The sequence below is a fragment of the Zingiber officinale genome, unplaced genomic scaffold (genome assembly GCF_018446385.1).
Source record: "Zingiber officinale cultivar Zhangliang unplaced genomic scaffold, Zo_v1.1 ctg132, whole genome shotgun sequence".
NCBI classification, from domain to species: domain Eukaryota; kingdom Viridiplantae; phylum Streptophyta; class Magnoliopsida; order Zingiberales; family Zingiberaceae; genus Zingiber; species Zingiber officinale.
In genome coordinates this window covers 93772-162459 of record NW_024589828.1, presented here as the reverse complement: position 1 = coordinate 162459, position 68688 = coordinate 93772, and the positions used below count along the sequence as shown (strand labels likewise).

Below are 68688 nucleotides of genomic sequence, written 5' to 3'. Positions count from 1 at the left end.
AAAATAATGAAAAGTCGGGGAGTGAGAGGAATGTCGTGCAGGCGGAATAGAACCACCACCCCCGCACAACAGTCAAAAGGAGTTCGGCACTAGTTGATGAAGAGAGATGCGAAAATATTTACATATAGCAGGAAAGAAGGGGTGGATTGGAAATCGCAGACCGGCGGTAAACTATCCCTAAAGAAACAAAGACAGCCAGACGACGGAGCATTCAGTCAATCGGAAGGAGAAGGAAGAAGAACTTGGTAATCGGAAGGAAACTCATAGGCGGCTGTCAGGTTCTCAACGTCATCGGCGTCAAACCTGGACTCAATAGAGGTGTACCAAGGCACAGGGACGACTATGAGAGGCTGTGAAGAACTCGCCATCGCAAAAAGTAAAGAAGGCAGCAAAAAGATGCGATTGGAGGGAAGGAAAGCTTACTGGAATATCGCCGGAGGAGCAGGATAGGAAGGATATCGCCGAGAAATAAAGGTGGAGTATCGCCAAAGAGCTCGAGGATGGAAATTTGCAAAAGGAGAAGGCGGCGAGCACGGGTTTATAAACCCCAGGGCCGGTCAATTAAGGCCATCCAATCTAGGGTCACAGAGACCTAGGCAGAAATCTGGCCGTTGAATTCAAAGCGCCAAGCGTGCAACGGTAGCAGGAGGGACACATGGTGCTTGGCCACAGGATGACATCTAATGAAGGCAATTAAGAGGCATGGAGGCGCGCTCAGCTATAATGAGCAGGGATTTGCACGATCTTGTAGAAATATGGATGACGTAAACCCACATCGCGCCCACCCAAGGAAGCGCAAGAGAAGGTCTTGAGGATGGATCTTGCTTGTGTTGATCGAAATAAGGAAGCAGACGTATCATCGAACGACAGTCTTCAACAGGTCGATCGACAAAGAAAGTTGCTAACACATTCGCTCAATAACAAGGGAGCGGCCACATAACCGACCGTCGGGCTACGTCGGTCTGATTAGAAGCTAAGGAGTGTCATAAGTCGATCGGGTGAAAAGCGTCATTGACAATTTGTCCAATCAGTCGGACTTGCAGCCTCTTTTGACTAGACTTGAGAGGGAGGCATGTGATGCAACGATAAGGAGGGGCCCACCCTGCAGGGGTTAGTTGCCATGATGGAGGTCAAAGTTAGGGTGGTCAACGTTCAAGTATCATATGGCCAAATGGATGATAATCGTATTGGTTGATCGGACGATCAGGCCCCCAACCGGGAGGAGAAGGTTCTAGTCTAACCCCACCTTTGACTCGAGGAGGTGTGTCAAACAGCTGACGCTCAATGGGGTGTTGTTCAGCCAAAAGGAGAAGGAGACGATATGCAGAATCTTGGCTGAGCAGCTACCCCACTCGGCCCAGCAACAGGACTCGGCACAGGCGCAGCGAAGTTTTGGCCGAGCGGACGCGGTACAGGTGTAGCGAAGTTCTGGTCGAGTGGCTAACCCGCGCTCGGCTTAGCAACGGACCCACTGTGTTATCTCTCGACATTCTTTTGGGAGTTAGTGTCGCTGACACCAAGCATGGTCGAAAAAATATCGTACGATGAAAACTTCCACTGTCACATCAGAAATATGCTCGGCTTGTTAAGGTATTGTGTCAGAGACACTTTATTGACAAGTCTTTTCAGGGGAAACTTCGAGAAGCCTGCTCGCCTAGGGAAACATGCACGCACACTACAAGAACTCTATATAAAGGGGGGTCCAAGCATCAGCGGAAGTATATGATATATACTATTTGCGCTACAGTGTTCATTCTTCTTGCTCTGCCTTCTACATCATCGCCGGTGACTGACTTGAGCGTCGGAGGACCAACGTCGGGGACCCCTTCCCTGGCTCAACACTGACGACATCTGTTTTGCCGGATGGAGCGGAGTCTACGGGCAGTCAACGGGATCTCCACATCTCCAACTTTCCATCTCATCGACTTTCGGACAAGATCAATGAAGTAGAGTCATGTCATGACCATCACAACTTATGACATGGGTGGTTTCCTTCACCAACCTACTCATTTACATTGTGATAATCATAGTGTCATACAGATTACGCTCAATATAATTTTTCATAAGAAAACAAAACATATTGATATTAACTATCACATTACTCATCACCACTTTCGACTTTGTATTATCACGTTGTCTTTCGTTTCTTCTTCTATGCAAATAGCTAACATGTTTACCAAGACACATTCTATTTCACGCTTTCATTTTTATCCGACAAACTCTCAATACTTTTTACTGTAGCATCGTGAACTTGAGGGCGATGTTATATATTATTATTATTATTATTATTATTATTATTATTATTATTATTAGGAATAGTTTAGTCCTTTACCATTTTCTTTTATATATTCTCTTGTAAACTATTCTAAACCGTTGATTTTTTGACAATATATGAAACCCTAGCCTCAGTTTTAGCTCTCTCTCCCTCTGTCTCTTAACCTTCCTCGTCTTCCTCTATCTCTTCGCTTCCGTTCGCTTTACTCTCCGACCCACCTTATAAAATTATGAACTTTGAAGTAAGAATACTCTTCCTCGCTCGCTGTTAGTTGGCAACATTAGCAATGAAAGTTACTCTAGCTCAACCTTTCTACATGATCTCTGTTAGCGACGACCTTTCTATAATTAAGAGATTTAAATTGGTAAAGCATAGAAGGAAGAATGAAACAAAAATACGCAGCGACTGCCTTGAGCCATTACTCTAGGCAAAATTCATATCTAATGGTTGGTACTTTCCGGAGTTTTGAGTTTGGTTCCTAGAAGTTTGCTATAAACTTTCTGAGACTGCAATTAGTGCATCCCTCATTATATTAACAATTTCAGGAGTGCATGATTCACCCTGAGAATCGAGCCAACTACAATTCTGTCTAATAAGAATTCTCATTGGCCAGCCATCAAAATCATGATTTGATTTTGCCATGTGACTGCCCCTGTACAAGCCACTGTGCCCACTCAATGCAGGACCATCTCGGTAGAGAGACCGAGTTAGTGTTTGATATGAACCCTTGTCTGAATCTTGCTGCGTTAAAGATCGGCACCGGCTGTCGCCTGATAGAGTCCCTTGCGATTACTGTCCCCCCGAATGAAAGAGTTCCAACGTGGCCTGTTGGCCGAAGTCATATCGGTTCGCCATATATACTCGTCATTCAATTTGCTACCTAATTCTAGTTCTCTAAACTAATTATATATAGTTCAGAAGTTTTACGTGTTCTTTTTGTGTCTTTGCAAGGACTGCATTTCAAATGTCACCAACTATTATTGCTCCTGGAAAAATATGCTTTTCCGAGATTAAAAAGCCTCTGTAAAATACCTATTAATTAATTTGTCTATATCATAATCAATAGGCCCTAGAAGATTATCATTCTAACGCGGCCAAGCCGCCCATAGTCACTCAGTCACGACTTTCCGACTCACTGACTCGCTTTCAACCGCCCAAGATTATCATTCATTTATCAATTATTTATAAAATAAAATATAATTTTCCCCTTCGTCTTAAATTGCACCAGTCCTTTTCTCAGGGGTATTTTGGTCCATCCGTCTGGTCTATATATCTTGGAGCTCTCTGCCAAGAATAGCAAGTCGGAGAAGACTCTGTTAAACGGAGGAACTCCAGTTCCGGAGGATCATGGCGAAGGTTCACCCCAACATGGAAGCATATAATTGCATCGGCGCCGACGTCGAGGTCTACAGCGACGACCGGAAGGATGGGAGGGTGTTGACGGTGTGGAGGAAGTCTCTGCTCTTCAGTTGCAGCGGCTTCACGGTTTTTGATAACGAGGGCAATTTGGTCTTTCGAGTCGATAACTACGGATCCGGCCGCGCCGGCGAGATCGTGCTCATGGACGCCGCCGGGAAGCCCCTGCTCACCGTCCGGCGAAAGGTGTGCGATCGGTTGATTTAATTAAATTGTAGTATTTGTTTTTTGGACAAAATTCGAGTGAATTTGAATCATTTTGATCGATCTGATCATGAGACTCTTCTTGGATTTGATACCAGAAGCTGAGTCTCGGTGAGAAGTGGAAGATATACGACGGCGAGGGAGCCGACGACCCCGTTTACTCCGTCAAGAAGCGCTACGCCAAGGCGGCACTCGCTCACGTAGCGGCTTGCCGGCGGCACGGCAGCGGCGGAGGCGGCCGCTACGAGGTGGAGGGGTCGTACTCCAATCGGAGCTGCACGATGTACGACGAGCATCGGCGGGCGGTAGCGGAGGTACGGCGGAAGGAGGCCGTCGGCGGGGTGGGATTCGGAGACGACGTGTACCGGCTGGTGGTGCGAGCGGCGGCTGACGCATGCTTCGCGATGGCCGTGGTCGTCGTCCTCGACCAGATGTTCGGATCCAGAGTGTCTCTGATCAAAGGCTGAGATCACCTCGATTATTTGCTTGATTTTTTTTTCTCATAAAAAAAAGTTGGCATATTTATTTTTCTTCCTGTTCATGGTTTTTCCTCCGAATCCAGCCGTGAGGACTGAGGAAGGAAGCTAAGCCATCATAAAAAAAATTCGCTTTTAATGACAAACAAAAAAAGAAACGTTGGCTTAAGTTAAAGATTAATTTGGATTATAGATGATGCATGATAAATTTAGATTTTTAAAAAGTTATAATTTCTAATTTTCATTTTGGTATTTTTCAAATTCTCTTACTTTGTTTTCTAATTTCCTTTCTTATTTTATAAGTACGATAATCACTATTTTATGCATGTCAATAAACTTGAAGAAGTACAGTGGATGACAAGGCTCCTTTGTGCATCTGTTCTAGCGTCTAGCTAATAGGTCGTCGGTGGGAAGTGGAAGGTTGCTTAATGTGAGGGTGTCAAAAATGAATCTGATCTGATGATTCAATTTGAATCGATCCGAAAAAAATCAGGTTCGAGTTGGATATTTTTGGATTCGGGTCGGGTTCGGGTTGGATGGTTGGAGAGAGTAAAAAAGTTTCGGATTGAGTTGGGTAGGGTCGGGTTCGGGTTGACCCGGGTTGACTTAAATATAAGGTTTGTGAGTTTTTTTTGGTTCAATAAAATTTTATTTTAAGAATTTAGATGTTTTTATGTATATTAATATCATGTTTGTATGATAATAATGGAATATTGAGATAAAAGTGAAGAATTATAGGGAAAATAACTCAAAAAAATCATTTTGAATAGTATTTTCGGATTATATGGGTCGGGTTCGGATTGATCGGGTTGGTCGGGTTCGGGTTCGGGTTGAGGTGTTTTGGGTTGAACTTGAGTTCGGGTCGGGTTCGGGTTGAGTTAAAAAAAAACTCATCCCGATTCATCCGAATTGACACTCCTAGCTCAATGAGTCACTGTTGGAGCAGACGGGATCCTTTAGTATGTAAATTATGGATCATGGTCAATTTTGTGAATTGGTTATGATTAACCAATCTATTTAAGTGATTGGTCTATTAAAATAAATCAATTTATAAAATAACTATCCTATGTATAATTTAGCAACGGATCCTCTGATTAAATTATACATAATCAGAGGATCCGTGCTATTGGAGTGTTAATAGAAAATAAAAAATGAGAAGATATTAAATAGTTGTGTTGTATTATTATTATTATTATTATTATTATTATTATTATTATTATTATTATTATTATTATTAAAATAATACTTTTATTTAAAAAGTTATTTTTAAATTTCTTAAAAATATTTTTTATTTTATTAGTGCACAAAGCATAAAGTAATTTTATTTTTTTTAAAAATAGAATTTATCCTTTTTAATTTTTACTCGATATTATAATAATTTTAACTAACAATATTAAAATAACTCTAATACAACACGTGGAGTCATCGAGGCCGATAATAAAACTTAGGAAATAATAAAAAGGCGTCCCATAATATGAGAATCATGATGAACTCCTCTTTTTTATTCTATTTTTAATCTAAGTTGACATAATTATCCTATATTGTTTAGCTTTATTATCTCCTCGTAGTTATGAGAACTCATGGGAACTAAAGAGAGGAAGAATAACTTCAATTATTTTTTGACTTCGCTTTGTTCTGGTCGTTAAGTGTGTAATGAAAACTTTAATTAATTTGGATGTTACATGCACTAAATTTTAGTTTTACTTAGTATCCATTTCCTTGATACGATTAATTTAAATGATCACTCTAGCGATCTTTTTCTATTATGAACTATTTATAAGTATCCCAGGATAGTTATAGTTAACCGAGTTAAGTTAGGTCATATTATGTCTGATCCTTGTATCTAAGTATACAATAAGTTAGGAACACAAGAAGTCGAACGGAAGACATAGCTAGCGAGAAGGATGACACAGGAAGTGACTTGACGGACTTAGTGCATCCGAGGGACGATGTACTATGAAAGAGTATATTGACAGACGAGGAGGATGTGTGCGGTGCTTCAGAGGGACGAGAACCCGGAGCGAAAGATTTACTCGAGGAGAAGGGCGAAATTGAATTCGAGTGAGCTCAACTTTGGATGGTCGAATAATCAACCAAGCAACTGAAGCAACAACAGAACAAGTCAACACGAAGTTCACTTCTCCAAGTGCCTGGACCAAGTCCAGGCACCCGGACTAACCTGGAACATCATTACGACAAGGATAACTCTCAGAGTCTACGTCAGCACCAATCCAGACGCTCGGACCGATGCCACAAAAAAAAGGTTTTAGAAATGATCATAAAAGCCCTATAGCAATATTTACCAATCACTGTTAAACCTATTGCACAGATTTTTCAACTGTTGCAGATGTTGGTGGTACTATGGCCTACCAAAACGGTAAAATAAACCAATGGTTTAAACTATTTAACCGCTTCTAATTCATACGATTAATAACCATGTATAATGCATAACCTTTAAAAGCAGTTATTAACAGCTTCTATTGCATACCTTTAGATGCAGTATTAATCGCTTTTAATTGTTTATCATTAGAAGTGGTTATAAACCACTTATTAGAAGCAGTTTAAAATTGATTTTATATCATTAAGAATGGTTTAAAACCACTTCTAATATCAAATTTAAACTAATTAAAAAAATGATATTATATCATATTTTACCAGTAGATTATAAATGGAGCCCTAGTCCTAAGAGTTAATAACAATACTTGCAAACGACACTCTGTACTCGAATTCTATTTACGTTTTAAAGTTTGTATTTTCATTGTTGTAAGAGGCTACTCCACCTTAATTAAAAGGAGATCTTTAGTGGAGCTTTACATCATCTTTGGTTAGTAATTTTCCCAGTTACAAATCAAGTAAATTATGCCTCGTCTTTTAATTTATGTTTATTATTTTAATTAATCTAACAATGTGTACTTGCTAAGCTTGAAAGCAAGAGAAAAAAATTTTAATTCTAATTTGCAAATTATTCATCCCCTCTAACCAACCTCAACAACTTTATGTGGGCAAAGAAGCCTCTCAAAATCTATTTTTGACAAGAGCACATCAGAAAAGACAAATATATAAGCAAATGAAAGTAAACAAACTTTACATGTTATATGTTTATTTTAAAAATTTATTTTTATTTTAAATAACATTTTTGATAGTTGAAAGCATAATACTTAATGTACAAATAATATTACACATGAAATTACAAATAATCTCCTTAAAATCTTACCAACAATAAATTAATAAATTTCTTGTAAGACATTCTCTCTCTCACTTGTCATGTTCCTTTCATATTCTTTTCAATTTTTTTCATTTTCATTTTCTTCTCTTTCATGTCATCATCAACGGTCACTTTTATGATTTTATCCATCGATAATTTCGCCGTGAATATTCCAAATTTAGATCATTCTCAAAGTAAATTTGAAATTCTCTTCACAACTATCTAGTACTATCCATTTTGTAAGGTTTTCTTTCGATCCTATTTGAACTCTCGTCGGCCCTTGCTAGTTTTTTTTTTTTTTTTTGTTATCGATTTAGAATTTATGATTTAATATTTTAGGGTTTAGAGTTTAAGATTTATAAGTGAAGAAAAAATAAATAAAAGGTTTAAAGGAAACAAATATTTAATTAAAATAAAAAAAATCATATTTGAAGTTTAAACAGTAAAACTTTGTCTTCAAAATAATCTTAGACGATTTAAATAAATTAAAAATAAGATTTTTTCCTAAAATAATACAAAGAAAAGAAATAAATAATAATTTTGTTTATCTTAATTTTTTTTTAAGCAAATCAAAGAATTATAGATGAAGAAATCATTTTTAAAAAAAATTGAAATAATTTTATAACTTAATCATAGCGTATACGTATCTGTATAAGGTTATGTATACGCATAAGCATGATCTTGATTGAAAATGATCCGCACTTTACCTCTGATCCCTTACAAATCGACACCAAAATTCTCCTCCAAATCCCTTTTATATAGTTGTTATTAGAGTTGAAAAATATGTTCTAATCAATCAGTCTTATCTTCAGTTAATTATTACATCAAATCCGTCTATTTAAATCTACATAATGATTATTTTTCACTTGACTATTTAATTAATAAGTCTGATTGATGAACTTCCCATCTATGTCCTAATCGATATCGAGACCTATTGTTCACTGGTAATAATTTGATTAATCGATTGATTGTTGCCAATCAATTGCACGAATCAATTTTAAAATCTTCTATTCACTCACGAAAGTACTCTGAATCGATTGAATGCAGTATATTATGAATACATTGAATGCAGTATAAGGGCATCTCCGATGGGGATATTTTGAGGAGATATTTCTTCAAACATCTCTCATTGTGGGGAATATTTGAGAGGTGAATAGAAATCATTGAGCATAACTTTATGCCCAATGATTTCATTCTAAGTGGCATGCAAGTGGACCCCACAAGGGGAAATGATTACTTTTTTGAAATATTTTATTATATAATTTGAGATATTTGAGAGTAAGATATTTGGTAGGTGGGATCCATAAATATTTAGTTGAGGGGATATTTGATTATGAGATTTGAGATATTTAAGAAGTGAGATATTTGAGTAATGATGTGGACCTGGAGACCATAAATATTTGAGAGAAATATTTAATGTCATTATGGATGCCCTAAACTCTATAAAGAAACCAGTATATTATGAATCAAATAACTTTTCCTAATTTTTTTTATTTCTATTTCCAAGAGGTGGACCGGGCCGAGCTTGCCAACAACGAAGATAGCCCTAGCTACTGAAATTTGCACGGTGATTGCCTTGATAAAATAGCCAATTTCACGTCTTCTTCCTTCCTTCCTAAACATAAAATATAAAGGAGTCAAATAAGAAATATTCTATTAGAATGAGATATTTATATAGAGCCAAAAAATTTTTTTATGAGGATTTAAGTTTAAAATGAACTAACAACACTCCTGCTTCTAGCTCTTTTCCTCCTCTTGATACTGTACTTTGATTTTGAATACAACAATAGGAAGAAGCCCCTAGTTAATTTAATTTATGATCGAATATTGATACTTCACTATGTTTCCAATCTTCTACCCTTATTCTTTGAAGAATTTCTAATGCTAATTATGTCGCTACTAATACAAGTTTTTTTCTACATTTTTGTGGAATTGACTCTATCTAATTGAGGTGACTTTGATTTTTCAAATAATTAATGTGGGCCCCTTTAGTGAGATATCAAATTAGGATGATTAATGAAATGACAAAATAAGCCTAATTCCTTAATTGCGATTCTATCCATTGGATATATATATAGCTAAGATCTTATTACAATTAATTAAATTAATATTTAAGACTCAACATTGGATGACAGTAAAGAATTGACAAATTGCACGAGTGCGTGGTGGTGGTCTTGGAAGATTCATTTCCAAATATTATTACAATTTGCCCGTAATTAAATTAATTTTTTAGTTTGTGGTTTATCCACAGACGACGGTCAAAGTGTGCAAAACAAAATTTTACAAGAGGATATCTCATCAACCCTTCGAGATTCTTTCTTGTCGTAATCAATTAATTATTGAATTAAACTAAGAAAGGGAAAATTATAGTTTACCTTCGAGAAAAGTGAATTATAAGATCAAATTTAATATCTAAACTTGTGGTAATGAGTTTATCCTTTAGCAAGTTTTTCAACATATTTATCTCTTCTAAGATCATCAAGCTTTGGTAACAAAATTGTTCAACGCCGTCAACGATAAGTAATTTTAATTTATTGGATTAATTGCGCATGCCCCACACAACTCTACTTACGACTTCTGTATTCTACTTAATATAATTATTGTACGCTTGTTTTTTTCCAAAAAGATACGATATTTTAAGGTAGAATTTTAATGTTGCTACATATTTGGACCTTATCCAAATGGATGAGCGAATAAGCAATAAGAATTAATCTTTTTGACTAGTTTATTTGGACATGTGAAAAGTTGACATGCATGCATCTGCCTTTAGTGCAATTATGTACAATATATGCACAATTAATTTCCCAATATGCTAATAAATGTATATTTTTATATATGTTTTTTTTGGTGACTTATCATCCATTTTAGGAATTATTTATTTATTTATTTTTGGATAATTAGTGGATTCCTTTCATTCCATGCCAACCCATGGATTGGAGGTTTAGGAATCTTTCTCCTCCTCAAGATATATTCTATTATTAACTCATCCCTTTCTTCTCCACTTAAATTCAAATTACCTTTATATCTTATCCTAAAAGTATCTTCAAATATCTACCTCATCATCAACTCTAACTACAATTTTAATACTTGCATCAAGCAAAAGTTGATGGGCAAGAACTAATAAATGGATTTCACTTTGTAAAATTTAACACATTGGTGAATTATTTGATCAGTGTGCCTTCACTCTTATACGAATTTAATTTGGATTAGTTTGTGCTTTAATTTGTTATCACTTACGCCAACACTGTTCTCCTCCTTTTGTTCTACCCATATAATTTAACTGGCTTAATTAACATCCTTTTAATCCCATCCGCGTGCTTGGTTAACTCGCTAATCAAGTGATTAAGAACTAGTGACGGATGCTCAGCACGAAAAGATAAGCACTGACCACTTTGCCTTTTTGACGGAACACGTGTTGAGATCTCATCCGTCGGCCCGATGCCCGCTGTCATGGTGATCCGACTTCTCGCTTATCCTCCATTAACACGTGTCGAGCTGCCTTCGCACGCCACTTAATAACGAGGAGGGCATTTTCGGGATTCCGTGCTTCGACATCGTTACGTGGATAACGACGCCGTCACCTGTCGTTTAGTACTTTGGCGCCGTTGAAGTCAACAGGTCGCGTGCGTCCGTCCGATCCGGAGGGGGTCCGTCGCGATCGGGCGGCTGCAGGGATCGCTGGGCGACAATCATCGAGCGGCCTCACATGTCGACGCGTGTCGGTCGGAGATGTCAAATGCAACGTCATTCGCTCGGCGTCTTTCGCTTAATTCCTCCGTCGCCCACCGCAAAGCAGCTAATGCCACGGATGTCCCTGCTCGCTACGCGACAAAATCCCACCTTGATATAGCCACGCCGAGGCGTTCCTCTTCCAAAAATTTCAACTCTTTCTTCTACTTCTTCTTCTTCTTCTTCTTCTTGCACTTTCTCCTCTTGCTCTGTTTCTCTTTGTTTCAATGGCTTTCTCAATGGAAACAGAGCAAAAGCCTGCCCTTCCCATGTTGTCCAACCCAGCATCAATGCTGCTTCCGCCGGGTTTCCGTTTCCACCCTACGGACGAGGAGCTCATCCTCCACTACCTCGGCAAGCGCGCCGCCGCGCTGCCGTGCCCGGTGTCGATCATCGCCGAAGTCAACATCTACAAGTTTGATCCATGGGACCTCCCAGGTTTAGCTCTGCAAGCACAACTAGCTCCGCCTCTGATTTTCCGCATCATCTTCTCACTGAATTGATTCGTTTCAGCCAAAGCGTGGTTTGGGGAGAAGGAGTGGTACTTCTTCACCCCGAGGGACCGGAAGTACCCGAACGGCCTCCGGCCGAACCGCGCCGCCGGAAAGGGTTACTGGAAGGCGACCGGGACCGACAAGCCGATCGTGTCGAGCAAGGGAAATGAGAACATTGGAGTCAAGAAGGCGCTGGTTTTCTACACCGGGAAGCCGCCCAAGGGGACCAAAACCGATTGGATCATGCACGAGTACCGTGTCGTTCACGCGCACAAGAAGAGGAGCAACAATTGCAAGGCTATGAAACTCCGTGACTCCATGAGGGTAATCTTGAATTCATACAAAATCTCTGGAAAAAAAAAAAAGAAATCTTGATCGATAGGAAGCTGATTACTGATGGGATCATGAATGATTTCAGCTGGACGATTGGGTTCTCTGCAGAATCTACAAGAAGTCCAACACGCAGGAAGCTGAGAAAGAGTCATCATCCTCCGCAGAGGATGTGGATGTCTCCATCAACGCAAGTCCTCCAAGAACGACAACGTCACTACGCGATAGCATTCTGAACCTACCCAAAACTTACTCTTTTTCGGAGCTGATGAGCGCCGTCGACCACCCGGAGATCTCTCAGTTGCTCGAACACCCCTACGACGCGCTCGGATTGTGGAACAACTCATTCAGCCAAGATGCCAGCCACAGCAGCTTCCTAATCGAAACAGACCCCTCTGTTTTAATGACAGAGAACAACAATAACTCGCTGAAGCGCCCGTTCAGAACCAATCACTGGTTCCAAGAAGAACTTAAAATTTCACCTGCAGAAAAGAAACCAAGAACAGAAACAAATTTAAATTTGCAAGTCATGGTGCCGGTCCATCACTTGCACTAAATCTGTGAAGCCTAATGAGTAAGAACCAACGTCTATTCCAAGACCACTAAATTTAACTCGTTTTGCAGAGTTCCTCAAGGGAACTGTAGTAGATAATGAATTAGTTTGGGAAAAAAGGTTGTGATGCCAAAGACCTGTTGATCATCTTAGGATTCTGTTATGGGATATGAATTCTACTAAAAATTATTGAATCTTTTGTCCTATCTTGTTGATGGTCACCAGGAGATTTATCCAAAGCAGCAAATGATTAAAAAAATACTAATGGTGAATCAATCATAGCACTAATCCGTCTAACCAACAATCATGCTTGAACAAAAATACTGCAAGGTTAAGGGTAAACAGAGTTTAATGTTAACTCTGTTTATTTTCCATGGATAAGTTTAGATTGCATAATGATGTGATAAACAATGGGAAACGCTTCCTGATTGGAGACAGAAGCTTATGTTTCATAGTTAATTATTCAAACTTCTCATGTTAAATTATTCTCCTCTGCCCCACTAATCATCAGACAGAACAAGTCCATTAATTATCAGATTGTTCCAGTGCAAGATGAAGGAGATAACGCTTAGTTGACCAGGCGATGAGTTGGAGCACACGATGAGTTCAGTCTTCGCTGAGCTTTATGTGCAGTGTGCAATGAATGTTTTATGATAAGTCAAGGAGAGGATTAGGTTCCGTACCCATGGCGTGGCCCTGTCGCCCTAAAGAACATGGGAGTCTGCTAAATACAACGTCAGCTTTTTGCAGGATGCATACCGTCCAGTTGAACATCGTGTAGCTAGCATGATAAGGCGATGAATCACTATTTATTTTTTTTATTTTATTTTTATTATTATTGTTTTTTCAAGTCCTTTAAGACATTTTAGAATGAGTTAGACCTCCCTTCCATCAAAGCACGAAGAAGGGGATTTTTTTTTTTTTCCGAGAGCGTAGCGCAGACGGTCGACGCATGATATTTCTGGTGTAATGGTCAAGGGTCGATTCTCAGGAACTGACGACTTGGGGTTTATCCCGCCATGCGCCTATGACCTGTGTACCTGCATGAACCTCCCTCCATATCCGTGGGGCCAGTACTAGGGGGGCCGCTAAGGTAGTGGATCTATGAAGAAGGGGATTTTTTTTCCGCAAGGGACAGGTAAGAGACGGATCGTTAGTTAGTATATTATGGTGTTATTATTGGTGTTATCATCCTAAAATTTAGGGGATTAAATCTTAATTAATAATCGGGTATATGATCTTTTTTATGTATTATTTAACTGTCTAAAGTAATAGTTATCAGTAATTTATCTTTTCGGTATTGACTTGAACATTGACAGAGGCATTGTGGGCAAGCATATTTTGCCATCGTGAAGAAGGGGATTTTCCCTTAGTCATTTGATGATCGACTATAAATTAACCTCATGATTTATCTCTTTTTATATAATCTGGAGACAAATTTGGAGGGGCACATGAGGTAAGTGTAATCAAGAGATCTTTTGTTAGTGGGAATTCTTGTTGATACTGCTTCGATCAGGAAATTTATTGTTGTTATACAGGATTTTACTTCTTCAAATCTTCTCTTATCGGAGAACTGCTGCCATCGAGGAACTCTATAAATCCTTCAATAAATTAGAGAAGAATTCAATGCATATACACTCGCTTTTCTTAAGAAATTATTTTTTCCAACCACGATGATGTACTCGAACTAAATAAATATTCCTCCATGATATAATGGATTCCTTAATAATGTTATTTTCAAAGTGTATGTTTGAAAATAACCCTGTATATCTTAGATTAATTCAAGCTTGACTATTGAATGCTTGTAAATTATTACTGCATTATAACAATATACAAACAATACTTTTGAAAAGCAAGTAGCTTTGAGAGAGGAAATATTTTTATTTTAAAAAAGGATGATAGATTGTTTGATCAAAGTAGTGTTTTGTAGTGTTTGAAACATTGTTTAAGAAATGGAGTTTTAGTTATTTTTTTACATGCATACTTTTCATTTTTCTAGCATATTATCTTTAGATTTTGTTATTAAACCCAGATTACTCATGTCATACATTTTTCTAAAATTAACATGTCCTAGATGAAAATGCTACGAATTAAATGAGTCAACCATATAAGTAGAAACATGAATTTTATTTATATTCATCTTCAAAATTTCATTTGTACATAAATTATTTGCCAACAAATACACCTCCTATGGTTACAAAACCAGATTCAATGACAATTTTAAAGCTACACTTGCTATGTATGCTTCCAGAAACAAGGTTCCTCCTAACTTCATGAACATGAGACATATTAGTCAACGTAAGTATCTTTCCTAAAGTGAACTCCAATTTGACTATACCAATTCCTTTGACAGTTGTCGTAGAGTAGAACTCATATAGATAATTATATCTTCTTCTACCGACGAATAGGTAGAGAATTGATTTTGATTGATACAAATATATTTTATAGCACTGGTATCAATCCACCAATCTTGGGAATCCTCAACCAAACATGCCTCTATAATCATTGCCACATACTCATGTTTTCCTAACTAATTTTATTTCTTCAGGATACAGCATTCTCTATTGTAATTCCCTGGTTTATCATAATGATGACAGTTGCCTTTTCTCTTTTAGTTCTTGGAGTTTTGTTTATTGTCATCAACTTTTCTCTTTTATTTTTAGAGGAGTGACCATTAGTATTGTTTTTCGGATTTTGACTTCCTTCACCATAAGCACCTTAGTCGTTCCTCCAAATTGTTAGCACAAAAATCTTCCTCAATACGAAGATGGGTAGCCAATTCTTCTAAAGATAAGTCCTGCTTTATACTTGAGATTATTTTATAATCTTAAATGAATTAGCAAGTCTGTTAATTATCGAAGACACAACAATAGATTTATCCAAACACATTCCATGTTGTGCAAATCGATTATAAATATGTATGACTTCATGGAATTGCTCAATAATTTTTCTAGTATCGACCATGTGATATTGAACAAATTTAGAAATAAAAAATTTCTTACTTGTATCATCTTCAGATTGATACTTAGCTTCAAGTGAATCTCATATTTCCTGTGCGGTTATTATAGTATTGGTCTAACAAAGCATTGGTCATTGCATTGCAAATATTCCCCTTGCACGCACAATCGTCTTGATCCCATTTGTCTTGCTCTTGTTTGTGTCACGGTTTCATTTTCTTTTTCCGACAATTTCGATGTAGTAAGAACATATACCACATTTAGCAAAGTGGGTAGAAAATGCAATTTCTTTTGCCAACGCCGAAAGTTTTCTTGATCAAATCTTTCCAACTTGACAAAATCCGTAGCAAAGTTACGAAGCAAATTTCCTTGAAAAGCCCTAAATAGTTTCTTAAGATTGTTGGTGGTAATTCTTATTGATACTGCTTCGATCAAGAAATTTATTATTGCTATGTAGGATTTTTCTTCAAATCTGTTCTTGTTAGAGAACTGCCGTTGTTGAGGAACTCCGCAAATCCTTCAATAAATTAGATAATGAATTCAAGGTGCGTACACTCGCTTTCCTTAAGAAACTATTTGCTCCCACCACGGTTGATCCTGTGCTAAGACTCTCGAAGATAACTCGTTGGTGAGTTGGCAAGCACGTTGACTACACCCCTCATATCTTGAAAATAAACAAGAACAAGCCCAGAGGGTTAGAAGGGCGCCAGGGATTCCTCGATGTTCCCACTTCGATGCTCAGTCATGAGAAGCAATGATAGGAAGAGGAATAAAAGTAGAGGAGAATCTAGAGATGTTCTCTTAACTTCTTTTACACTTGACATATCCTTTTATATATTTTTCAGTGGTCTTCCATCTTTCTTTATTTAATGGCACTACATTAGAAGTTATCTTTATCTTGACTTCTTTACATTCAATGAGACTGTATTGAATACAGGCGGAATATTATCCTTTGTAATTGCTACCGTCTTTTCCTCTTTCCTGCTTTAATGTTTTGAACATTAACAATGACAACTATCATTAATGACCAATGACCATTAATGTCTAGCCTGATGGGACCCTCTACCTAAAATATAGATCCGCTATATTAGTAGCCCCCTAGTGTTAATCCCACATATATGGAGGGAGATAAATGCAGATATACAGATGTTAGGCGCATGATAGGATAAATCCTAGATCGTCAGTTTCTGAGAATCGACCTCTGGCCATTACGCCAGAGATGACTGATCCTGTCCGAACCAGGAGTCAACGGACACTGGGCACGTGGCGCTCCCTGCTGGATCCTCGAGCGCTCCGGCGAACCTGCAGCAAAACCGAGCCGGGAGGGGTGTCCCGGCGACGGCCCTCCGACGCTCAAGTCAGGCGAGGAATAACGAATAGGTGGCCTCAAGATGAAGATTTGCATACCTCCGGTGAATAAATGGAGACCTTATATGACCTCTCGAAGAAGCCTGGGCGCGCCAGTTAAAGCAACCACCTGCCTTTGACCATGCCCAGGTATGAGTCTGTCAGAAGGGCCATGCCCAGATATGGATCTGTCAGGAAGACGTCTATGAGGCCATACTGCTACTGTATCAACCTTCCCATGATGTGACGGCAAGATCCTCCATCGTGTGATCTTGTGTACGGCCTAATCATCAGACATGCTTCTGCTGATATCCCATAACCCGAGCCGAGCGCATAGGCTGCTGGGCCACCTTTGTACCCTCGCCCCTATCCTGGCCGAACGGACCACCCGATCGGCCCTTCGGTCCCAGCCGAGTGGACTTCCGCTCGACCCTTCGATCTTCCTGCCTTGGCGTCGGAAACCCAAGCCCATGGATGGGTTATCTCTAGCTCCGCTCGGACCATTACCCGCTTGACCAGCCTTCCATCCGTCCTTAGGTTGGGACCCTTCAGAAAGTGGGCCCCCCATTCTTACCGCCGGATCAATGACATATACCCACCGTCTGCGCTATGCCCTGGGGGTAACCCTCTACCTAAAAAAAAAAATAGATCCGCTACCTTAGCAGCCCGCCTAGTGTCTGCCCCATGGATATGAAAGGAGGTTCATACAGATACATAGGTTAAACACATGATGGGATAAACCTCATATCATCAGTTCCTAAAAATCAACCCATCTACCTAAAAGATAGGATTGTTGGTTGCTCTTGCCTTGGTCGGCTAACCTATTATGTACTGATCGACTAAACAACCCTCATCTTGGATGGTTCCCGATCGGGATAGCTTTAGTAGCTATCTTTATCTCGGTTGGCCAGGTTGCTCTCATATTGGTTGACGAGGTTGCACTCGCCCCGGTCGGCTAGACAATCCTCGTCAAGGCTGATTTAAATTATCAAGCCCTAGTCGACCAAGCATTCCTCATCCTAATCATTTGGATATTGGGTTGGTCTATCTTTGACTTTCCTGTCCATGTGGGTAGTGATCATAACTTGGGAGGGACACATGGAGGTCATATCATTCCTCCATATCAACGGTGATGCACTCAGACTAGGTAAATGTTCTCTAGAATACAATGATTTCCTTAATAATGTTGTTTCCAAAATATACATTTGAAAATAACTTGGATACCTTTGAATTTACTTAAGCTCGACAATTGAATACTTGTATATTGTTACTATAGTATAAGAATATACAAATAACATTTTTGAAAAACAATAAATTTGAGAGAGGAAAGATTTTTATTTTCAAAAAAGATGATAGATTGTTTGATCAAAAAATGATGTTTTATAGTATTTGAAACATTATTTATAAAAGACATCTTTTATATCATACCCTTTCATTCAAAAATACCAATATAGGGAAAAAACACAATTGAATAGTCATAACTATTCACGTTTTTATTCCTTTCACTATTTTCCATTTTATAAAAAACACCAGTGATTCGAAGATTATGAGTTCGTAGTGATCCACAAAAGAAAAAGAAAATAATAATAAAGAGTAGATTATCCACCACAAATTTGAAGTCAATGCCAGTGTTGGTTTCAAGGAGATTCATGACAGCTAACAGAGCAAAACGATGCAAATACGAATATACGATAGCTGCAGCCTTCTAGAAAATTGGAACATAGTCGATGAGTCACTGCAAAAACTTCGTTAAAAGAAACATGCAAAAGGGAGCAAAGCAAGTACTTTGTCATCACCATGTTTCTAGCTTAACTTTGGCAATCTTATGCAATAATGTCCCACCAAACTCACGGTTCTCTAATCTCTTTTCCTGACCATCTGATCTCAGAGTGAGTGCAATTCTTGCATTTTCTTCTTCTTCTTCTTCTCTCGTAGAAGTTCTTGTTTTATCAGAGCCCTTTACGTTATGTCGCTCCAACTCCTAAGAAATCAATGAAGACGACATTGTTCTTCCCGTCACCATCTGTTTCAGTCTCACCGTGCAACTGTGCATAATTAGTAGCAGGATCGACAGTGGCCGATTCAGTGGCTGAGCCTTCTGAACTCACATCAGAATTCCCCAGTCGGTCTCCCATTTGAGCCAGCCGACCGCCATTGCAGACATTCTCAGACTCACCGGATTTCTCTTCGGAGCCTGATCAGCACGCAAAATTAAAGAAATAAAAAGGAAATTTTCGATGATCATATTGCTTAAACATACCCAACGATAACCGAAATTGTTGCCTATAGTTGAAGGACGATTCCCCACTCCATGGATGGCTTCCAATTCTGCTCATGAACTCCCCGGTGTGGGAGGATTGCCTGCTCCTGTAGTTACTGAATTGCGCTCGCTGTCTTCGCGCCGTGATCACATGCCACTGGTTCTTCACGCCATTGTCAGTTCTCCCTGGGAAATGCCTCGCAATCTGTGCCCATTTGTTCCCATAAACCCTGTGCAAAGCGAGCAGCTTTTCTTCTTCCTCCGGACTGAAGGCCCTTCGGTTGATCTTGGGATCCAGTTGATTGAACCATCTCAATCTGCAACTCTTCCCTGATTCATAGGATTTAATCAAAATGAATGAATCATGAACAGCCATAAAAATGTTTGTTTTATTTTTTCCTTTCCATTCCTGTTACCTGATCTGCCTACAAGTTTCTCCGCGATCAAGTTCCAGTTCTGGGGGCCAAATTGGGCGACGAGCTCCTTGAGTTTGGCATCCTCCGATGGCTTCCAATGGCCTCTTACGTAAACCTTGGCACGCTCAGTCTCGTGAACTATCTCAAGTGGATAAGAAGGCGCCGGCGGCGGTGGTGGTGGCGGTGGTGGCGGTGGTGGCGGAGGAGAATGTAATCCCAACTCCGTTACAGAATCTTGCAGTCGGTTACTCATTGTCGGAAGAAAAGCGAAGTGATTTCGATCAGAAATGAGTGATTTTGAGACTTCTCCCACGCAGATTTCGCCGTAAAACTCGTTCCAAACGGATCGAACAGGGATCTTTCTTCCTGATTCAAGCCCTTCGACTCCCGCTCTGAGGAAAACCCACAGGATCGATCTCAAACGAGAACAACAAAAATCAAGAAAGTTGCACCAAGAATTGAAAGAAAGAAACCCCCACGCTTTCTCTCTCTGTCACTCCGATCCCTCGTGTGGGCGGATGATTCTCTTTGCTTTCATTTTCCTCCCTCCTCTCGCTGTCTTCTTCTAATTCTTCTCCTCTTCCTCCTCCTTTCCACACTCATCACATGCCCCGCCTCGAACCCATGGCGCCTCTTTAAACAAACTCCTCTGACAGTTACGGAAATGAATCGTAACGGACGCAGTGCTGCGTGTTGTGCTCTTGTTGTTTGGGAAAACTGCGCCGCCGCGATTTGTTTCCAAAACTTGGTGCGACGGTGATCTTTACGAGATATTAAAGCGCAATAAATGAAGAATATATCCGCCTACAACCTTCTTAAAAATTTTGATTACAGTAGTTTTAGAAAATTTTGATTTGATTTCTTTTATTTTTCTTGCTGTAATTGATTGTTTACCTAAATACAAACTCTTTCAATATGTTAATAAATATTTTTGATTTTTTTTTAAATGCATTATTTAGAAATATAGATATATGGTATAATACAGACAATATAATTTCTAGTTTTTATTGGTGACGTTTAACCATTTTTTGAATTTTCGAAGATAAGGTTCTAAACTAATCGTCATTATATATAATCGTGTTATTTTTTTTGGACAGTGTTAAATGGCTAAAATTATATCAAGTAAAATAATTTTTTTACTAATTTTTAAGATCATTATTAAGAATGTATGTTTTTTCTACCCAACAAATATCTTTTATGGTCAATATTAAATTACTAAAATTCGACCTATTAGAATTTTTGTTATAAATTTTTAGAATAATTATTAAAGATGTTCAAATAATATAATATTTTATGAGTCAATTATTTCTTTTCTCATTTATTTTACTTTTACCCTAATAAATTGATCCATGTTTTTCAAATCCAAATGAAATTCAATGTCATAATTATAAAATAAATAGTAAAAGAAAATTAGACCTAACCCCTAAAAGCTATCCGATTGATATTTTATTTGAATAGTTTAATAAAAAAATTAAAAGAAAATTAAAGAACAAAAAATTGGGTCTAATTAAAAAAATATGGAACTATCACATCAACGATTCTCTTAGAATCGATAGTTCAACGAATATGGAGGGAGATAAATACAAGTACACAGCTGAAAGCGCATGGCCGGGATGTTAACCCAGACAATGATATCGTGAGAATCGAATCCTGGACTTTTCGACCATGAAACTATATGTCTCTAACTGTGCTACACCTTGAGACGACAAATTGAGCCTAATTAAGTTTTAGTTAGAGTTACCCTAACTAATGCATAGAGAAAGGGTCAAATCCTGATAAAGCATGAGATATTATTTTTTTAATGTGATAACTAATATTTCTTTATTTATTTTCTTTAATGATGTTGGATAGACATAGGATCAATTTTCTGATTTACTACCTTTTAATGATATAGGACAAGTAAATTTTAGCTGACTAAATTAATATCTATGTTTTCCTTTTACTTACACCAAGTTAATCAAATTTCTCAATTAAATAAAAGGAATAATTACTGTAAATTTTCTTTTGAATTGAGAATTATTGTAATGTGGGCGTCCATATTAAACACTGATAATTAAATAAAATTCTATAGTCAACTTTTTACCTAATCGAATAACCATGAACTTTTTACCTTAACTATGAATTTGTTAAGGAAAAATCAGTCGAATGTATTTTTATTTGAAAATCTATGAATTTGTTTTTATAACACTAGTTTTTACCTTAACTATGAACTTGTTAAGGAAAAACCAGTCGAATGTATTTTTATTTGAAAATCTATGAATTTGTTTTTATAACACTAGTCGAATTGATTTTTATCTGTGTCAAAATTTAAAGTAAATCAATTAGTTTTAGATAAAATCAGTTGATCGATCAAATAATTTCAGATTGACAAAAAATTAGTTCATATGTATTCGACTATCAAATATCAATTTGACCAAATATATTGAAGTAGTGATTTTTTCAGTACGAATATGTTTGAAAAAATTAATGTTAAAAAAATCAATACTATCAATGTATTAAGTCAAATTAATGTTCGATGACATCGATATAATCAAGAGAAATAGATAAACACATAGAAACTATTTTTATATCAATCCGAGGTCGTTTTATCCATTAATCAATTTTAGACAAAACATCAATACTTTCAATATATTAGATCAAATTAATGTTTGAGGACGTAGATATAATTAAAAAAAAACTATCCGAGCACATAAGAGTTAGTTTCATGTCAATTTGAGAACATTCATGTTAAAAAATTATTATTCTTAATATACTAGGTCAAATTGATATTTGATATCATAAATATAATGGTTAAATATACCGAAATTAATTTTTTATCAATATATCCAAAATTAATTTTAATACCAAAATAAATCGAATTGACATATTAAAGCGGCAATAAATGAATATACACGGCTTCTTATCCTTAAAACTTTTGATTACAGTAGTTTCAGAAAGTTTTGATTTGATTTCTTTTATTTTTCTTGCCCATATATGGTATAATACAAAATAATTTATCATTTTTATTGATGACGTTTAACCATTTTTTAATTTTTGAAGATAAAATCTGACCAATTAATTTTTTTTATAAATTTTTAGAATAATTATTAAAAATGTTCATATAATATCATATTTCAATTATATCTTTCCTCGTCTATAAAAGAGTAATGATATACTCAAGGAAAAAAATTCAAAGAAAAGCTCATAAAATCATGACCTATCATTTCATTTTTTATGGACCTCCATCATTTTATGTGTCTATCCTTGATTTTTTTTTCCCTTGAGTATATCATTTTTCTTTTACTTTCACCCTAATAAATTGATCCTAATGTTTTTCAAATCCAAATGAAATTCAAGGTCATAATTACAAAATAAAATAGTAAAAAAAATTGTACCTAAACCCAAGCCATCCGATTAATATTTTATTTGAATAGTTTAATTTAAAAAATTAAAAAACAACAAATTGAGCCTAATTAAACTTTACTTAGAGTAGCCCTAATGCACAAAAGGGTCAAATCCTCATCAAGCACAAGATATTATTTTTCAATGTGATAATTAATTTTTTTTATTTATTCTTTCCTAATGATGTGGGACAGACATAGGATAAATGTACTGATTTACTCTCTTTTAATAATACAAGACAAGGGCTACCAATTTCTCATATTTTACAGAATCAATCTAAATCAAATTTCTCATTAAAATAATTGACATCTGATATTTAAGCTCAACTAATATAATGCTGAGGTCGTCAACCGAGTTACTTAAATTTCTCAATTAAATAAAAGGAATAATTACGGTTAATTTTCCTTTCCATATTAGACACTCACTACAAGAAAATGCTATAATAGCGACCGCTTTAGCGACCGAAATTATATCGGTCGTTAATATAATGACCGCAATAAAGTCGGTCCCAAATTTAGGGACCGAATATAATTCGGTCGTTAATTTAACGACCGATATAATTTCGGTCCCTAAATTAGCAACAAAACGACAAATTAATTTTGAAACGTAAAATTAGCGACTGTTTTATTTATTCGGTCTCAACCAGTGAGTCCTGTAGTTGCGTAGGCATGTAGGGGTAAATTATTGGGATCGAAATTAAAACTTCGGTAGCTAATTAGCGACCGCTATTTAGAATCGGTCGCTAATTAGCGACGGAAATTTAATTTCAGTCGCTAATTATCTACCGATTCTAAATAGCAGTCGCAAATGTCTAAAGTTTTCACTTCTTTCACGAAAGAATTTCAATTGTTTCGTTAAATTAGGAGATCGAATTTAATTGCTGTAGCTAATTTACAAATAACGGTATTCAAATGTGTTGAATAATTAGCTATCATTATATTTATCATTTAAAGTTTAACTTAATTTGTTATTTAATAAGATTATTTATGGCTAATTGGTTAATAAATTGTATAAATTGAAATTAAATTTAATATCGATCTCTAATTTAACGATGCAAATAAATTATTTTACTGGTTAAATTATTAAGTGATTTTCGCTAATAATGTTATTCATAAAATAAATTAATAAATAAATTTTGTAATTTAAGTGTGGATATAACTTTAATTTTGTGCATTTTTAACTACTAAACTTTAAATTTGATCACAAAATTGAGACTGAATAAAATATGCGGTCGCTAAATAGAGACCGAATAAATTATTCGGTCGCTATTATCTTCCCAAAAGTCGCACGCAAGCCCTAAATCCCGAACTCCTCTTCCCATCTTGTCTCCACGCGATCCCCTTCTCCCGTCTCCGCCCGATCTCCTTCTGCCATTCTCTCACACGTGATCACTCTCTAGCCGGCGGCCGGAGATCTCCTCCGGCGTTAGCTTTTCTCCGGCGCGGGTAAACATCTATTCCTTCACTCCTCCTCGGTGTCGCCTCCTCACCATAAACGCCGCCCGACCTTTCCTTGCCTAAGCCTGGCCGGCCTGAGCTCGACATTTTCTTGCCTGGCCTGAGCTCGGCCTTTTCTTGGCCGGCGTGAACTCGGTCAGCGAGTTCGGCTTTTTCTTGGCCGGCCTTTCCTTGGCCGGCCTTTCCTTGGCTGGCATGAACTCGGTTAGCCTAAGTTCGGCCTTTTCTTGACATGTACATTCCTTCACCGGCCTGAGCTCGGCCTTTTCTTGGCCGGCCTTTCCTTGGCCCTAAATATTAGTTAGGGTCTACCTTCATGTTTTCGACATAAGAGACGGTGTAGATTGCTCGCCCTCCTCTATGTGCTACTATGAAAAGTTATGAAAACACAATAATCAGAATGCACAAATTCTGAGTTTCTCTTGTTTGTGATCCTATGATGAGAACACATTTGGAATTAGACAATATATATAGCGTAAAACTGTAGTAAAACTCATTTGAGTAGAAGGTGTTGGCCCTACACTACCAACATTGGTAAAGAGCATTGCTTTGCCCGTTGCAACTCTCGTATGACTTGGGTACATTTTTTTTTACTGATATCCTTCGCTATATTTGTTTGTCAATTACTCAAGAGAGCCTTCATTATTCATAGATGAATTAATTGAGGAGTTTTTCCCTACGTCTAGTATATAATGATCTAACTATTAATTACTTCTAGTCATTAGTGTATTTTTTCCCTTAACAAAAAAGGTAGATCCGCTACCTTAGCGGCCCCCCTAGTGCCGGCCCCACGGATATGGAGGGAGGTTCATGCAGGTACACAGGCCATAGGCGCAGTATTTTTTCCCTTAACAATTTTAATTTACTGTGGTCAGTAGGCCACTAACATACTTTGCTCTTGGTTAAGGAGAATCTCTCTTGCATTGGAGAATAAACCCTTACATCTGCTTTGTTTATTCATGAAATTGCTCTCTGTAATCTCAAATCTTCCCACAGTTTGAAGATATCGTGGCAAGTAAAATACAACTATTTGGCACCCTTGACAATACCATGATTGCAATTCTATAGAGCAAATGCTAAGTAATTTTCTATATAAAAGGATGAGTCCTGTACTTGCTGTGACATCATTTTACAATAGAAATTGTTTTTTGCTTAACCAACTTCCTCTCTTTTATTATTTCAGGTATACTGCATTGTCTGAGATCTTATTTCAGGTATGTGCATTGTCTAAATTTATGGCACAATTTTTGTTATTATTTCCTTTTCAGTGATATTCTATTTTTAGGTATATTTCATTTAATACTAACACTGATTACATTTAATAGAATCGTTTTCCTTTTCAGTCCTTCTGCTTTTCCAACACCGCATCGTTTTGATTCACAAGAAACTCAAGACCCAAATCATCCTGATAAATAGAAATTATGAGGTGTGCTGGGCCTGATCTAGTAAGGATCGTAGCACTAGTGTTTTTTAACATGCCATTTACCTTGATTCCAATATAAATTTTAATTTGTGATTTTTTGTAGATGTACCATCACTCCAGCAAGAAAAATGAGATGCAAAGCGGCGTATCGTCCATCTGAACTTCTCTGTCCTCTTCACTTCGGGTAAGCTTCTATTCAAATTTTAGATCATGTTATTAAAAAAATTCTTAAAGAGTTGTAGATTTAGAGTTAACTTGACTCGTATCAAGTGTATATATATTGCAAGTAAGAGTTAAGCTCTATATATATGCAACATGTATTCCATGATCCATATTTTTGTTAAACATCTCTTCCTATTTTTGTTTTCATTAATAATATATTGTTATTTTATTTGATGCAGGATTGGATAAAGAAGGTTGTTATTTTATTTTTGAGCACGTTGACATGTTTATCATCAATGTTTGGATATCGTCTATTTTATTGCTTTTGTTTTGTATCAACTGGATTTGGTTTGTAATATTGGATTTGATTTGCATGTATAATATGTAACTTTTTGAGGTTTGTATTAACTGGATTTTATTTGGTTGATGTTAAAGTTTATGATAATGTTTGTGTTGTCATGGTTGATTGTGAAGTTGGATATTGGTTAGTATGATATTGTGTTGTCATGGTTGATTGTGAAGTTTATTTGATGTTCGTGTATGATATTGGTTGTATTGTTTGTATAGTATTTTGTTGTAAATAGGATACAACAAATAGGAGGAGCTGTATTTTTCCAGAATTAGCGACCGAAAATATAAATTCAGTCGTAAAATAAAGCAATGGAATTTTTTCCCTAACAGGACTTTAACGACCGATATCTAAATATCGGTCGTTATTTAATGACCGAAGTATAAATATCGGTCGTTAAATAACGACCTCAATATAAAATCTGCCGCTATTTACCATTAAATAACGACCGATATTTATATATCGGTCGTTACTTACCGACCGAAATATAAATATCGGTTGTTAAAATCCTGTTAGGGGAAAAAAATCCGTTGCTTATTTTACGACTGACTATATATTTTCGGTCTCTAAAATTAGCGACGGATTAAATTTCGGTAGCTATATTAACTACCGAATGAATAATTCAGTCGCTAAAACAGCTTGCGACGGAAAAAATACCGACTTTTGTTTTCCGTCGTTGATCGGTCGTTAAATTGTATTAGCGACTCTTTAGCGACCGAATATTGGGTCGCTAAAGTTGATTATTTTTGTAGTGACTAATAATTAAATGAAATTCTATAGTCTGAACTTAACTTTTTACCGAATAAAATAACTAACCTTTTAAAATTATCAAATCATATATTCATTTTCTATTTTACTCCTAATTAGTCAACTAATAAAAAAATTAGTTGAATCTATTTTTATTTGAAAATCAGTGAACTTATTTTTAACACTAGTCAAATCAATTTTTTTATCAAAATTTTAAACAAATCAATCAACTGATAATAAAAATCAATCGAAGTGATTTACTTCGATATCAAAATCAATTTTGAATAAAATCGGTTGATGGATCAAATGATCTTGGATTGACATAAAACTAATTCATATGTATTCGGTTAATTCTCTTGATTATATAAATACTATCAAACATTAATTTAATTCAATATATAAAAAGTAGTAATTTTTTAGCATGAATATGTTTGAAAAAATTAATATTAAAAAATCAATACTATCAATATATTGAGTCAAATTGATGTATGAGGGCATCGATATAATCAAGGAGAAGTAGACAAACACATAGGAGCTATTTTCATATCAATCCGAGGTCGTTTGGTTCATCAATAGATTTTAGACAAAATATCAGTACAATATATTAGATCAAATTAATATTTGAGAACGTGGATATAATTAAGAAAACTAGCCGAACATATAAGAGTTAGTTTTATGTCAATCTGAGAATGTTTAGTATATAGCTGGTTTTGTCCAAAATCAATTATAATGGATAGCAAATTAATTTTTTGAATGTATTCATGTTAAAAAATTATTATTCTTAATATATTAAGTTAAATTGATGTTGGATAGTATGGATATAATTAAAAAAACTGGTTGAATATATAAACATTAATTTTATATCAATCCGAGATTAACTCCGAGATTGTTAAAGTATCAACCGATTTTATTCAAAACTACTTTTGATATCGAAATAAATTGATTATGGTGATCTTTTTAGATATCAAAGCAGCAATAAATGAAGAATATACACCTACAACATTCTAAAAGGCTTTTGATTACAGTTGTTTTAGAAAGTTTTGATTTGATTTCTTTTCTTTTTCTTTTTGTAATTGATTGCTTTGCCCAAATACAACTCTATCAACATCGTTTATAAATAATTTTTAATCATGTTATTTTTTTTTATTCTCTATGATAACTTCTAGTTTTTATTGGTGAGTTTAATCATTTTTAAAATTTTTGAAGATAAAGTTATAAACAGTATTATTTTTGTTTGGAGAATGTTAATTGGCTAAAATTAAAATTTGATCGTAGAATAATTTTTTTCTAATTTGTAGGATTATTATTAAGGATGTCCAAATAATATCATATTTTATAAGTCAATTATATTCTTCCCATATATTTTATATTTAATTTTTAAAAATTATCTCTATATATTAATGATTAATTACATTTCTAAAATAATATGTATTAATTAAATTCTTAATATTCATTTTCTAATTAATCATTTCTAAACTGATATGTATTAATTAAATCCTTAGTATTATTTTGGTCATCTAAATTTAATATTTTTTACCTTCCATAAGCTAGTATTTGATTTATTGCTGTATGAGTTGATTTGTTACTTCAATTATGGGTCAATTATGGTACAGTAATGATTTTTGAAAAAAAAAATTTAGAGTTATTATTAAAGATGTCCTAAGTAATATCATATTGTGTGAGTCAATTAGATCCTTTCTCTTCTATTTTACTTTCACCCTAGTAAATTAATATTTTTCAAATCTAAATGAATTTCCAGGTCATAATCACAAAATGAAGAAAATTGGGCTTAAACCCTAAACATGTCAATTTGAAGACATTTGGTTTATCAGTTGCTTTTGTCCAAAAATAATTGATCATTATTTTAAATATATTGGATCAAATTGATATTTGATTGTATAGATATAATCAAGAGAACTGGTTGAACACATAGAAATTAATTTTATGTCAATCCGAAGATGTTTGATTCATCAATTGATTTTGTCCAAAATCGAATGATGGATTGCGAATTGATTTTTTTTAATACATTTATGTTAAAAAAAATCATTATTCTCAATATATTAGGTCAAATTGATGTGTAAATTTCAGGGATATAATCAAGTAAATTGATTGAATAAACAAGAACTAATTTCATGTTAATTCAGGATCGTTTAGTCCATTAATCAATTTTGTCCAAAATCAACTTTGATACCGAAATAAATTGATTTCATTGATTTTCATTATGAGTCGATTGATTTACTCGGAACTGCGGCACAAAGAGAAATCGATTCAATTATTGTAAAAATTAGTTGATTAATTTTTAAATAAAAATTAATTTGATTAATTTTTTTATTATTCAATTGATCAGGAGTAAAATATAAATGAATATAGGATTTAGTAATTTTAAAATTAATCTATGTAATTTGATTATTTTAAAAATATACTTACATGTTTCAGTAAAAAGCGGTTTAAACTTTGATACAGATGTCACCATCCATTATTCCATTAATAAATGCAATTATTAATATATTTGACCTTTAAAATCATTTTTTTAAATAGAAAAAAAAACATATTCAATATCTATCTTTCCTTTTTTTTCTCTTTATATTTATATAATTTATTCTTATTTTCCATTCATTGATGTTGTCATATGACTCATATCTTTGAAATCCACGCTTCTTCTTTCCTTCCACGAGTCATTCGTTTATGCGAATGCGATACGATCGCTTATTTCCTTCCGTTTCCACATCTCCGATCTCTTCTCCCTCCATCCCGTCGATTGCTCGACTTCCGTTTCCTAGGTGATGTTAGGGTCCCTCTCGATCGATCCCAGTCGACGCCAATCGAGTTATTGCGTCTCCTAGATCCCCTTCGCTTCCCTCTATCGGCCCAGATTTCAGCAGGTTGGATTGTGCCCGCCGATTTGGATTCCAAAAAGATGAATTGGCGCTGGGATTCGATCAATTTCGCTGTTTCTATGCTTGCTGATTTTTGACTGCTTCGATCCTTCAGGTAGGAACGGCTGCGGTTCGCTTTGAGTCTGTGTGAAGTTTCCATCTTTTCGGCGTTTTGCCTTTGATTTGGGGCGGATTGCGTGGCTGGTTCGCGGGTTGCGATGGTGGATTGCCGGAGGCTGATAGAGTTCTGCAGGGCCTTCGAGCAGCACCGAAACATGGACAACTCGCAGGCCTCGTCGGCGAACCGGAACGGGAATTCGAGGAGGAAGACCAAGTCTTTGAACCCCCTCTCCCACCCCTTCTGCGAGCACTCCGCCTTCGCCGCCATCGACTTGGTGTTGCTGGTTTTGGTCCTTATCGCCCTCGTCGTCCTTGCCGCCCCCTACTTCAAGTTCATCTTCAGGGAGTCGTACGAGGTACTGCCGGTGGCGATCGAAGTCATGGGCGAGGTCATGTATCAAGCCCCCGTCGCTTACGCGGCGGGGCTTGTCTTCATGTTCGCCACGCTGGTTGTTGCCTGGGAATTCTTCAGCTACCATGCGAGGAAGTGCGGCAAACCCTACTGCAAAGGATTGCGGAAAGCGGTCGAATTTGATATCCAGCTCGAGTCAGAGGAGTGCGTCAAATCCTTGCCACGATTGCCAAAGGATGCTTTTGGAGCGCGCCCTTTGGACTTGGGACAAGATCACAAGGAACTCGAAGCTGAGCTGAAGAAGATGGCACCTTTGAATGGACGCACTGTCCTCACCTTTCGCTCCCCTTGTGGATGCCCCTTAGGAAGAATGGAAGTTTGGGGTGCTAAGAGAGCAAGAAGGATCAAAAAGTAGGTTGATACATCATCTATTACTAGATACTTCTCCTTTGTCTCTATACAGCAAGAATAAATTAAAAGGCTAGCTATAGCATCTCAGGATTATATCAATCTTTGCTCACTCTTTTCTTTCTGGATATGATTATTGTATGATCGGTTGGTTTCCAGATGTCATGAACAATCAGGTTTGATCCTCGTTGCTATTCATAAATCAACAAACATCATAGTTACTGAATATTCTCTTACAGTATAGTCATTCCTTTTCCGTGATATATGTCCACTCTTCTTTTAGCAGCATTGGATTTTATTTTATTTTTCTGTGGAATGTGCTTGCTAATTGCTGTTACTTTCAAGCAAAAGCTATTGTGTTCTTCTATGTTGCTGTAGAGAATCCTGAAAATTTTATCTGTATTATTTTTGGTATTTAGAATTAGATACTACTAGTTTATAAAGATAACTTTGTTTCACTATTTTCTTAGGATACTTGAACTTAACATTGACACTCGCGTTCATGAGAGTTAGTAGGTAAATGCTACTGCACTTCCTGTTCTCTGAAACCAGAGTTCTTCCTTGAACCACTATTATCATTTCCTGCTTGTCTGCCTATCCTTAAATCTAATAGAAAGATGTTCTGGTGGTGCAATATATATATATCAATTAGTCCATAAACAGCATTTCAGATTGCAACTCTGCAACTATAACAGGTCCATTGGCAGCACTTTTTCTGCATTTGCAATTGTGTGCATGTTACAGGTCCATAGTACTTCATCATTTTAAATTAACCTGCATTTTTCACATGATCACTTGCAAGAATTCAGTCTCATGAAAGTTTATATCTTGCAGTTGCAGCATCTGATTTATCTTCCTGTCTTGCACAAGAAACCTGATCTAATTTGTCATGTAAAAGTAATTTAAACTATAAACCAAGGGCCATAGGTTAGGGTTTATGGAAGCCATTAGAATGTGATACTATGTGGTTTTTGTTTTTGATAAAGATAGCTAAAATTATTAGATACTGGCCCATGACCTAGTGGCTGAGATCTCCTTTTTGGGTACAGACTTTAAATAGCCAGTGGAAGCATAATAATTGTAGATGAATTATTTATGCCTGAATCCTTTTTCTCCAGTTTCTACCAGTCAAACAACTATTCATCTATAACCATTTGCTTTGTTCCACAAGCATATATTCACTCCTTCAATGAAATTTAGCAAAACCACGGTTAGAAATTTCATCCGAGCTGAGTTTTAATGCTCGCCGGAATGGAATAGTACTGGAACTGCACCGGCATGCCGACAACACATGATGCCAATGGCACCGATGAAGAATCGGACCGACCGGCTGCAGGAAAACAAGGAGGTATGCAGGAGTCAGGTGGAGCAGTTGATGATGAGAATCTTAGCTTGTCAAAGTGGCTCTACCTTGTGGTCACAACTCATAGAAGACCCAACATTGGGGACCTCCTTATGAATCAACCATCTACACTGCTTAGGATTCGACATGCCCACCTTTGCACGCGGCCAGGACCGCAGAAGATGTCGGCAGTTGACGAAGATGCCCGCGAGGAGTGGTGAACGATGTCTATGGATCAACCCTCCCACCTCTGCTTGCGTACGAGTGCTAAATTTCTCGTGTGCCAATTAGTAGGCAGAATGATAAATTTCGCTAGTGTAACCCAACACCAAATGCTTGTTTTGTGCTTGATTATAATTTACAATCATTGTAGTCATAGGAAATCAAACCATCTCAATATCTATTGTTTTGAGCCATAAAACACACAAAAAGGGCCCAAATATTTGAAGAAATGCCCAAATATTTGAAAACCCATTCCTGAACATATTTCATCTGCAATATATCTTTTACACATAATTGTTAATAAAAGGTGCGTACACATAATTTACATTCCCTTATTCCTTCTTCCATAAACAAAGCAAGAGAAACATAGAGCACAACAGTGACAACAAGAAGCTCTATAAAGCTCAAACTATTGCAATATAATACTTGTTTTACGACAGAGTTTCATCCTGAAGCTAAGTCAAGAACAAACTTCCAGGAATGATATTAACAAATGTACCATATTGTTAGACTTTTGTTCCTTCAATGCATGAACAAAACAAAGTCAGTTCTCCTCGCGATGAGAATTACTATTTTCAGAGTTAGAAGACGATGCTGTTGCATTTGAGGATGAGTTTGCACTGTTCTGAGAACCTGATATAGAGAAGAGCCCAGCGAAAGGCCAAGAGACAGGGACCCAGAGTCGGTTGTCGTCTCCTCTATCACCTCTCTCGTCGCCGCCACCATCACTAACCTTTGATTCATCAACAGGCAACTGAGCTCGACAAACCGGGCATGAACTGTGGAGTTCCAGCCATGGCAAGATGCAGTCACTGTGGAACCTATGTTTGCAAGGCATCTCTTTCGCATCCATACCGATCTCAAAGTCGTCAAGACAGACAGAACAGCCCAGAGCTTTCTCAATTTTCACCGTGGGCAAGGCATCTACTGCCTCTTTCTTAGCTGGTGGAGTGCCATACCTGTTGGGATCATTCTCAGCTAAATGATACAAAAGAACATCCAATGCAGATCCAACGTAGTAATCACCAAATTCTGCACTGGAGATTCCGTTATTGGATTCCCGGCCTTCGGTACTATCCGTGTCAAAGGATTCTCGAAGGATTATAGTCTGGCTGAAAGGGTTGATGAGAATTAGATTCTCTCTATCCCTTACCCTTTCCCTTTCTGTATCTCTATTCCTTTCAATTTCCCTATCCACTTCACGCTCTAGGTTACCTCCCTCTGACCTCTGATCATCCTGAAAGCTCTGAAGTAACTGGATAATGGCAGATCTCCGACGGCGTCTCCTTATGAAATCTTCGAACTCGTGGTCCTGATCTGAGTCCTCATCTTCCTCGTATCTTCTAGACCTTGATTGCCGAGAAGAATCGCCCAGCATCTCTAGTAAGATTGGAGCCCAAAGTGAGAAGGACCGATCGGATCTAACAGAGTCAGAATCAGTGAGCCCCCCTCTCTCTATCTCTTCGACAAACCCCCCATCACAAAGGGGGCACTTGACTTCCGGTTCCATGACCGGATTTACTACTCGACGGCAGGCATGGCACCAGCATCTTCCACCTGGGGCTTCATTCATCTTCCTAAAGTTCTTGGAAATTTGTACAACTGATAATAGATGCAAAGCGCCGAAGAGCTCAAGATTCAGATAGAAGAGCAGATCTGAGCAAATCTTAGCTCCGACAGGAAGAACCCTAGAAATTAAAGAACAAAAAAAGATAATCCATCGAATCATCTAACAAAGAACGATTGAATCGATTCATCTCAAGAATTAGGAAAAAGGTCTCTGATAAAGGAGATACCTTGCTTTCACACCCAAGCAAAAAAGGAAAGTTTATATCACAAAGAGGATCCTGAACCCAAATCCAAATCCAAATCCCTCAGCATCCTGTCAACACGCATACAAATCCGATCATGAACACGCGACGATGTCTTAGTCGAGAAGAAGAACAAAAACTCAGCAAAAATAAGTTCAAAGGTCTTTGTAGACTCGAAAACACGGAAAGATTCATCCCATCTGAGTAGCAATAAACAAATACACAAACGAAGGGCGGGCGATGAACAAAGGGCTAAAAAAAATGACCCAGCCGTTCGGTGTTACTTCAAAACAAATCCTCCAGAGAAGAGAAAAAAAATATATGCATGCGAAGCAGAACAAGAAAAGATGCCTCCTTTTTAATAAAGCAACAAGGAGGAGTTGAAAAGGAACAAATTAGAAAAAAAAAAAAAAAAAAAAGGAATTACCTTGTGCGTTCTTGGACGATATTGTACTCGTTGCTTTGGATTTAAGACGACGAGAAGAAGAAGAAGAAGAAGAAGAAGAACCAGCAGGCGCTTCTGACCTTTTCTTTACTGCAGGGCAGAGGTTGAATATTTTGGCACTTGTTTTAGCCACGAATTCCCAAAAGTAACTCCATCCTTTTCTTTAGGGTACTACAATTAACTCAAACTAAGATTTGTGCTGTTTTTTTTTTCTCTTGTTCTTGTCTAAATATAATCTGTATCTCTGTAATATCTAACTAATTGTAAAGGTCGACGCCGTAAAAATTTACCTTGACAATAAATAAATTTGTCAAACTTTGAAATGATCTGGTAATATTGTCGGGTGAAATTTATTATTATTTTTCTAAATAATGACGAGACTCCAGCCGAATGTTACTGGCTAACTAATGGCTTTGCGATTTTCCATTGGAAGTGGAATGTGGGGCCCATGCTGGTGACGGCTGCGGTTAACCACCACTGGATTAGGACTAATTGTTGGCGGAAAAGAAGGTTTATGGATTTTGACACGACGGACAAATTAATTGATTTATATTAAATAATGTGTGATTATGATGGGGCAAGGTTTCGAGTTTACTTTATAATTTCTATTAAAAAAAAAATAATCCGCGGCCATACAGAACAGATACCGAATATCGTGTGCGTCGCACGTGTGAGGATAAGCGCATAGGCACGTGAAAGCGTGAGAGCTACGCAAAGGAAGAGCGGGTTGACGCGTTACATATTTTTTTTCCTGGTTTTTTTTTTCATGGGCAATTAATGTTTCAAAACCTGCCTATTTTAATTGATTTTTAAATGTTAAGGAAGCAAATCATTAAAATTAGACTGGATCGTCTTCGTCATTTTAATCATATTCTATCAAATTCTCCGTCTTCAATTATTTGCCCCTTTTTTTCAGATAATTTTCTCATTCGATAAGAATTACCATCTATATATTTTTCATTTATACTAACCACCATTATTATTCAAAATATTCATTTAAAAATATTTTACATTCTAATTGATTTTCCCTTGAAGAATATCAAAGACTAAGGGGTGTATGACTTTTAATTATTTTGAATGATTTTTATGGATTTTAAAGTCTAGGTGTATTCAATCTAAACTTTTATAAACTTTATAAAAATTTAATGATATCCAAATTAGATTTTTATAGAGTTTTAAAAAGTCATGTGGTATTCACTTTTTAAAACTCTATGAAAATCTTTTGGTATATAAAATTTTAATAGATTTTCATGGATTCTTTTAGAATTACTTGGATATAAATTTTAACCAATGAGAGCTCTCTAAAATACTTGGTACAAGTTTAAATATAAAATAAAAAGTCTTCTCTTCACCCTTGAGATTTCTATAGACTTCAAATCATTTTAATTTTTTATGAATAAATCCTTTTTCTTTCCGCTCCTCGATTTTGATTATTTCTTTGAGCCCCGTCCAGAGCCTACTAATACAATAGTACACAATCTAACTTGACGCATATTCAACAAAGAATCTTCACCACTTTGATAAAATTTAACACTGTTTTCGATATTATTCATTCACCACCTTGATCACATCAGTGGTCTACCGTAGAAATTACTCTAGGGGTGTATTACCCTATGTTACATAACTAACTATACATGTTTTTTGAACTTTATTATTATTTTTTAATTTTATGCTTTTCTCAATTTTTTTTTGTTTTAAAAGTTTACGTTTTTTTGGAAACTTATGTTTTTTTTAGTTTAGGTTTTTTTAAAGTTTTTACTTTACGTTTTTTTAGTTTATGGTTTTTTTAACTTTTACGTTTTTTTTTAGTTTATGGTTTTTTAGTTTACCATTCTTTAATTTTTCTTTATTTTTTTTTAAAATTTACAGTCTTTTTTAAAATAAAATTTTTATTATAAAAAATTTGACTTATGTCACATTGCATAATTTTCTTCGCAAGAAGTATCATTCTGATAAATTTCTAGTTGAACCAGATAACGAAGTTTCATCATCCTTACCAGAACAAGTTCATGGTATCGATTCCTTTGATTAATTATCTGATACTCAAGAACAACAACGAACAAATGTCAATGCATGGAGAGATACAATAGTGAATCGAATGTAGAGCGATGTTTATCATTTTGATAATAACGAAATGAATTTTTCTTTCTCATAAATCCATAAGTTTCCATGAAAAAATTTATAAATATCTGTAAAAGTCTTGTAAAAAAGTCTATAGAACTCTATAGAATTCTTTTCACAATTACACGAGATTCTATACAAGTCAATAAAAATCAATCAACTTCACAAAAATCTATTATTAAAAAAAATCAATGAAAATCATTCAATCTCTCGATTGAATACACCCCTAAACTCTCATTGCAAAATGGAATCAATCATACAACTCTGTTTTAGCTTTGAGAAAAAAACAATATGTTAAGGTCTTGTCAGTTTGAGAAAACAACAAAACTAATTCCCAAATTTTATAAGCAAAATTCATCTCATTCATGAACTAATTTCAGGAATCTATTGCTGCAATGCTAGAGGAGACAGAGGAAGAATCTGTAACTACGAATCTACCTGATCATCCTCCGACAATTCAGACTTCTCACTATCTGCCATGTTGAACCGTGAGAATCGTTGTGATTTGTGTACTTTCTGCTGGATTGCAGGCACCTTCCGGGCCACTGCCTGCCATATCATCTGAACTGCATCATCCTTCTTAGAAGGGTACTGGTACTCGAAGTAGCCTTCCACTTCCTTTAACCTTTTCCACATCCGGGTCCAATCCTCTTGGTTCACAGATCTAAGCAACTCGATGAGGTAACCTTTCCCTGTTGCATTTGATGTCGGAACAAAGATGCAAAAGTTGGAATAGTCAAGAACATCTTCATACGGGAGCTCAATATCATCACTTATGATGACAGGAACACAATGGCTCGCTATGGCATCGAATAGCCGGTTGGAAGATGGGGTGTCCCCAGCGATATTGAGACAAAATTTTGAAGAATGCATCCCTTGACTCGCTTCGAGTGTTCCATTCTCACGGAGACTTCCTGATGCGAAGTGCACATCTTTTTCATCCTTGAGAAGATCGAACAGTTCTTTTCTAACTAGACCTCCCTGAACAGAAAAGATCTTTCAGATAATTGATATTAACGGTAATTGATTACTAAATTAAAAGCAAAGACAATTTTATTTACTAGGACTACATGGTTGTCAATAAGAAACAGCATTGAATTAGTTTTCAAGAACATATCTTTTAAGAAACAGGTGAGAGCAAAACACTTACACCTTTCCTGTCGATACCTCCTTGAAAGTAGAGTAAGGTTGGGCGACCATCAAACCCAGAAGAGTCGTTGATGAATGTGGTGATCAAATGCCTGTAAGGAGCAATTATGTCTTTCTCCAAATTGGCTACCTGAGGAATGTACCTCCCAAAATCTGAAAGAATGAACATGCATGGTGACAGATCCATCCGAGCCTCTAACATGCTGTTTGGATGGTGCGCCAATATAATGTGATCTCTACCACCTGACCTTTTCCATTCCTCTTGAGCTGTTAAATAGTTCACCAACTTCTGCTGCAACAGCTGGTTGATACTTTGTGTTTCTGGTGGATGGATCTTTGAGTACCGATTGGAGCTCAAAGAAGAGAAGAAAGGCACAAAGACGACATCAGCTTCGTGAGAATCCTTAACTCTCACAGCAGTGCATGGGCCACTCCGATCAGGGAATGTCGAAGACAGGAGATCTAATGTGAGCCAGTAATCAATGCTGTGTTGAAGATTCAGTGCTCCAGGGTAGCTTGGAATTTTGGAGCGAATATCTGGCCAAACACTCTTGCCAATGCCTTTCCAACCCAACATGCCAAAGTGATACTCAGGTGGCAAATCATACATGAAAACTTTCAAGAGTGCTTTGCTTGGAATACATCGGTCAAGCTCTTTGTTCACTGAAAAAGTTCGATCCAAAAGTGGTGTTATTTTTTATCACGTAACAAACTTGTAGGAAATCACAATTTATATTTTCTATGATTGAGTAAACTAGGCCTATGATCAATACTACCCTAACTCCTCAGGGTCCAATTCAGATAAGGATTGCACCGTGAACCATGACACAAAGAGAAGAAAAAAGAACAAGACAAATAACAAAGGTGATACATAGCAGGATGATGCACAGGTTAACACCTCCGGTGAAATGTTAAAGCTTATTTGATGATCACTACTATATCAAAATATTATGCTATTAAGGAATGAGACAATCAAAATCTGTATCATCTAGCAAAGAGGAGCATGATCAAACAAGGCAGTCAAGGACAACTCACCTTCATATTCCCTAGATCGAGCACTAGGGTTCTTGAAAACGGAAAAGTCCTCTTTTGGGGGCAAGGCATTGTTGATGACGGATTTGCCGCCATAACTCGAGGAGAAGAGATACGGAAGAATCAGGAGGATTGCGCAGACAATGCAGTAACATAATGGTCGCTGGCACACACGCAAAACTAGCGGTATGCTTCTGCTGGCCATTTAGCACTTGATATGTCTTGGAAGAAAATACCTAATTTTGTAGAGCAAACATCCATCTTTTAGCAACGCATTAAGAACCTAGAACAGTGCTCGAAATCAATCAAGAACAGGAATCAAACAGATGGGATTCCATAAAGTAATCGAAGACAGATCCATACTCAAGGTGACAAATAGGCTCTTAACCATATGGATCAGCGAACAACTGCACGATCACAATCTATAAGCACGATCAATCATAGAAGCCCTAATAGAAGACCTTCTCCTCAACCAAAATACGGAAAACCCCAATACCGAACCTTTGAAGGTAAAAAAAGGATGGATTTCTACCACAGCATACAAATTCGAAAAATGACGCTGAAAATGATCTCCGACGGCTCAGAAAAGGGGGGAAAAGAGTAAAATCTCGGGAAGAAAAGCTATACCTATGATCAATCATATATTTTCGGTGACGAACGCGATGAAGAAATTAAACGAAGACGCGCGGTACCATCAAAATCGAATCTTGGAGATCATCTTTGCAGCATATGAAACTCAGATCGCAGACTCTCGCTCGCTTCGCCTCACTCTCGGGGCGCCATTTGTTAATTGCTATTAGTGCTCAAAAGTGTCTTCTCCTCCTAATGACGACGCTTTTGACGGGAAACGGAATGGTTTAACCAACAACAACGGTCTCAACAGGCTGAACCGATTCGATGGACACCATCATTTTTTCAATCAATTAACCTTTTTAGTCTTCGATAAAAAAATGCTTGCATTCCATTGAAGCATAACATTACGAGGTGATGATTAAGGCTAAAAGATGTCACGAAGTGCTTTCGGAGGTTATAAGAATAAAAAAGAGTTTTTAGAATGCACTGTGAGCCTTGGCAGCGAAGGTAAGGAATCTCAGTACAGCAGCTTTGCTTTGGATGCCTGCCCCAACAATAAATGAGACTTTGTGCATTGGCATGTGAGAAAGGGCCCTCTTGTTTCAGATCATCTGATGAATGAATGGTTTCTTAGCCATAGGAAAGAGGGTAACAAGGACAAGCTATCAGTCTATCGAAAATGCACATGCACATGCAAATGCACCAAGAACTAGACAAAGAGTAAAGACTCATACTTGTTGTACCTAATTCTTTCAGCATCGCTATGAACAAATCTGCAGTCAAATTTAGATGAGTGTGGTAAACGCAGCAACTCACTGTGACAAAAAAAGGTAGACAAAGCAAAAAGCTGTGAGCGCATTGATTGAGGGCGTCGGTGGCAGCTTGAGTGGTAAGGTGGGAGTGCTTCATCGACGATTTTTTTTCCCTTATAAATACACGCAATTATGTTAGAACTCACAGCGGATTGCTTGTGGCCACCGGTTGGTTCTTCAGAAATGAAGATGTCAGATGGAGTTCTCGTCTTCCTGCTCTTCTCTCTGTTCGCTGCAATGGCAGCATCAGCCATGGTTTCGATACTCGATCTCTCGCTCTAATTTCTTGCCCTGCATGCTCATGTGTTCAGATGAACTCTAATTGTTCGTGTTGCAGGAAGTGGCAGCTGAGGATCTTGGAGTCAGCTTGGCCGGAACGAAGGTTGGTAAAATAGAGATTTGATGCAGAATGTAACAAGGCTGTATGCTTAGTGATCTGACTTGGGTGTTTTTCTCTTGTTAAATTAGCAGCAGAAACACAAGCACTCTGGATTTTCACAAGCAGGTAGTACCATGTACAGCTGCAATTTACTCCTAGATAACTTTACTTTGAATCATCATCGTTACGATCTTGTTTTCGCAGAGTGCCCAGGTGCTTGTCAGTTCAGATGCTCCAAGACTGCGTATAAGAAGCCTTGCTTGTTCTTTTGTCAGAAGTGTTGCTACAAGTGCAAGTGTGTTCCCCCAGGGACCTATGCACACAAGGAGGCGTGCCCATGTTACAATAACTGGAAGACCAAGAGAGGGGGGCCTAAGTGCCCTTGAAGACTCAATTTCAAGTTTTAAGAGCTCCCTCACTTGGTTATCAGAGACAAACTCAATATTATTGTGCCTCTATTTGTTATTTAACATCAACTGATGGATTTGTTCTAATGCAAATGCTGCTCGCATATCCTATTGGCTCAAATCTATGAGTTTTGTTGCCTTTAATTAGCATCTGTTGCATAGTTTCATCTAAATCTTAATATCTGAACTATAAAAAGCATTCTGTAAATTGGGAAAATTAAACAACCATTAAAAAGGGAGGCGGAATGCCCTCATCAATCGGAAGCTTCTTTTGGGAAGGATCACAGTGCTGTACCAGAGCAGAAATGATGGAGCCTAGAGTTGTGTCCTGCATCTCGAACAATGATTTGGGAAGGGAGATCAGAGAACCATTAGCTTTTCCGTTGGGCATTGGTTCATCAATCTTGTAGCCACGCAAGGCTGCAAGGCCACTTCTGTCGACCATGACCTTTTCACTCCACCAGGCTCTTAGGCTATCAGAAGCACAAGTCATTGGCTTGCCTTCCTCTGGGATGACGGCAAACACAAAGCCTTTGATGCTGCTGACTTCGGTGAGCTTCTTCATGTACCGAAGGACTCCGCTGTAAGCTTTCGCAGTCTCCTTCTTGCGCCGAAGGACTCCTTTGGGATTAGCAAGTTTTAGAAAAATGAAAATGCAAACAAAATATGACCTTGTGTTTTTTTTTTCATAAATAAAATAAAATAAAATTAAAAAAAAGAAGATTATTTCTAGTGTTTTCTTAATTCAATTTCAGTCACACTGCGTGCCCATGTTCGTCTTTCCAACTGTTGGAACGTAAACGCTTTGGGGTCCGACCGGACCGGATTTGGCGGTTTAATCAATCCAGCGGTTCAGATTAATACAGATTGAAATCCAACGGACTGGGTTGCACGGCGGCATGTGGCGACTACTGACGTCGCCTGGCAAGAGGAATATGCCACGTATGTTGCGTGGGGTTGACGCGGTCCGCTGTTACTCTTCCGCCATCTATAAATGGCAGCAGAGTTAGGTTTAGTCGAACTCGACCTCGTCGTTCTTCTTCTTCGCCGGAGGAGCCTTGTCGGAGAACCTGAAATCCAGTGGTAAGTCCTAATATACCCGATTTCCTAATGACCGTCATATGATTTTGACGGGTAGATGGGCCGATTGTTATTTTCTCCTCTTTCTCTGAGTGTATTTGGTTGCTTACTGGTTGAATTGCTGAGTCTTTTTTTTTTTTTTTTGGCTTATCTCTAGATACTATTATTTTGTTTTGTTGGTTTGAACATTGAATCTATTTGTTTGATGAATTCTATGGGTATTTGTGCTTATTAGTGGTGGAAACGATGGGGCTTACTTTTACGAGGCTTTTTAGCCGGCTCTTTGCGAAGAAGGAGATGAGGATTTTGATGGTCGGACTTGATGCAGCTGGAAAAACGACGATACTGTACAAACTCAAGCTTGGAGAGGTGGTCACCACCATCCCCACAATTGGTACAATTCCCGCTTGACACCTCCAATAAAAATTTTCTGCGGAATTAAGTTCAAGATTTAAACTTATTTTTTTTTCAGAGAATCCAGTGACTAGATGCTATAAACTCTCTTTGCCTCTGTTCTACTTTATCAATTCTTTTCAAACAATAAACAAGCTGTTAAGATTCAACTAAAAGATAATTATCAATTCTTTTCAAACAATAAACAAGCTGTTAAGATTCAACTAAAAGATAAAAGATAGTTCTCGATTTGTAGAATCATAGGTACGTTTTCCAACCATATACTAATTACTCTGTAGTATGTTGCTGTAGATTTCGCTTGAAACAAACAACATTTTGCTTAAACAATTGATGATGATTTCCAATTATGTAAGTGTTAGAAAATCATTGTTGAAGTAATTCTTGAACATTGTAAATTTATATTTTGATTCATAAATATATTAATTTTGGAACACGAACTACCTTTTGCAACAAACTTTGTCTCCATAGAAAGCCTTTGTTGTTTTGTAGTTTCAGTTATACCTACTGGTTCCTTTGGGCTCTGATGCGCTCTTTGAAACAGTGCTGTTGTTTATTTTATGTCGCTCCTAAAGCCAAATAAACACAAGGCAAGGCCAATAGACAGGACTAACACATAAAAAGGAAATGATTTCTACGTCGCCAATCATCCATAATATCAAATAATCATACTCGGACTTGAACAATAGCAGCCTTAGAGTTCCTCTTAAGGATTTCCTTAAATTAATTGATGAATTGTTAATATTCATAGGTTTTTCGAGATTGGTTTTGGTAGTCCAGTTCATGTACTGAGTTTCTTTTTCTTCATAACTCAGCATCATCTATTTATCTTCTTAAGGTAGTTCTGTCACATGACAATATTCGTGAAGACAGATGGTTACTTTTCTAGGACAATTTGCTACTTAAAACTGCACTAATGACAGCAACTTACTCTGCTTATTCCTTTTACTAAGGGTTCAATGTGGAGACTGTTGAATACAAAAACATTAGTTTCACAGTTTGGGATGTTGGTGGCCAGGATAAGGTAACTTGCCGTAATCTTATCTTTAGTTCAATCACATCATCTATGGTCATAATGCTTAGTTTTCAGAACTATTGCATGAAAGTTATCAATTAATTATTATTACTTTGTTTGGTTTCATGTCCAAACAGATTAGACCACTTTGGAGGCACTACTTCCAGAATACACAAGGACTTATATTTGTTGTTGACAGCAATGACAGGGACCGTGTTTTGGAGGCCAGGGATGAACTGCACAGGATGCTAAATGAGGTGGGCTCATCTTGCTTCTTGATCACCATTATGATAGCTTTAGATCATCAGAGTGAATGACAACATGTAGCCTGCGCTTACACATAGGTTCACGTTTGATGCTATATTTGTAGTCAACTTTACCCACCATTTTAATCCTTTTGTGAACAATTATGACAAATAATATGAAATAAAACAAATTAGCAAAGTTGCAGTGACATGACAGATACGAAGTTATGAGTTAGGATTGGTAGGCTACATCAATATCCAAAATAAATGGTGATAGTGTCAGTGTAACATCTGTGGCCTCTTGCATTTCGGTGGTAAAATTCAAATATGTTGAGTGGAAGAACTGAGCTAGGGCAAGAGCTGCAGTGATACTGCAAGTACCTTTACTTTCTATTTGTTACAAAAATGTTTCCCAAATCATCTTTCAAGCAATATGTTACTGAAAACTTGAAATCTGAGGATCCTTTGCAAGTGAACCTTCCTTAGTATCATAGTATTTCAACAATTTATCACTGAATCTCTTTAGACTCCAAGAATATGATAGATATCTAGATAATATAAGTTCACATACTAAATTGATCAAGTTGTGAGAATAGTAATTCTAGAAAGGTGAATGCTATCTGCAATGGTAGCATGACTGAATTCCATGGCTTCCTGAGTGTAGCATTTTCCCAAGTAACTTCATTTGTGTTTATCTCCTATGTGAGATATATTTCCTGTGTCACTTGGTCTTGTCTAGAAGCATCCATCCCCATAACGGATCTAGGAGTCTTACACATTTTTAAAAGAAAATTGTGTTCAGTCAATGGGAATGTCAGGAACAAGGCGCCTGGTGTCCAACATGGTAAGTCTGGCTAACATATTATATTTATATAATCATGCATCGTGAAAGATGTTGAGTCATTGGTAGAAACTAAACAAACATATTATATTTGGCCTTGAATTCATAGCTGACATGCTTCTTGTGGGTATTCCAGGATGAATTACGTGATGCTTTGTTGCTTGTATTTGCCAATAAACAAGACCTACCAAATGCAATGAATGCTGCTGAAATTACTGATAAACTTGGGCTGCATTCCCTGCGTCAACGACACTGGTATGATTCTTCATCCATGACAAACTAATTTTCAGTGACAGTTGCTTGAGTCACCCATGGTGCCTTCTGCTTGTCTGCTAGGATATAATGTCCGTTCTTTTAATTCTACCTTTTGTTTCAGTTCAGTGTCATCGTTCTTATCTTGATTTTTCAAAAAAAAAACAAACTACAAGTCGGTTGATCAAGTGATGGGTAATGATTATAGGTACATACAGAGTGCATGTGCAACATCTGGTGAAGGTTTGTATGAGGGGCTGGATTGGCTTTCCAGCAACATGGCCAGTAAGGTACTCGATTTTGATATTCTGCAAATTACTTGTCTGTTAGTACGGTTTATTTGGTGATTGTGAAATTATGTATAGATTTCTTTGGCTCTCTTTTGTAAATCCTAATTAAGCATAACTAAATAACGGAAGATGGAGCTTCTTATATTGGGTGGCCATTTGGAGAATGAGAGAGTATCGCATCATTAACTTATTAGTTCCAATGTCAAAATATGCTTAGAGTGATTTCGTAGTACGCCCTCAAAGTCTACGAACGAACTCTCTTTCCTTGCAAGTTCTTTGTAAACTGATCCTCATTAACGGTTGGTTGAACCCCCTAACTTGAAATGGAAGCCTAGATGGAAGCATGCTAGGAACTATGGAATGACATGACGATGAATCCATTCTATTACTAATTGGCATGTCTTGGCCGAGGAGAGTTAATTTATTAGTTTTTTTGTTGCTATAGCTAAGTTTTTGAAAAATGTATACCTCTTCAATTGCCATTTGATCTATATGCAAGAAGCCATGACACAATTTGAGGCCAAATAAAGTGCTCTGGATGTGTGAAACTCATGAAAACTTGAATTCAAACCAACTACTATCATATTTTATTTATTTTCCTTGCAGGCTTGAAACTTGTAACTAGGCGATCTTGTGATATATTGCTTGTGGATCTAATTATCAGGTTTGTTCGCTTTTGTCTTGTTCTTGTACTGTGTAATATGATATGTGCAAACAATATGGCGTGATGATAGTTTTATAACGTGATCGTAGTATGCTTGTAATATGATAGTTTTATATATACACACCTGCAATGTTGTTCAGGTTTCTTATCAATGTGGGAACTTACACACTCACGGTTTTACATTTTTAAATATATAGAATAGTTGGAAATTTCAATCCACAGATTGAATAAAATTATATACCTCAGGATATATCTGCTTTGATGTAACAAATAATTCCACATCATATGATGGATGAATCATTGGAGCAGGGTGAAGCTGTCATGGCTCTTCCAGGGTTAACTTCATCCTGGGTGTGCCAGGCACTGCCGGCACACCTTTCAATGGCTCTTCCAGGGTTAATTCCATCCTGGGCACTGCCTGCACGCTATTGCTCTTCCAAGATTAAAGGGCGGTCCCTCACACGGGGATAAATCAAGGTATCTGCCAATGACGCATGAATCATGATCACATTCACAGGTGTTCAATGCTTATACGAAGATCATTTCATCTCATCTTAATTCACCATAACATCTTCGGAACTCTCATCCAAGAATCGAGTAATTGAAACATTCAAACTTTTCAACTCCCATCTGCAATTCCAACGTCAATTCATTCTTTTCTCTCGAAAAAATATATACATCAATAAACAACACCAAATGCTTCGTGATTCTATAAACTGAGATCAGTCAATTGCCTTTATCTTTTGCTGTGATTCACACGATGTTTTTGTTGCACCGGCGTTCTCTTATAACGCTTGCAATAGTCGCTGCCATTATGTCCGGCACGATTCTTGGCTGTGTAGCGCAATCACCGGCCATGTCTGTCGCTAACTGCAGTGACGCCTTCCTCAACTTGACTGGCTGCTTGTCCTATACTGCCGTCGGCAGCAATGACACATCACCTAGTGGCGACTGCTGCCCTGAGCTCGCTGGTCTTCTTGACTCCAACGCCATCTGCCTATGCGAACTCCTCGCCGGAGGTGCCAAGCTGTTAGGCATCGCTTTGATAACGTAAGGGCCCTACGGCCCCCCTCCCTATGCCGCCTCGACACGCCGACGGTGAGCTGGTGCGGGAAACATGCTTGAACGCTTTAATTCCTGTGTTTGCTGTTATCAAGTTGACTTTGACGTTTATGATGTTTCAGATGTAGGAATTCCAGTTGCAAGTCCAACCACGGCCACTTTAGCAGCTCCCGCAACTCCAACTTCGGCCGGTTCACCAGCTCCCTCCGCCACCTGAAACGGCGGCCAGGAATCACCTGGTGAGATGACCTATGTCTAATTACTTCGCAAACATCAAATTAATAATCTTATACCTCTTCCAATTCATTGCTTGAATATGCTTTCTTAGAATCGACGTAGGAGATGGAGCTGCAGAGCTTGTTAAGACAGCGGCTTTATCGTTCATTGCCACCGCCGTGGCAATCATTTAGAACATTTTAGTCGACCTTAATTAATACAATTATTCAATAATATTGATCTGTATGCTCAAATTAACCTTTGTTTCAGAGTTAGAGCTCTGTAAATTTGGTTTATTTAACTTCTCGAATTGGCACACGTTATTGAAACAATAAAATGAATAACAATTTGAATTACCACCACTCATGAGAATTTGCGATGAATACTTTTGGGAAATTTATTTCCTGAGTTTTCACTTTTATTTTCTAGTTAAACCAAGATCATGCATGCAGGGAAGAAAAAAAGTGTCCATGGACTTATTACTTATCGACGAACTTCATTTACAAGTATGCAGAAAGAAGAGCAGTAGCTGCAAGTCCCCGCCATGAATTTAGTTTGTCATAGACCAAGAAATCCCCAAAACTTCACCCTCGCGTGGCAATCCCTGTTCAGGATCACGGCGTTCTCTCTCAACCCGTCCACCGTCACCTCGCACTTCACCGTCACTTTGATCGTCCAGCTCTTCATGGCGCCCAACTTGACTCTGACCGGAACCTCCACGTTCACTTCCAGCGGCACCTTCCCCTCGCTCTGCGCCGCCCTCAGCGTCAGTTCCACATCCTCCCCCAGACTTATGCCGGCGCCCCGCAGCTCCGTTACGAACACCGTCTCGTTCCTCGGCGGCTGGTAGAACGCCGGCCACTTCCCCTCGCAGAGCGTCACGCCGTCGTACGCCGCCGTGATGTCGCTGGCGTCGCGGTAGTAGATGCCCATCTTCATGTTGCGGTCGTTGTCGGCGCGCACGGTCACGTCGAAGACCGGCGAGACAGTGGCGGCGGTGAGGTTGAAGGAAGAGATGGAGAGGCCGGTGACGGTGTAGTTGGGGGCACGAGGACGGAAGACGAGGTAGAGGAAGCCGGCCGCGACGGCGAGCAGGAGGACGAGGGCGAATAGCCAGGTTATGCAGAGGCAACACCGGCTCCGGCGGCGGGCGGCGCGACGGGCGTAGACCTTGGAGAGGTGGGCGTTGCCCGGCAGTGGCTGTCGGAGGACCACGTCCTTAGGGACCTGGATGACGTAGGTTCCTGGCTCAGGCCCGGGCTTGCGGGCGGGGAGACTGCCGGTCTTGGAGGATGTGGTGGAGCGAGGACTCTCCGCCGCATCTGGCATCGCCGGGTCCGGCGTCTTCACGGGGTGGACGCGGTCGGCCATCGCTGCTGCTGCTTGATCGAGCTGCACGGTGAACAAACAGAGACGATATAATATACTGAAAAAAATTGAAGAAAAATCTTAGCTCTCAGCAACCTTTTGATTGGAATCCATCGGGAAGAAAACAGATACATCCGCTTTCAGAAAAAAAATATATATCCAGAGGGATGAAGAACAAAGGAAACAACAACAGATAAATAGGAAAGAAATCCGCGGATTCTTCACAAAAAAAATGCTATAAAGGGCAAATCAATAATGCCTTTCCTGTTCAATCTTTCCAAATAAAACACAAATTAAGAGTTAATTGCAGAAATCGGCGATGCCATATCTACTAATCGAAGAAAAGCTACGATTTTTTAACAATTCCAGTGAAATCCGATATTACATTGTATATAAAGATCGATCTAAATGCGGCAGTGAGTTCGAAGGTAAATCCATCTGTTCAAAATCGATTGGAAATCTCAGAGACACTGCGTTTCTATTTGATTCCCTTCCTAGTAAAACCACCGACATTCCATAACTGAAAAAAGGCAAGTTCTTCTTGAACATTTTAATCCCACCTACCAAATAATGGAAACGCCGAAGAAGAAGAAGAAGAAGTTGTTGATTACCTCGAAGAGTGCTCGAACTCAAAGCTCCCTGTATCAGCAAGAACAGAGAAATAAGAATCGTTCGTCCTCTCTCGTCTCTAATGAACGGAGTAAAAATACTTGGATTCAACGACTCCGCGCTCTTTATATCGTAAAGGATGGAGTGAAGCAGCGAAATGGTCTCGTGGAAGCCTTCTTCCGTCTGTATCCCTCGCCGTCAGCCAACCGCACGAACTTCTCGTGCGCCTCGTTAAACCCCTGCGTCCGCATAGGTCTCCCGCGTTAGATCATCCATGATCTAACGTTTCAGCCGTCCGATCTGACCAGGGTAGGGCCCACCCGGCAGCTAATAAACCTTCAACGGCACACGGCAACAGCACCGCGTCGGACGCGGTTGCTTCCCGAAACATTGCAACCTTTTACCCGTTGCCATACCCGCGCAGCGACTGGAATAAAAGTGGGATCCAGCTGTCGGTTAGCAGTGCTACGGCTGTATCGCACTTATTAAGCATGCATCAAATTACGTAAAACAAATATAAAATGACAACTATTGTTTTAAGATAAGATTTTAATGCAATTTTTTTAAAATTATTATTCTCCTCGTACATATGCTCTTAATTAAAGATATTTATTAAAAAAATAAAAATTGGTTTGGTGGCATATGGCGAGAAGCGTGTGAGGTTTTTGACTAAGGTCATAGGGAAAAGGCAATATATTAGTGCGTGGGTTAGAGATTAATTAGCAATATATTATTTAAATCTTAATGTAATAATCTTTGATTAGTGGCATGAGAGAGACTTTGTCTAATTGATGTCATCACGCTTCGTCGGTTACTCACGTTCCTTCTGTGAGAACGAAAACATGAGAGCGAAGTTAATTTTATTAATTGTTCTATTTGCAATATTTGTTCTATAATCCAAAAATTCAAATATGAAGAGTGATTTTTACATAAAATAAAGGACGATATCCTATCTCCATTAATAAAATCTCATTCTATTCTATGATGTGCATGTTCAATTAGAATACAAAATATATATATATATATATATATATATATATAGCAACTTTATTTCTCTTGCTCCTTTTAACATCTTAATAATAATCATCATATTTTTTTGATTAGTATTGATGGCTATTCTCATGATTTTTTTTTTCAAAAAAAAGAAATAAATAAAAATCCTTCTCTCGAAACATTTGTTCACTCGGAAAGGTCCATTTGATTTATTCAGACTGGAAACGAGTCTCTTGATTTGCTCCTTCGTTTCATCGAGTTCTTCGATTGCAGACGTTTGGTGAAAATGCTGGAGAACTGCTGATTGAAATATGAGTGTTCGTGCGATTAATAGGAAATTAAGGACTTTTTGTCGTTTGATTAGTCTCCTTGACCTTCTCATCAAATTCTTAATTGATGATTTAAAAATAGACATTTTGGGGTTTGAAACGAACAGCAGCTGTCATTTATGACTAAAACAATTCTTCTTTATCAGAATCAATTACTCATTTTATGTTATTAGAGAATTAAATATGCTTTATTATTTTTTAAAATATATAAAGGGTAAGTACTAAAATTGTACAAACTAATAGGATATTAAATTAATGAGTGATCCTATGAAATTTTAGAAAAGAGTAATAGAAAATATTAAGAAAGTAGATCAAGGTGGCCGAAAATTAATTTAGGCTTATGCCTAAAAGGCCGACAATAAGTTATACATCTTCTCAAATAACTAATTGAAAAATATCCAAAGCAAAAGTAAGATCTACATATGATATTCATTGACTTAGAAAAAACTTATGATAAAATTTCAAACGAAATTATATGGAGAATTCTAGAAAAGAGAGGTGTTAACGTAATATATATTAAACTAATTAAGGATATGTATGAAAATATAACGATTGGAGTGAACACTTTAGGCGTATTAGCTGAAGAAGTTGTTGGCGCAGCGGGGCCGGCAAGAGCGGGGTGAATTGCCTGAAATAGAAAAATAAAACTCCTTCCCGATCCTTGGACTTAGACTAGAAACGTAATTAAAAATAGAATTAACAACTTAAAGGAATAAGTAAAAGGTCACTATTTACTTGATTACAACGTACTTGATTGTTAATCTAAAACGGTTGAAAAACTCACTAAAAATCTCCTTCTCTGAAGGTGGAGAAGCCTTTTACACACACTGAAAGCTCAGAAATAACTAGGAAAGTGATTACAGAAGTTGTTATTAATTTCCTAAGTTTAGAGGTCTTTTTATAATCCCTGAAAAATCTTATCCGTGGCTTGAAGGCGCCTCCAAAGGGGTTGGCGGGCGCCTCCAGCGAGGCGCAGTGGATAAAGATTTATCCACTGCCAACGATTAACTTTCTGGTCGAAGGCGCCTTCCATGCTCATGAAGGGCGCCTTCTATACTCATAGAGGACGTCTTCCATGCCCATGGAAGGCGCCTCCTGCCTAAAGGTTGCAAAGGCGTAGGGGCGCCTCGGAGGCGCCTTCAATGTCTTTTGAAGGCGCCTCTAGCAGTAAGTATAGTCTCCATATGCTTTTCTGCTGCTCCGATCGCTTGGGTGATTGCGGTCAACTGAAATAGGGCTCACCCAAACCCAATTTCCGGCCTTTCCTTGAGCAGGCTTCCGCTCCGGCTTCTCGTCCCTTGAACGTCGCGTACGTTCTCGTCCACCAACATATTCTTCCTCAGCACCTAGTCCCTCGGATGCACCAAGCCCGTCGGCTCTCTTCCCGTATCACCCTTCTTGCTAATTGCGTCTTCCGCTCGACTTCCTGTGCTCCTAAGCTCCTGCACACTTAAACACAAGGATCAAACTAAAATAGGACCTAAGTTAACTTGGTTGGTCACACCAAAATAACTACGGGGTCCAATAATTTCCCCCTTTTTTATGTGCATCAACCCAAATTCAAGTTAGGGTAATAACGAACAAGATGCAATAAAAGAATTTGCAAAACAAACATTTTAAATATAAAGTTACAAATAAAAGAAATGACAACATATAGAGTTAGTAGAATTCAAAAAATTCTAACTCCCCCTAAACTTGTACATATTTCTCCTCCTTTGATTACATAAAAAAATATGGTACAATAAGAAAATATTTTTTTTTAATTTAAAACAATTTCTAAGTTATGAAGTTTTCAAATAATTGACAAAGATTAAAACATTTCATTAATTTCATAAGTTTATCGGTTTATTAATTAAATATTCAATTTAGTAATTAGTTTATAAGCTGTGACGAGACAATAGACCTTCTTGATTATTGGATCATTAACCACTTCTAGACAAAGCCTCTTAAAGAATTTAAATATTTAACTTTTCTGAAAGCCTTAGATTCAAAGAAAAAATGTTAATCTAAGTATGATTTTGGAACTCAATATATGTTTCTTCCTACTAGGTTAGCTAAAAATCTAGGGGGTACATATCTTTTGGAAATTCTTCTAAGTTGTCCCTGATATTTTTTAATGTACCAATTTAACCTTCCATAAGTTCTAAGTTTTTATTTTTGAAAGTTATTTGGTTTTAAGCATGCACCTTTTTCAAACTTTCGATCTACATTTTCAATTTATCATTTTCTAACTTTAAATTATTAAATAATTCTAAAGGACATGTCTTAGCTAAGCTCAATTTTAACTCAGCAATTTTCTTTTCTAACTTCATTAAATCTTTAGAAAGAATTTTGATAAAGTTAAAAGACTGCTTGGGAGATAGAGCACGTACTTTACTTACCTCAATTTCTGATGCTCCATCTTCATCACTGCTTTCTTATGATTACCCCCCCTTTATCGATACTCATCTCCTTGCTGGTTTCATCTTCTACTTGATAGTTGGTCATTAGGGCTAGTCCTAATTAGAAGGCCTCAACCTCGGATTCAGAAGATGATGATTCATGCCATGTGACCTTCAGGTTTTTGTGTTTGGAGGATGTTGGTCTTTTGTACTTTTCTTTTTCCTTCTTCTTTAGTTTAAGGCATTCATCTTTGATGTGCCCTTCTTTGTTACAGTTGTAACAACGGACACTCCTTGTAGTTCCTTGAGTCTTCCGTGTAGTTGTGCTATTAACTCTCCTTCCATCTGGAGGTTCGTCAGTTGATTCCGTAGCACATCCCGTCTCGCAAGCTTTGTTTCGGAAGTTCATTCGTATAGTTCCAAGAACTTCTCCCAAAGTTCTTTTGCTGAGTCATAATCTCGGATTCGATTTACTTCCTGGGGTGGAAGTATGCTGAGTAGGTGGAACTCGGCTCGCCCGTTTGCTACGAAGTCTGCTTGCTCCTTCTTGGTCCATTAATATTCTTCTTTTTCTTCTCCTTGGAGGTTTTGGAGCTACAAAACTGTATTTAATTATTAGCAATATTTCAAAATCAATTTTGAAAAATACCTCCATTCGTTTCTTCCATGACGCAAATTCTCCCTCGAATTTTGGTGGGTAGACTGTCGGTCCGATAGTCGTTTTTGATCTTTGATACTTTAGTAGGCGGTTAGTCCTTCTGAGGTGGTTGAGCTCTGATACCACTTGTTGGCGCAGCGGGGCCGACAAAAGAGGGTGAATTGTCTGAAATAGAAAAATAAAACTCCTTCCCGATCCTTGGACTTAGACTATAAACACAATTAAAAACAGAATTAACAACTTAAAGGAATAAGAAAAAGGCCACTATTTACTTGGTTACAACCTAGTTAGTTGTTAATCCAAGGCGATTGAAAAACTCACTAAGAATCTCCTTCTCTGAAAGAGGAGAAGCCTTTTACATACACTGAAAGTTCAGAAATAAGTAGGAAAGTGATTACAAAAGTTGTTGTTAATTTCCTAGGTCTAGGGGTCTTTTTATAGCACCTGGAAAATCTTATCCGTGGCTTGAAAGCGCTTCCAAAGGAGTTGGAGGGCGCCTCCAGTGAGGCGCAGTGGATAAAGATTTATCCACTACCAACAACTAACTTTCTGGTCCAAGGCGCCTTCCATACTCACGGAGGGCGCCTTCCATGCCCATGAAAGGCGCCTCCCGCTTGAAGGTTGCAGAGGGGGGGGGGGGGGGGCTCGGGGGTGTCTTCAATGTCTTTCGAAGGTGCTTCTAGCAACAAGTATAGTCTCTATATGCTCTTCTGCTGTTCTGATCACCTGGGTGATTGCGACCAACCGAAATAGGGCTCACCCGAACCCAATTTCCGGCCTTCTCCTCGAGCAAGCTTCCGCTCTAGCTTCTCATTCCTCAAATGTCGCGTATGTTCTTCTCGTCCACCGGTGTACTCTTCCGCAGCACCTCGTCCCTTAGATGCACCGAGCCTGTCGGCTCCCTTCCCGTGCCATCCTTCTCGCTGGCTGCGTCTTCCGCTCGACTTCCTGTGCTCCTAAGCTTCTGCACACTTAGACACAAGGATCAAACCAAAACAGCCAAACAAAACCTAACGTAACTTGGTTGACCAAAACAATCACGGAGTCCAACAGAAATTTCAATAAAAATAAATTTACATTAATGATCAGCTCTAAGTCTCTATTATTTTACACTAATCATAGACGGACTCACTATACACATTCAAGATACAGTATCATGATGCATATTATTTACAGATGATGTTATTTTGGTAAATGAGACACATGAAGAAGTAAATACTAAATTAGAATCTTAACGAGAAATACTATAAGTGAAAGGTTTTAGGCTTAATAGAGTAAAGACAGAATATATAGAATTTAAGTTTAACAATATTAGACGTAATGAGACAATAGTTAAGATAAAAAATGATGAGTTGTCTAAAACTAAAAGCTTTAAATATTTATAATCATTTTTATAAAATGATGAAGGGATTGAGAGAGATGTCATACATAGAATACAAGAGATATGGTTGAAATAGAGATCAACATCAGGTGTTTTATGTGATCGTAAAATACCTTTAAATTTAAAGAGAATTTCTAAAAAAAAAGTTAGACCTGTTATGCTATATAACGCTGAATATTTAACTATAACTTGAGCACATGAGCAGGAGATGAAAGTTGTAGAGCTGAGGATGTTAAGATGAATATGTGAACATACGAGGATAGACAGAATAAGAAATGAGATCATTAGAAAGAAAGTCAAAGTTACATCTATTAAGGAAAAATTTCAAGAGACACGTTCAAGATAATACAAACATGTACTTAGACGGGTAATAAATGTCTAGTTAGGTGATGTGAAACTATAACAAATATGCACATCAAATGAGGTATAAAAATATTTTAAAAAAAAGACTTAGTTAGTAACAATAAAATAAAATAAAATTTATTTAAATATAAATAATAATATAGCAGAAGATAAAACATAATAACGTAAAAGAATATATTAGGGCTAAAAGAATTCACATATATCCACAATGATATAATATTATCTACTTTAGACCTAAGCATTCATAGATTTGATTTTGGCTCTCACAATTATGTCTCTATCCACCAAAACCACCAAAAATATTTCAAAAAGAGTAGGTATACAATGTACAATGTACAAAAAGCTCATGCTCTTCAGGTGCCCTAACCATCCAACAACTATTCTATTCTTGTTATCCATTAACCTTGCTTTGAATAATCCCCTTTTGCCAAATTATTACCAAGTAATCATAAAAAACAAATTTTTCAAGAATTTTAGACTACACTTCTGATAAACTTATATTTTTGTCTAGTTTGACACTAACTCTTCGGTATATTTCTTGCTAACGGTATCCTTGATCCCACTGATAACTAATGGGTCCAAAGAATTCGATTAAAGTTGTTGCTAAATCATACCACATAATTCCACTCTTGATCTGCTCTGAGTCTTCTTTTAAGTATCTAATCACTCTTGATCAGCTTCGGACCTACTCTCAACTTTGTTCAAAGTGCCCCATATGACATCCAGTCTGAACAATAATTCTAATACCACATGTTAAGATCAAAATAATTCACATATCTCTATAATGATATAATATTATTCACTTTACGCCTAAATCCTCATAAATTTATTTTTAAACACTATCCAAAAAGATATGATATCAATGGACATATCTTCCATCATTTAAATACATCATCTTTTAAAAAAATATATCAATTATGATCAACTTATCCTTATTAATGAAACCAGATCGCACATTCAATTCCACGTTATTAAAATTCTGAGGAAATAAAAAAGTTGAATTAATCGATTTAAAAGAATATATTTAAAGAACTAAAATTTAATGCGTGCCTACAAATATTGATTGTTGTCTTCCTAACTTAATTAAAATGATAAATCCATTGTCTAGCCAATGTAATTGATTTTATTTGAAATTATAACTCATAATTAACTATAAATCAATTAATGTAATTAAATGATTAAGAAAATGGGGGAAAGGAAAACCTAAGCAACATATCCGAAGCCTTCTCTTCGATTTCCATCGATTTTAATTAGATAGCTGGGGTGGAACCATCATGTTGCAATATGGCATTTAAAGAAAAACAATCAACTTATATTTATACCTTCACAAATAATCATGAGATTGCCATTTCTCTTTTAATCATAATTGGCTTCAATTTTTTTTTTTTTAAAAAAAACTGATAATTTCCAGGAGTTTAAGCATGTTTCAGTCTTACAGTTTAAAGTTCATAGACTCATTCTATTGTTACAGCCCTTGCAGAGTCATTCTGTTATTAGAGCCCTACAAGATTATTTAGTAGTTTTTGGAGAAAATTATCTGAGAAGCCTCAACTTATGAAATTTCAAAATAAGTAGCAATGTTAAATCCTCTTAAGTTTGAACTTAAACTGTTAAATTTCACAAATAACTTCAAAGTGACCCCTCTAAAATTCACCCATAAAGCCTATAAAAATCATTTAGTTTTATTGTTTGATGAGTTCTATAAGCTTGTTACATGTGTTTAAGTCGACAGCATCTCAAAATCGGTTGATCTATTAAGTTTAGTAGAATCTCTGAAGTTATTCTACACTTTCCAATTTTAAATAGTATTCTATATACTCACTTAGACTTTTCGAGTCCTAGTATTCTATATTGTGTTCCTTCGATCCTTTGGAGTCATTTTATACTCTTAGTTCCGATGTTTAATGTTTAAAGTTTAAAAGGTCATGTAGTTGTTGATGAGGCACCTACTGATTTTGTAAGGCTGGAAGACTAGTTTAACCTTATCACTCTCGCCATGAATGAAGATTGTCCTCCATTTCTATCTCTTCTTTAATTCTTTGCCTCCTCCCTCATATCATGGAGTACTAGCTAGTCCTAATTAATAACACAATATGGCACTCATATTTCCAAAATATATAAAAAAAAACATCTATAATTATATGTTATCACACCAAACATCTATAATTAGCACACCTGGTGAGGAGTTTAAATCATATATATGTGTGATCAATGCTACTAATGAACAAAAAAAATAGAAAAATTAACAAATTAAAGTTATATTTGAGGTACAGAAATATAATAGTTGTAGCATTCAGAATCTGCATTATATGGATACCATTATTATTTGATGTACATTGAAGAATTAATATAGTAGATTCAAATTAAACTTCATGTAGTCCCCTACTGATGCCAGAGGTACTTAGTTAACTAAAGATCACTATTCAGAATTCTCTTATATATTCATTCAACTACTTAAATATGCAGACATTCAACTTGAGTTCTGTAGAAAAACCAAATGTATAAATGTATTCATGCTGTCAAGTTCAGGTGTTCATTTACATATGTGAGAGCCCTAACTTAACTGTCTACAGAAGTTTTCTGCCTCAAAATTCATATAACTAAGTTAAACATGCAGATTATATTCAGTATTAGATGCTGTTATATTCCAATAAAAAAAGGGAATATTTAAAGAGAGAGAGAGAAAGAATGCACATCAATTTGTCTCATTATACACATGCAATCTAGCTAGCTAGCTACCTAGCTAAAGCAATAACAAAACAGGAAGAGGATGATGAAAAGACAGATAACTAATTAAAATTGTAAATAATTAAGGATGTGTTTGATGAGAAGACCATTCCTGAGGCGCGCAGCTGTGAGAAAGCTGACACTATTTTGAACATGCTCACTAATGTAGTATTGGCCGAATACAACAAGACAGACCTGGACAAGCACCACACCAGTCCTTTGAACCTTGGCGTCCTCGTCCTTTTTTTGTCCATGGGGATATCATCAAGCACAAGGCATATGCACTCAGATCTTACAGAACTTGACTATACTTTTTCCCTCTTATTATGATTCAGCAGTTAATATCCACTGCCCCATTGTGATCAGACTAGCTATATATCTATTTTCTCAAGTTTTAATCGATACATGTACAGATTATGTATGAGAGTTTATGATCATGCTTGGCAAAAACATGAATATATATGTATATATTTTTATGGTGCATGTGTAACTGTAATTAAGTAGTTTATGTATATCCTAGATCCTCATTTGGAAGCAGATCTTATCATGATTTCATGAAAAGATGTGATCGATTCGAAGAACGTTGACTGTGATAGATTCGAAGATTAGATTTAGTTTACCTATTAATTCAGATTAAAAACATTCAACCAACATAATCGATTAATTAGGTACTTCTCGAACATAAATAAAATGCCATATACAGAAACGTGGATGCGATATTTAGACCTAGATCGAATCAAGGAATCAAGGACGGAAGTGAATATGACCTTGTAGCTCAAAGTAAGCCGGCGGAGAGGGCAAGAACTCCGGCAACTCGTCGTCGTCGTCTTCGAAGTGGTCGCACTCCCCCACTTGCTTCGCAGAAGCTTCCCCGCTCAGATCCGCGCCGGCGGAGCCGGCGCACGCCTCCGCTTCCGGCAGTTCAGGGGGCCCGTCGTCGCCGTATTTGGAGAGGGACGACTCGAGGTCGGAGTCCCGGCCGGTGAGCCCCTGGACGACGGAGCGGAACTCGTCGACGGTGGCCTTCACCTTCATGGGGTTCGAGATGTACACCACCTTGATCGGCTGCTGCTGCTGCTGCTGCTTCTTCTTCTTCTTCGACTTGTCGCCTGCGACCTCTTCGGCGGAGTCGCTCTTCTTCTTCCTGTTGCTGTTCCGCCCCTCCATGTTTCTCTCCTCTCCCCCTTCCATCCCTACCCGCGGCGGCAGAAAGGACAGGCGCGACGAGGGAATCTGAGCAAGATTTTTGCCATTTTAGATCTACTAAATTGTATTATTTAGATTAGATTATTGCATTATATGTGGTTGGATTTAGAGTAAAAAGTGGGGGAAAAAGACAGGTGTCATGATCTATGGGCTGTTTTGGGAGGGAAAGAGAAGCAATAAAGGAGGGGCCGTAAAAATTAATGCCGCCAATAATATAGGCCACGTGGCAGAGCAGCAGACACGGGTCCGTCTGCTGTTTGCGTCATCCGTACATCCTTGCCTGACGTCGTCGCACAGTAGCTCGTCGGTAGAAGATACTCAATATACCGTATACCGCATAATACATAAATCTGCGGAGATAAATGATGGTAGATTTTCTCGTTAAAAGTAGTGCTCTTAGAAAAGTAATATACTATCTATAATTTTCAAATGCCGCATAATAAATAGATCACCTAAACGGTTTTTAAATAATTAACTTTTATGGTTTTAAACAATATATCGTATTTTTTAACACCACTAGTAGATTCTTAAAATCTATTGATTCAAAAAGTATTAAACTTTTAATTTTTTTTAATGATATATATCTATCAATTAGTTTCATTCGAAATTAACGGATGAATTTTGATCATTTTAAATTAAAATTAATATATTTATATAATTTTTTTAAATATATCTAAGTCATCTATTATAAATTGGGAATAATAAATTTTCTAAATGAGTTGATAATATTAAAAAAATTTCATATCATGTACGGTTCGTTAAGATGCCAATAAACGATGGTTGACCTCTCTTAATAAATTAACTTATCTAAAATAATAATTGAACGATGGAAAAAAAAAAAAATGAAGAAAGCAACCTGTTTTACGTGGGGAAGGAGTAGTAGTGTTGTCGGATGTGGACGGAACGGCTGCTACCGCGACTATACATACCTGCATGCCCACTACTGCACTTCTCTGCAGGTTCAGAATTGTAGTTTTCCAACGGGTGCGAACCTACGGATTACCGAGCACGAATCTTTGGTCCATAGATTACGAACTAGAAGATGGTTCGTCATCTTGTCCGAATGAAGAAAGTAGAAAAATCAGAGATGGGGTAACTAAGATAAAGATTTTAATCCTATAAAATAAAATTAAATCAGAGAAGGGATTCTTAGTATTGGTCCTCCAACATTCAAGTTAGAATCAAAAAGAGAAAATAAATATTTAAAAAATAGATGAATCTCACATTTCCTCATACGTATCATTTTATATCATTCTTTGTAATCATTCATCTGTCTTTATTTAATGATATTAATTGTTTGAATAAAGTTTATTTGTCTTGACTTCTGTGCATTAATGATAAATGGAATGTTCTTCTTAATCTTGGTTTCTTCATATTTAATGATGATAGACGGAGTATTCTCTTTTGTTTTCTCATCTTCTCCTGTGTAGTGTCATTCTTGCACCGGACGGGTGGTCTAAGCGACTCGCTTTCCTGCCGAATGGGCGGTCCGAGTGGCTCATTTTCCTACTGACTGAAACAACCAACTACGGATTGTCCATTCGTCTGACCAACCCATCATGTCCATTTATCTGACCGGCCGGGTGATCCACTCGGCCACTCATTTGCCGACCGGGATAACCAAACAACCACCATTGGTAGGCTCTTTCCGTAAGCCCCGACGTTGACCGCCTTGACTCTGACCGACACCGTGTCAATTGACTCGTGACATGTGGGCTCCCCTTTATCACCGCATTATAACTCTCCCCCTCAAGTCTAGTTGAAGGAGGTTGCACGTCCGACTGACTGGATCACTGGTTTCCTTAGTGAATTCTACATCTGATCAGAGTGTTCGGTCCCTAGTATATGATCGGTGCATCAACCAATGCTGCTCGGTCGTTGTCTAACCATGGCACATGGCCGATCGGTCCGGTAACCTTATGCATATCAGGACGATGAGCAATAATACTTTCGAGAATTTTCCAAATGCGCTTCTTCGAGCGAGCGCGGTCGTCGCTGATGTCATCTATATTTCTTAAAACCTATGAAAATCCTTGACAATTATGGTCGAGCATCCGACCATCCCTTTTAATTAAGTTCATTAAATGCTATTTAGTAACCGCCTGCCACGTGACCCTCTTTCTACTGTCGCACGCCTGACAAGACAAGCGAATATCCTCTACTAACGTGACTAGCGCCCTTTTGAATTCCGTGGTCAGATCTTCTTATAGGTTTTTGAAATCTTGGATCGGACGGTTGAGAGCGACCAACCGTGAGGTTTAAAAGCGTCACGTGTGTTGTCGTCTTCTCCACTTCGTCCGTCACGTGTGTCGTCGTCTTCTCCACTTCGTCCCTTCGTCTTCGAGTTTCGCCGCTTCTCGGGCATTCTTTAGTCTGAACGACATAACGTTGTAGTAGAATGTTCCAGCGGTCATGATAAAGCTAACCTTTGCTTGATCTTCTCGAGCGAACGCCAATTGGTGATAACTTTGATACGCCAATTGCAGATCAGTTCACAACCTACATAGAGTCCACCATCTAGTCTATCCAGGACAACGGATAGAAATCCTGCAGGCACGCTTTATTCAGGTCGCAGAAGTCTATACAAACCCTCCATTTGTTGTCCGGCATGGGGACCAGTACAATGTTAGCAAGTCAGCTCGAAAATTGTACCTCTCGTATGTGGTCGGCCTCCAGCAATATATCTATCTCCGCTCGGATGACCAAGTTCTATTCCGTGCTGAAGTCCCTTTTCTTTTATTTTACTGACCGCGCATCTGGTCGGACATGTAGTTTGTGTTGAGCCACACTTAGTGAAATGTCGGACAGCTCATGTGTCGTCCAAGCAAACACATCATGATTTTGTCTCAGGCTGTCTACCAGCTCCGCTTTTTTCTCGCCCTCTAGATCGGCAGCGATGAAGGTGGTTGCTTCCGGGCGGTTAGGGTGGATCTTAACTTCTTCTTTCTCTTCGTAGACCAGTGTGGGGGATTTTTCAATGATGGCATTCACCTCTAGGTGAGGTGTCTTCCGAGCGGCTCGTGCTTCCGTTCTGACCATCTCGACGTAACATCGCCGAGCGACCAACTAATCTCCTTTGACTTCTCCTACTTTACCGTCCATCAAAAATTTGATCTTTTGGCAGTAGGTAGACACCACTTCTCGGAACTTATTGAGTGTCGGTCGACTCAAAATGACGTTGTAGACCGAGGGCGCATCTACCACTATGAAATTTGTGGTCCTTGTCCGCTTCAGGAGTTCTTCTCCGAGTGAGATAACCAACTTGATCTGGCCAATCGGCAACACTTCATTGGCCGTGAAGCCGTAAAGCGGAGTTGACATTGACAGCAGTTCACTCCGGTCAATTTAAAATTGATCGAATGCCTTCCTATATATGATATTTACCAAGCTCCTTGTATCAATAAAAGTGCGATGGACTGTATAATTGGAAATTACCGCTCGGATGAGGACGGTCTGGTCCGTTTGGAGGAGGCTCAGGCAAGGATTCAGTCCCTTTATGGTTGCCCGATCGTCCTTTACGAATTCCTTCGTTCTGCAGATTGGCTTCAGTGACGCCGATATGGAAGTGGTGATCGTCGGCGGTATCCACGCGAATCTGGCCCGCTAGCTGCCAGGTCGTAGCAGTCCCTAGCGTTATGCTTCATTGACTAGTGGAAAGTGCAAAACATCGGTGCCCACCTCTTGCTTCTTGGATGAACGGTCGCCACTTGCTGTACGGTATGTGGCTGAGTCTCCTAGTGTGGAATAGCTCCCGGCAAGGAAAAAGTCAAGGACCCACCAAAGGGAACTACTTGTATGATCTTCAAGGGCTAATCGATGGAGACTTGAATCGAGCTTAGAAAAGCTATAGTCGTCGACTGAAAAATTACTCAGTAGGAACTGATCAGGAATGGAAGGTCGGTCCTTTTATATGCTTCACCCCGAAATACTTGGAAGGAGTCGAAGCCCCTCATGAGGATCTCCTAGTAATTCAAGCTTTAATTCCCAATTACAATATGAAAAGAGTCTTTGTAGATACAGGTAGCTTGATTAATATTATTTTCAAAGCAGCTCCGGATCATATGCAAATATATAAAGAAGAGTTATGACCCATCAACACTCCATTTTTTGGTTTCACAGGCCATCAATTACTACCGTTTGGGTAGCTCTACCTCTTCCTGACCCTTGGAGATGAGCCTCTGTAGGGAACTCGGAGGACGCCTTTTTTGATAGTGGATGTCTACTCATCCTACAATGTTATATTGGGAAGATTAGCGCTGAATACCTTCCGGGCGCTAGTTCTCCACGTTTTATCAGAAAATCAAGTTCCTGGTGCCTGATTAGGTTGGAGAATTTAAAGGAAATCAGTTGTCCTCCCACAAATGTTACGTTGATTTTGGCTGGATTGACTCCCAGAAAAGTTGAAAGGTTCAAGAGTCTCTTCAAATTTCTTTGGACGCTCCCCTCTCCCGAACAAAGAAATTAAATAGGAGAAATTCTATCTAGAGGAAGAAAAGTAAAAGAACAAGCCCAGATCCATCCCAACCAGGAAAATGGAACTACCCGAATAGCTACAGACCTTCAGTCATACTTAAAACAAAGGTTGGTGATTTCTCTTTCCGCCAACCATGATATTTTTACTTGGTCAACCAAAGACATCAATGGAGTCTCTCCTTCTCTGATGATGCATCGACTCAATGTCCACCCATATTTTAGGTATGTTAAGTAAAAACAGGCACTTTGGGATGGAGAAAAACTAGATAATCTGAATGAAGCTCAACCAATTTTTAGTAGCAGGCCATATTACGGAAGTGCAATTCTCGATCTGGCTCACCAACATCGTCTTAGTTTCCAAGCCCGAGGAAAAATGACGGGCGTGCATTGTTTTCAAGGATCTCAACCGAGCTTGCCCAAAAGATTATTACCACCCCCTCCGGTTGACCAAATAGTGGATTCTATATCGGGGTGCAAATTTATTTGTATGCTAAACGCCTACCAAGGGTATCACCAGATCCCTTCAGGTCTGAAAGATCAAGAATAGGTTAGTTCTGTCATCTCTTAAGGGAATTTTTGTTATAATGTTATGTCGTTCGACTTACAAAATGTAGGAACCATCTATCAGCGGATGATGGATCAAATATTTTAGCATTAGATAGGGAGAAATGTCAAAGTTTATGTTGATAGCTTTCTCATCAAAACTAGACGAGCAAAATACTTGATATCCGATAAAGAGAAAACTTCCGGCAGTCTAAGAAAGCACGGGCTCAAGATGAATCCCAACAAGTATTTGTTTAGCGCAAAAGTGGCATTTTCTCGAATATATGGTAACCGAAGGGGGAATCAAAGTTAACCCGGAAAAGGTCTAGGCAATTCAGCAAATGACCACTCCTCGCAATCTCCAGGAAGCACAGAGATTGGTCGATTGTATCACGACACTCTCTTAGTTCATCTCCAGATCGATTGATCTGAGTCTTCCCTTTCTTAAGGTTCTCTGTAAAGTCTCTAAATTCGAATGGGATGACAAGTGTGAACAAGCCTTTATCGAGCTCAAGGAGTATCTGTCTGATCGGCTGATGCTCTTCAAACTAGAGACGGGAGAAAAGTTGTTGTATCTGTTCGCAATTGAGCAGGTGATTGACTCGTGTTATTGCGAGAAGAAGGAAATACTTAATATTCTATTTACTTTTTCAACCATTTATTGAAAGATACAGAGTCTCAACATTCTATATTGGAGAAATTAGCCTTCGGATTGGTCTTAACCATTCGACAATTAAAGCCCTATTTCTTATCACATCCAATTATAGTCCTCACCAACAATCCTCTTGGTGTGTGTTAACTAACCCAGAGACATCTAGAAGGCTAGTGAAGTGGACCACAAAACTCAATGAATGTGATATTCAGTATAAACCTCGAACGGCTATAGAAGCTCAAGCCTTGTCGGATTTCATATCAAAAGCAACCAAATAAGAGTTAGAAGGTATTTGAAAGATATATGTGAATGAGTCTTCCACTCGGCAGATGAGCGGAGTTGGAGTGCTGCTGATCTCTCCCAGTGTTCGAAATTTCACCCTAGGCGGTCGCCTAGGCGTTGTGCGGCAGCAGGCCGCGCCGGAAACCAGCCAGGCGGAAGACCTAGGCGATTGGGCCGCCTAGGCGGGCTTCAGTGACCAACGCGGGCTTCGGCGGGCTTAGGTATTTTAGGCATATTTGACGTTTTTATCACTAAATCGGATTTGCCGAGGCTGGCGCTTCGTCTTCCTTCTTTCATCGCTGACTTGCGTCTTCTCTCATCGCGGCCTGCAGCTTCCGGTAAGTCTTTATTTTTTTTCTTGTTTCTGTTAATTTTTTTTGTTTCTTCGTCGTCGCGGCAACTCTCCGGTAACACCGGACGCGTTGCAGGGCATCAAGCGCCACCGGAAGCGTCGTCGGACGCGTCCGGGAGGTCCGACGTTGCTGGAAGCAACGTTGGTTGCATCGCGATGCTTCTGGCTGCGTCAAACGCTTTCCGTGATGCTACCGGTGCCGCTGGAAGCAATGCCGGACGCACCGGACTTCGCCAGATGCACCGGACGCACCGGACTCGTCCGACGATGCTTCCAGCGGCGCCGGAGGCCTCCCACGAGGCGCCAGTGGCGGCTGGTGGCGTCACGTGATGCCGCGACGACATTTTTTTTTTTTGCTGTTTTGTATTTTTTTTATTTAATAAATTAAAACAATTCGTAACGGGGATAATTTCAATAATAGGGTAGGGTTCGGTTCATAAAGCCTAATAGGATTCAATAATAAATTTAACTTTTTTAATAAATATAATTAAATATTAATTTATATAACAGATTTTAAAAAAAAATTATTATAAATATTTTCAATTATCATTTATCAGATTTAAACATATAAAAAAATAAAATTTTAAAAATCATAATACATATTAAAAATATGAAAAAATAAAATTTTAAAAATCATAATACATATTATTAATTTATAATAAATCATATTTATAAATTTTATATATTATTAATTTATATTAATCAAATTTATAAATATTAAAATTATATTAAAATTTTAAAAATGCTAATAAAATTATTAATTTATATATAAACGTATAAAACAGATTTAAAAATATAAAAAAAATATTTTAAATTTAATATTTTTAAACCAATATCTATTAGCTAATAAATTTTATTTCTTAGATTAAGATATAATGATATATAAAAAATATTCTCATACTTGTTAATGTTATATTTCATTATTTTGTATCGTTTGGTATTTGGTATAGTATAAAACTATAAATGTATAATTAAATTTTATTATCATGTTTTGTTGTTAACTTGTTAAGTTGTTATATATAATTTTTTTAGGTTATCTGTTATCATAATGGCAAGCAATCCATCTTCGACAGCATTTGTCACTCAACCCGAATCCGGGATGCTTAGAAGAAAGTCAAACGACATCGGATGAGAGTTTGGAATATTGATTGATCCTAAGAATCTCGATAAAATTAAATGCAAATTATGTGGAAAAATAATGTCAGGAGGAGTGTATAGGATAAAGGAGCACATTGAAATATACCTGGAAATGTATCTGGTTGTCGAAAAGCATCTCAAGAAGACAAAAATAAGTGCAAACAAGTTATTTTAGAAGGGAGGAACAGAAAGAAGAACAAAATAATGGAAGAACAAAGTTGTAGAGCAGAGGTGGTTATTTCTCTAGATGAAGAAGAAGGTCTTGAAATTAAAGAGATAGATGAAATTAAGAATGTAACGCTCGCCCTTCCAGGGGACACTCTGACTGCCCTTAGAGGGACGGGGTTACTTACATTCACCTAACATACTAATGCATATGAACTCATGGCAGCGGAAGACATGCTTAAAAATTTTATCATATGCATTTGATTGTCTTAAACTTGGCATGTGAATCATAACTTATTTAACATTTACCATATCATAATAAGTCTAACACGGTAAACTATCATGACATCATAACATACTAGTTCAACCATCATCATCAACATAGGGTTCAAACTTAGTTCACATGCACAATTTAGTCAAAATGAATTTAAACTTAATTGATCTATCCACCATGCCACTTCCACACACATCATCATCGCCCTTCCTGCTGCTCCCCTTAGTTCATCCATTCCTTGCCCTTATCTGCAGTACAAGGAAACGTAAAACTATAAGCCCAAAGGCTTAATGAGCTCCTTTCCTACTCATAAAACATAAAGCACGTGATACTACATAGCATGTGAAACATAGGATAGCATAGCATAGCATGGAGAATCATAACATAAAACATAGTGCATAACATAGCATGGCATAGCGTGTGAGTACATATCATGGGAATATATCATATCCTGAAATCATGTATCATAACTCATACCTGTTCATAATAATACATAACCAATAATTCGTAAAACATATGCATGTAAATGCAAGATGTATATTTTCAAAACATGTATCATGGAATGCACATATGCATCATGTCTCTTTTTAAAACATATCTTATACATACTTGAACATAACATAATCATCATGAGGGCCCGGCTTGTACCACATACATACATAAATGCGCGCAATCCCTAGGACAGGGTAGCTAGCCCCGAACCTATTAGGGATCTAGGTCCGTTCATAGTCCGTCGACCTAGGGGCGTACTAAGGAGCTCATCCCTTTTTACGAGTCCCGTTTCATAGACCATCGACCTCGAGGCGCTTATGGAGCCCACCCTTGGTACAAGCCATATAAAATAAAATATCATGTCATACATATCATGTCATCATGCATATCATAGCTTATCATACATGCCATAATTTCTTGTCATATCATGAAGAGAGCTCTTGATCCCATCTTCAGAGAAGCATCTCTTTGTCATAGCATGAAGAGTGCTCTTGATCCCAACTTAAGGGAAGCAACTCTTAGGCTTTTCTTCTTACATAAGCCTTTCATACATATATCATGAAACATAACATGTTCGTATCACAACATAAAACATATCATGTGATCTTCATAGCACTAAGCATGGTATATCATATCATGAAGCATAGCATATCATATCATGGGCATGACATATCATATCATAGCATAGCATATCATATCATGAGTATAGCATATAATATCATGGAACATAGCTTATCTCATAACATAAGGCATAACATATCATATCATAAGCATAACATATCTTATTATGAGTATAGCATATCATATCGTGAAGCATAGCATATCATATCATGGAACATAGCTTATCTTATAACATAAGACATAACATATTATATCATGAGCATAACATATCTTATTATGAGTATAACATATCATATCATGAACATAGCATATCATATCATGGAACATAGCTTATCTTATAACATAAGACATAACATATTATATCATGAACATGGAA

At 37.6% G+C, this 68688-nt stretch overlaps 10 protein-coding genes and 1 long non-coding RNA gene across 19 annotated transcripts; 6 read left to right on the top strand and 5 right to left on the bottom strand.

Annotated features, from left to right (window-relative positions):
- Positions 1-3551: 3551 nt before the first annotated feature.
- Positions 3552-4561, top strand: LOC122036069 (protein LURP-one-related 8-like). The gene is made up of 2 exons (XM_042595262.1): positions 3552-3877; positions 3994-4561. The coding sequence occupies exons 1-2, from the start codon at positions 3623-3625 to the stop codon at positions 4360-4362; spliced, it is 624 nt and encodes a 207-aa protein (XP_042451196.1). The 5' UTR covers positions 3552-3622; the 3' UTR covers positions 4363-4561.
- Positions 4562-11443: 6882 nt separating this feature from the next.
- Positions 11444-12888, top strand: LOC122036064 (NAC domain-containing protein 2-like). Its single transcript, XM_042595249.1, has 3 exons — positions 11444-11743; positions 11819-12123; positions 12218-12888. The coding sequence occupies exons 1-3, from the start codon at positions 11533-11535 to the stop codon at positions 12683-12685; spliced, it is 984 nt and encodes a 327-aa protein (XP_042451183.1). The 5' UTR covers positions 11444-11532; the 3' UTR covers positions 12686-12888.
- Positions 12889-18950: 6062 nt separating this feature from the next.
- Positions 18951-19915, bottom strand: LOC122036057 (transcription factor CSA-like). Its single transcript, XM_042595241.1, has 3 exons — positions 19663-19915; positions 19247-19576; positions 18951-19180 (listed from the first exon to the last, which is right to left on the bottom strand). Exons 1-3 carry the CDS (start codon positions 19913-19915, stop codon positions 18951-18953), a joined length of 813 nt encoding a protein of 270 aa, XP_042451175.1.
- A 9888-nt stretch (positions 19916-29803) lies between these two features.
- On the top strand, positions 29804-31165 carry LOC122036059 (uncharacterized protein At5g19025-like). Its single transcript, XM_042595245.1, has 2 exons — positions 29804-30063; positions 30173-31165. Exon 2 carries the CDS (start codon positions 30276-30278, stop codon positions 30942-30944), a length of 669 nt encoding a protein of 222 aa, XP_042451179.1. The 5' UTR covers positions 29804-30063; positions 30173-30275; the 3' UTR covers positions 30945-31165.
- A 1537-nt stretch (positions 31166-32702) lies between these two features.
- LOC122036058 (E3 ubiquitin-protein ligase SIRP1-like) lies at positions 32703-34959 on the bottom strand. Of its 3 annotated transcripts, none has more exons than XM_042595242.1 (3): positions 34740-34959; positions 34298-34383; positions 32703-34189 (listed from the first exon to the last, which is right to left on the bottom strand). In XM_042595242.1, exon 3 carries the CDS (start codon positions 34072-34074, stop codon positions 33046-33048), a length of 1029 nt encoding a protein of 342 aa, XP_042451176.1. In that variant the 5' UTR covers positions 34075-34189; positions 34298-34383; positions 34740-34959; the 3' UTR covers positions 32703-33045. The 3 variants fall into 3 exon arrangements, with proteins under 3 accessions (XP_042451176.1, XP_042451178.1, XP_042451177.1); XM_042595244.1 differs by lacking the exon at positions 34740-34959 and adding an exon at positions 34579-34597; XM_042595243.1 differs by lacking the exon at positions 34740-34959 and having other exon boundaries at positions 34298-34572.
- Positions 34960-37090: 2131 nt separating this feature from the next.
- Positions 37091-39991, bottom strand: LOC122036066 (probable arabinosyltransferase ARAD1). Its single transcript, XM_042595255.1, has 4 exons — positions 39687-39991; positions 39063-39295; positions 38029-38690; positions 37091-37859 (listed from the first exon to the last, which is right to left on the bottom strand). Exons 2-4 carry the CDS (start codon positions 39262-39264, stop codon positions 37305-37307), a joined length of 1419 nt encoding a protein of 472 aa, XP_042451189.1. The 5' UTR covers positions 39265-39295; positions 39687-39991; the 3' UTR covers positions 37091-37304.
- A 390-nt stretch (positions 39992-40381) lies between these two features.
- Positions 40382-41351, top strand: LOC122036067 (gibberellin-regulated protein 12-like). Of its 6 annotated transcripts, none has more exons than XM_042595260.1 (5): positions 40382-40526; positions 40626-40699; positions 40782-40826; positions 40916-40949; positions 41028-41351. In XM_042595260.1, exons 2-5 carry the CDS (start codon positions 40628-40630, stop codon positions 41207-41209), a joined length of 333 nt encoding a protein of 110 aa, XP_042451194.1. In that variant the 5' UTR covers positions 40382-40526; positions 40626-40627; the 3' UTR covers positions 41210-41351. The 6 variants fall into 6 exon arrangements, with proteins under 6 accessions (XP_042451194.1, XP_042451192.1, XP_042451193.1 ...); XM_042595258.1 differs by having other exon boundaries at positions 40913-40949; XM_042595259.1 differs by having other exon boundaries at positions 40393-40521; positions 40913-40949.
- An 812-nt stretch (positions 41352-42163) lies between these two features.
- On the top strand, positions 42164-46180 carry LOC122036062 (ADP-ribosylation factor 1-like). The gene is made up of 7 exons (XM_042595247.1): positions 42164-42313; positions 42546-42704; positions 43675-43745; positions 43874-43993; positions 44959-45077; positions 45283-45364; positions 45971-46180. Exons 2-7 carry the CDS (start codon positions 42557-42559, stop codon positions 45974-45976), a joined length of 546 nt encoding a protein of 181 aa, XP_042451181.1. The 5' UTR covers positions 42164-42313; positions 42546-42556; the 3' UTR covers positions 45977-46180.
- Positions 46181-47104: 924 nt separating this feature from the next.
- Positions 47105-47624, top strand: LOC122036063. The gene is made up of 3 exons (XR_006127313.1): positions 47105-47126; positions 47213-47329; positions 47419-47624. It is a non-coding gene; the product is annotated as an uncharacterized LOC122036063 (long non-coding RNA).
- Positions 47625-47762: 138 nt separating this feature from the next.
- LOC122036061 (NDR1/HIN1-like protein 13) lies at positions 47763-49444 on the bottom strand. Its single transcript, XM_042595246.1, has 2 exons — positions 49286-49444; positions 47763-48698 (listed from the first exon to the last, which is right to left on the bottom strand). The coding sequence occupies exon 2, from the start codon at positions 48675-48677 to the stop codon at positions 47865-47867; it is 813 nt and encodes a 270-aa protein (XP_042451180.1). The 5' UTR covers positions 48678-48698; positions 49286-49444; the 3' UTR covers positions 47763-47864.
- A 2454-nt stretch (positions 49445-51898) lies between these two features.
- Positions 51899-59393, bottom strand: LOC122036053. Of its 2 annotated transcripts, none has more exons than XM_042595236.1 (2): positions 58883-59393; positions 51899-52047 (listed from the first exon to the last, which is right to left on the bottom strand). In XM_042595236.1, exons 1-2 carry the CDS (start codon positions 59304-59306, stop codon positions 52040-52042), a joined length of 432 nt encoding a protein of 143 aa, XP_042451170.1. In that variant the 5' UTR covers positions 59307-59393; the 3' UTR covers positions 51899-52039. The 2 variants fall into 2 exon arrangements, with proteins under 2 accessions (XP_042451170.1, XP_042451171.1); XM_042595237.1 differs by lacking the exon at positions 51899-52047 and adding an exon at positions 54586-54608.
- Positions 59394-68688: the final 9295 nt, after the last annotated feature.

What these genes read in the sequence shown, in the direction of transcription:
- LOC122036057 (XM_042595241.1), bottom strand. Translation starts at nt 19,915, where the DNA reads ATGAGTAACCGACTGCAAGATTCTGTAACGGAGTTGGGATTACATTCT. An exon ending in GAAACTTGTAGGCAGATCAG is followed by an intron (nt 19,577 to 19,662) that starts GTAACAGGAATG and finishes CCTATGAATCAG; the next exon opens with GGAAGAGTTGCAGATTGAGA. An exon ending in ACAATTTCGGTTATCGTTGG is followed by an intron (nt 19,181 to 19,246) that starts GTATGTTTAAGC and finishes CGTGCTGATCAG; the next exon opens with GCTCCGAAGAGAAATCCGGT.
- LOC122036062 (XM_042595247.1), top strand. Translation starts at nt 42,557, where the DNA reads ATGGGGCTTACTTTTACGAGGCTTTTTAGCCGGCTCTTTGCGAAGAAG. An exon ending in ATGTTGGTGGCCAGGATAAG is followed by an intron (nt 43,746 to 43,873) that starts GTAACTTGCCGT and finishes ATGTCCAAACAG; the next exon opens with ATTAGACCACTTTGGAGGCA. An exon ending in TCCCTGCGTCAACGACACTG is followed by an intron (nt 45,078 to 45,282) that starts GTATGATTCTTC and finishes TAATGATTATAG; the next exon opens with GTACATACAGAGTGCATGTG.
- LOC122036066 (XM_042595255.1), bottom strand. Translation starts at nt 39,264, where the DNA reads ATGGCCAGCAGAAGCATACCGCTAGTTTTGCGTGTGTGCCAGCGACCA. An exon ending in TCGATCTAGGGAATATGAAG is followed by an intron (nt 38,691 to 39,062) that starts GTGAGTTGTCCT and finishes GAACTTTTTCAG; the next exon opens with TGAACAAAGAGCTTGACCGA. An exon ending in GAGGTATCGACAGGAAAGGT is followed by an intron (nt 37,860 to 38,028) that starts GTAAGTGTTTTG and finishes TTTTCTGTTCAG; the next exon opens with GGAGGTCTAGTTAGAAAAGA.
- LOC122036061 (XM_042595246.1), bottom strand. Translation starts at nt 48,677, where the DNA reads ATGGCCGACCGCGTCCACCCCGTGAAGACGCCGGACCCGGCGATGCCA.
- LOC122036069 (XM_042595262.1), top strand. Translation starts at nt 3,623, where the DNA reads ATGGCGAAGGTTCACCCCAACATGGAAGCATATAATTGCATCGGCGCC. An exon ending in TGCTCACCGTCCGGCGAAAG is followed by an intron (nt 3,878 to 3,993) that starts GTGTGCGATCGG and finishes ATTTGATACCAG; the next exon opens with AAGCTGAGTCTCGGTGAGAA.
- LOC122036064 (XM_042595249.1), top strand. Translation starts at nt 11,533, where the DNA reads ATGGCTTTCTCAATGGAAACAGAGCAAAAGCCTGCCCTTCCCATGTTG. An exon ending in TGATCCATGGGACCTCCCAG is followed by an intron (nt 11,744 to 11,818) that starts GTTTAGCTCTGC and finishes GATTCGTTTCAG; the next exon opens with CCAAAGCGTGGTTTGGGGAG. An exon ending in AACTCCGTGACTCCATGAGG is followed by an intron (nt 12,124 to 12,217) that starts GTAATCTTGAAT and finishes GAATGATTTCAG; the next exon opens with CTGGACGATTGGGTTCTCTG.
- LOC122036053 (XM_042595236.1), bottom strand. Translation starts at nt 59,306, where the DNA reads ATGGAAGGGGGAGAGGAGAGAAACATGGAGGGGCGGAACAGCAACAGG.
- LOC122036059 (XM_042595245.1), top strand. Translation starts at nt 30,276, where the DNA reads ATGGTGGATTGCCGGAGGCTGATAGAGTTCTGCAGGGCCTTCGAGCAG.
- LOC122036058 (XM_042595242.1), bottom strand. Translation starts at nt 34,074, where the DNA reads ATGAATGAAGCCCCAGGTGGAAGATGCTGGTGCCATGCCTGCCGTCGA.
- LOC122036067 (XM_042595256.1), top strand. Translation starts at nt 40,577, where the DNA reads ATGTTAGAACTCACAGCGGATTGCTTGTGGCCACCGGTTGGTTCTTCA. An exon ending in CAATGGCAGCATCAGCCATG is followed by an intron (nt 40,700 to 40,781) that starts GTTTCGATACTC and finishes TTCGTGTTGCAG; the next exon opens with GAAGTGGCAGCTGAGGATCT. An exon ending in TCAGCTTGGCCGGAACGAAG is followed by an intron (nt 40,827 to 40,912) that starts GTTGGTAAAATA and finishes TTGTTAAATTAG; the next exon opens with CAGCAGAAACACAAGCACTC.